This window comes from Nesoenas mayeri (assembly GCF_963082525.1).
Source record: "Nesoenas mayeri genome assembly, chromosome: 1".
Classification (NCBI taxonomy): Eukaryota; Metazoa; Chordata; class Aves; order Columbiformes; family Columbidae; genus Nesoenas; species Nesoenas mayeri.
Window position 1 is genome coordinate 43,232,981 of NC_137541.1, and position 69,890 is coordinate 43,302,870.

Below are 69,890 nucleotides of genomic sequence, written 5' to 3' on the forward strand. Positions count from 1 at the left end.
TAGATCTACCAGAACCATCAGTATTGCTCAGGCTCTGCCCCAGGTAGACATTTTCATGCAGGCTTTGCTCCTTTGAAAACGAGCAGCAGCAAAAGCAGCAGCCCCAGCTCCCCTTTCCTCTCTCCCGCCTTCCCCGCAGCAGGTCAGGCTAGCAGCACACAGGGACATTCTCTGTTCCATGGTGACACACAGCATGCAAGCTCACTTCTAAATATATGCAAATAGAAGTTTCTAAACCGCAAAATAAATGCGGTTTTTAGTCTAAGTTATGCGGAAAAATGTAGGTTATACCTAATATTTGTGGTAAATGTAGTATTAAACTTTTTTTCCTTGTTCTCAGTGCAGCAGATACATGAGGCCCATTTGAATAAAATTTAGACTTCTACAGAAAATAACGAATTAGCTTACTTTCTGGGTTTTTTACTCCCTGTCATAACAAAATAGTTATCATCTTGCCTGCTCTTCGTAAGAGGACCTTTTGATACACCAGACATTCCCTTGTTACCCGCTGTTGCTGATTTCCCCTTAGGGAGAGGCTTCTTGGCTGCTGGGGCCAAGCTTTCCTTTGCTTGCAAGTTTTTGGTGGAAGGCTGAGCTTTTGTGGAAGGCTGCGCTGGCTTTCTGGTCAATGCCGCTTTGGCTGAAGTTTGAGGAAGCCGTACAACAGATAAAGGAGTGCGTTCAGGAGGTTTGGACGAAGTGGGTCCAGCCTGAGGGAGTTTACTGACATTTGGCTGCTTATTGACAGCTGATGATACATTTTTGCTTGTAGATACCAGTGTAGGTGGTGACTTTGACGCTTTGCTGACTGCAAGGGAAGGTGCAGAAGCTGAGTGTTTTAGGACTGAAGCACTTTTCAGGTTCCTTGCCAGGTCAGAAGCTGTCTGTTGAGCTTTCTGAGGATGCTGAGACCCAGTTCCTGAGGTCTGAATAGCATTTTCAGAAGGAGGTTTTGCAAGGAGCTGCTGAGAACATGCAAACTTAGCAATAGCATGCAGATTTGTAACAGGCGACTGAGCAGCCTTTGGAGCAACTGAATTCGCTTTGGTTTTAGTGATAGATACTGGTTTGCATTTAGCAGGGACACGCTTCTGTTTTGAAGCCAGTGTTTTGGCTGTCCCAGGCAAGGGAGATGGCTGGTTTTTGGGGGACAAGCGGGCAGGATGCAGTGCTGGCACCGGGGAGCCCTCAGGAAGAGCAAACTTCACCTTGGGAGCATCGGGGGACCGAATACGTTTGCGCAGTGTTTCAGAGTGAACAAGAGCAGTTCTCATTCCTGCAGATGAAGAACTTTTGCTTACAGGCTGCAAAGGAGCAGAAGCTGGTGAGTTGTGTGCAGGAGACTCCAGTTTCTTTGAGGTGCCAGCTAATGGTTTGAAACGAGACTGCATTCCTGTCACTGAAGACCCATGTAACTTGGACCTGACTGTTAATGACTTGGCTGCAGAGGATGGGGGCACTCTTGGTGATGCCAGAGCAGGGGACTGAGGACGTTTTGGTAAAGCCTTCTTGGCACTAGCCCCAAGAGCTGAAACAGGAGTAGAGAGTTTTGATGGCTGCTTTTGAAACATATTGACAGCTGACATGGGATTCATAACAGGTGGCTCCTGTATTCTAGCTGACGAGCTGGGGACACTGTCACTGGTGACCCCTTTTTGAAATGCCAGTATTTTTTGTTCCAGAGTTGCAAACTGAAGCACTCGGCATGGATCATACTTAAGCAGAAAACCCTGAAGAGTGTCCCAGCCTCCACCAACACGTACCATCACATGCTTGCCATGTAGCATCTGAGAATGAAGAAGAGGGGTGGGAGCAGAAGATCAAGATAAATTTCTGCCTTGTTTTACGCCACATTATGTCCTCACGTTATACTAACATCTATTGAAACTGACTAAAAATAGGAGCCCCTTTCTTACAGAGAAACATTTTTTTGAAAAAGGAGATTATGTGATAAATAAAGTTTATGCTTCCCAATTCTTTATTAGATAGTTTCTCCTGCAGACGCAGTCATTATATGTTGGGAAATAATGAAAATATATATACAGAAGACATTTTAACCATTCTGTCATTATCTTTATTTTGTATACAGTTTTGGATACAGATTGAGTTTACATTATGGATGTCCTCATAACACAAACTCTTATGCCTGCTGAATAGAGTACTCAACTATTCTGCAAATTATAAACCCCAAGTGCCCAGATTTCAAACAAGCAACATTCTCAGGATGTTCCACAGCATTATTTTTATTTATATTGTAAGTTGTTACTGAAATTTTAGAAACACCACAGGAAAGTATTAACTTACTTAGTTTAGTGTGGTTGTAAAATTAATGGTTTTAAGATGTAAGTAGCTACATCTACTTTGAATAGGTGATTGGATGACCTAGTGTCCCAGACTAAATCATTCTCTAATTCTAAAAGAATACTGTTAAAATGACCTAGTCCGCTTAAAAGCATTTCTCTCCCCATTATGAATATAAATTGGAATTCTGAGAAACTACTTACTCGTATGAAGAGTATTTTATCTCCCAGTCTATAACGTCCCTCCGATAAGTATTCAATTGAAAATCGATGGGAGCAACTGCAGGGAGGATCTTCTGCTATGTGCTTAACCTAGTTATTAACATTGAAAGTATTTGTTAGTATTTTGACAGAAGTATGTGTTTAGCAGTTTACTGAGATATTTAATACAATAAAATATACTGATATCTTTATCCCATACTCTAAGAAAACACTAGAATTCTATTGCCTCGCAAGAAAATCTCAGCTATGTAGAGCTTCAAAACCTAGAATAAAAGATTAAAAGAAAGAACAAACTGTATGTACAAATATTTCAAGTTGTTCCAATCCAGTTTACATGATTCCTTCAATTTTAAGTTATTTCTACTTTTGTTTTTAAGATTTGCCCATAACACTATGCATAGTAGCATCAATTCTAACCATGACCTTGTGAAGCAGAAGTTTTACATTACAACACAGAGGACCTTTAAAATAAATGAATTTTAAAGCCTCAACGTGTGTTTTTAAACAAAATCGGAAAGTTGTTCATCATTCCTTTTGGACCAGGTCACAAGATATACAAACAATTTCCTTTTCTGCATACATATTCATTTCCAATTGGTACAGCCACACAGGTTTTATTTCAAGACTTTCTCAAAAGAGTTTCATCAAAGTCTACTTAAACTTTTGATGAAGTTTTATGAAAACCCCAAATTGAAGAGAAGCGTATGTTACAGTCATAGAATATTGACACACCAGATAAATTGAATGAGAAGATTTCTTTTACTCAAAGAAGCAATGAAAGGGAGGAAGAGGTGTGGAAATCAATGCAAATTATATGCACTGAGGCATTAACTCCAAACCACATAGGACAGCATTTTGCTTACAGTATTAAAAAAAAAAAAAGTTGTTCAAAAACAGGTGCATACCCTGTTTTCTATTTAAGGAGGCTCAAAAATATAAGAACAGACTATACTTACTGAGCCAGATCATACAAGTAGTAAACGTATAGTTTGATTTAAAGCCTATATCACAACAAAAAAGTACTTACTGCCTCATGTAGCTCCCCATGTTGACAACATGACTTTGCTGTGCTAACAGGTGATGGTGGTCCAGAGGTCATCAGCAGCGTTTCTTCTAGCTCAATTTCTTCCTCTAGTTTTACCAGTACAGGAGGTTCAACTCCATACCTAAACACAAACGTAAAGAGTTTAATTGCTAAAGAAAACAAAAAGAAACTGATAACAAACATGCAAAATTCTGAGTAGCTTGACTGACAGGGAACAGCACTACATCAGTCAGAGGAATAACTGCCTTGATAATGCAAAGAGAGGAGCAACCTGAATTTCTAGTAGATGTTCTTCCAAATGTAGTCTTGGAGTCTTGGAGCTACTAGAGAAGGCAGTAAAAATATTGTCAAAGCTACACAATTTCAGTCACACCCAATTTAGATAAACTATCTTAAAGCTTCCAGCTCTGCACCAGAAATAGATTAAAAATCTGAATTTAGAGAATGATAAGGAGATATCTTCCAAAAAGACCTTAAAACTGTATTTAACATTCAGTGAGTTCTTCCAAGATACCTATATGCTTAATGAAGTATTTAAATACACAGCTATAAAAAAACATATCGATTACCACTTCTGCATGAAAAGAGTCGGATAAATATTTGAAGAAAAATTCATATTGTACAGTGGTCCTAGAAAAAGCTACTCATTACTTTCTGCACAGAATTAACATCTACAGCATTGCACATTATGATCACAGATTGTCTTAACTTTGTCTTAGCTTTTACTTAATAGAATATGTTCTTCAGTTTCTTGTTAAGAGTGTGTATGGATCACATACCTGGATACAATGCGTCCAATTTCCAACAAACAAAGATACACTTGTCTTGGATCCTTGTGCAAAACTAAAAGGGAAAAGAATAAAAGGGACTTACAGTTCATTTTTACTGTGGGGAGGCCTTGCCATTAGGTACAGAGTAGGGAAGATAAGGAATAGATTACTATAACTTCCTCATCATTCTACCCAGAGGCAAACTACATTATCATGGCTAAAGCACTATATACTTTCCAACTCTAATTTTCTACTCCATAAAGTGTTTTAAGCCATCCTGGCATGCCTGAAATCAAACTCTTCTCCATTTCCTAAGAGAAATACACTTTATTTGATTTTATGCTGTTCTTTCTTGATGTGAACTGGAAAGAAAGAGATCCGAGAGCTTTCCTTTCCCTATCCCCAAATATATTATAGCAGTCTTAAAGACAAAAAGCATTCAACAACTGCAAATAGGAAAATATACTCCATCATGCTTGTGCATACAGACACAAAGAGGCACACACACTCTATAGGTGAACAACTGTAGGAGAAGACACTGCAAGGGATCCAGCTGATAAGTGGGTGGCTCTGCAGCCAGTCAGCCTAAGTGGTTTAAACCCTTGGCTGTGAAATAATAACCCACAGAATCACAGAAAGGTTGGGGTTGGAAGTGACCTCTGGAGATCATCTAGTCCAACCCATCTGCTAAAGCAGGTTCACCTAGAGTAGATTTCACAGGAATGTGTCCAGGCAGGTTTTGAATGTCTCCAGAGGAGACTTCACAACCTCTCTGGGCAGCCTATTTCAGTGCTCTGGCACCCATAAAGTAAACAAGTTTCTCCTCATATTCAGATGGAACCTTCTATGCTTCAGCCTGTGCCTATTGCCCCTCATCCTATCACTGGGTGATTGTTACCATTTCAGTAAGCAACAGATTATTTTTCTTCCCACTTTAAAAGTTCTGGGTGCTGGGAGGGTCCAACCACCTGGCCTGTTCACCCATTTGCATTAGCAGATACTGCTTTGCCAGCGGCAGCTCCCCTGCCCCACACTATACCCTCGTTTCACCCCTCCCCATCAGCCCCCACCTCCTGCCCCATCCACCCAAAGGTTTTCTTCAGAATTTGGTATATTTGTGAGGCGCTATCTGAGAAAGAGGGTCAAAACCCGACTGTAGAAAGGGGGTGAGAATGACATTGGTTTAAGAGGCAAACACTCAGATGCAAACACCAGACACTGGCTGTGATCACAGAAAAGATGCAACACTATTTTGGATATGTGAGAGGCACCGAGTTTTGCACTGCTCAGTTCAGAGTAGTCCTGACAGCTGCCTTCACTCGGCTGCATAGATACACTAAATCATAATCAGGAGAGCTGAAGAATGAGATGAAAGAGTGGAATGATAGACAAATGGTGTGTAGGTGACCATGGCAGTTCTTCTGGGTTTTCTTAACAACTTCGACATGAAAACATTCAATTACTTTTACTACTGCACTGAAGAATAGAAGAGGCAAAAGAAAAGCAATGCCTGTTTTGGCTTCTTGCAACTTCCATCTTCAGTGCACAAGAAAAATGAAAAACAAACCAGGGCCATGAACAGAGAAGGAAAATAGTTAAAAAACTTCACACACAAGTAACTACTTCCTCCCTTGCCCCCATTTAAGCCTCAAAATCAAGATGCTTTCAACACATTCTAAGAACATAGTTGTATGAATGCTCTAGAAAACAAGCTATCTCTGTGCTTTCTTAGCCAGCTAGATATACTGCCTAATAACTCAGAAACCAAAGGCCAAGTGAAAGGTCACTCAGCTCTCCTCCACCCACACAGCACCATTCATTCCCCCACCACCAACTATAAGAAATGTGAAAAGCCGTAGATACAATTTTCATATGGTGTAACATTTATATGAACAAGTTGGACTTTCTTCACACTGCGCAGTAAAAATATCCAGTGGAAACTGGAATTTACTCTGAAGAGAAGTCTAATGAGCCAGCTCTATATTTACAGATGAAATTTAACATCTTTCTGATGTTCAATTTGATATTTAAAATCACTTTGCTTTACATAAGATTGAAGTGTTTCCTAAAGTATGAACCGAGTATGAAGTCAGATGTCATTGTTTACATCATCTGCTCCAGTTTGTAAGACTACTTTTTTAAAAGTCTGATTATGACGGGTAAATCTAGAAAATAAAGTTGGCACAGCCATAATCTAGAAGGTACTAGAGGTCATTTCATTGTGGTTTTTTGTTTGGTTGTTGTTGTTGTTGTTTTTCCATAAGTGTTTTTGTCAGCCATAATAGGAGTGGCATAATTTGACTGAATCCAGAAGAGAAAAATCCCCAGCAGAGATCAAGACATTTGGCTTGATGTCAGAGGGCATCCCATGGCGGCTACTCTCACCTTATGCTGTCTCAGGACCACTCAATTTATTTCCTTCACAGCCATCCACACTTTGCAGGAAGTGTCGCTATATGTATCTGATGAGAAAAGGACAATTGCCGAATTGTCTTTCCCCGATTTCATTTATAAAGAAAGTTTGATGGAGAACATCAGTGGAAAGAATGTTCCATCGAGGAGGCTGCAAGTCTCCTCATTTCAACTGCCAAAAAGGCTCACAAAAGATATTTATGCCGCAAAGCAGGCTCGTGTCAAGAGTTATAATCAGACTTCAAAACGCTTCTTGGCTATGAGTGAAAGCCACAGCATTGGGAAATCCTGTCTGCTTATCTCAGGGAGGCTAAACAGGTTCTAGTTACCCATCCACTTACAGGTACTAAGATGTTTAAGCAATGCGATTCATACAAGTTGTACTGAAAAAAATACTAAAGCTGATTTTCTTACAGCTCATTTCTCCTACTCATCTGTATTTCATGGCACTGAAAAAGATGCATTCCTTAGTTAAATCAGAACAAGACAGATGCAAATGAAGATATTTTCTCAGCTATTCAAAATGACTTATCCAGTAGAGAAGGCATGGGCAGCCCAGCTAGCAGGGAGGAGAGCTTAAAAGAAAAGCAGTTAATGAAAATAGTGCCTTGCATTTAAATGGCATTAAATGGCACAAAGACTTCAAGAAAATCTAGTAAATATTGTAACAAATTCATTTGATTATTGGAAAAAAAGCTACTTTTCAATTTTTTGCTATTCAGCTTGACAGGCAGATATTTTGCCTTTTTGGAAAACAAACCAACAAGTAAACAAACAGTATTTGGCTTGCCACAGAAAGGTTTGTATTAATTAATTTTAAGTGACATAATAGCTGGTAGAAAGGCATTTCATTATTTACCATGCGATGAAAGCACAGTTCCTCTTAATTAACAGTAAAAAAAAATTGTATTCCATCTGGAAGTATCAGTCTAGAAGCTGTTTGTCATAAGGGACAGGCTGTGTACTGGGGCAGGCATACACACAGTTGGCAATACTTATTTTCATAACTATCTTATTAAATAGGAAAATACAAATGGTTTAGAGACATGTCAAGCAGGTCCTGAAGTAAATGTTAATTACCAACAGACTGTTGTCACTTCAGGCACAACGCCCTCATGGAGTTACCAAATTAAGCAGTCAGGAATGCATTATTCTGAGGGCTTTCTGCAACAAGAATGAGCTTTAATACCAAATAAATGATCTTATTGTGAGTTGACTGCATGGCCCTGTCATCTTCCCACACAGCGAAAGCAAAATCAGACTTTTCTCCTCAGTTTCTCAGTGGGCATTTTTACTGAAGGAAAACACGCAAGCTTGCTGCACAGCTGTTACTGCCCCCTTCATCCCAAAAGGTAACTTTTAGTAGTTTGGAAAAGCATAGTGCAAGTTAGAGCAGTCACAGAACAGATTTTTTTAAGGCTTTTACTTGAACACTGCCTTAAAATAAATAAAAGCATTAATAGCTTGCACAAGACAGGCACAGTCATGTGAAAGGCTTCAGAAGACTATATACAAGACATCTCCCTGACCAGGCAGTTATCCACATACAGATCAAAGCAAATCTTACAAAAAAGTAGATTTACCTAAACCTTCAGATTCAAAGAGATAAGTCTCATCAACTCCAATGGCCCTACACCAGTTAAGAAAGTTGGCTGTATTATCTCTGGCAAAAAAAGATCCTGATGGAGCATCCTTCTTACAGGGAACTTTTCTCATAGGAAAATTCTGGCAAAGGAAGAAAACAAAAAGTACATTGTGCACATCAACATTGCCAACAGATTTCAAAGCATATTTGCAAAGTAAAATAAACCCTAAATTCAGAGTAACTATTTTGTGTTCAACCCATCACATATTCTATTAAAAAAGCTACACTAATGTAGAAGGCACTCCTCTTTATCGTTGTGAACAGTCACTGAATGAAAGATGCTTTGCTCTGCAGCCTCTCCCAAAGCTGCCCATGCAGTTGCTTTCCCATTTCCCCACATGCTGGGGTAGAATCATACTGGTGGTTTCACAGGTATGAATAATTATTCCCCTTTCCCAAGCTCTGTTCACAGCAGCAAAATGAGCACAGCTAGAGAACATACTTAGGTACCAGATCTCAACATTTTAGAGCCTGTTCTAGAAAGTGAAGGGAACCAGAAGGAAGCAAGGGGCTTTTTGCTTCAAAGCAATTCAGTACTTGTTTTTAAATTGGTATCGTCAAAACTAAAAAAGCAGTTCAAAGATACACAAGTTGTGCATCTTGTCCTCCCTAAAAAACCCCTCAGGATTTGCAGCATTCACGTGGGTCTTGTATAAATACTGTTAGGCATCCTAAGACGGCTTTCTTGTCCCCCTCTATTAATAGCAATTCTAATATTAGTAATTATATTACTTACTAGTAAATATCCATTATTTAAAACTATAGTTTTACTACATAAAACAGTAAAAGTTGAACACACAAAAAATGGTCTGGATATGGTGAAAGAGTTCTTCCTACCCCCACGGCAAACACTGCCCATCAGAGCACATTAGCTGGTGTCCTACTATTCGACAAATCCAAGCACTGCTGTGGCTATACGGGGTACCTGTACACTGAACATATGCTACCTTCACCAGTGTTACATGGTTTTATATTCCAAAGTGACAGATCAGTATTTTTCACTGTATGAACACAGACTGGAAGTTACTTGAGATTCATCTTTCAACTCAGTTTTGGTTCCTAACAAAAACACTGAATCCCATCTCCAGGTACATCTCAGTTTGGGTATTTTTGTGGCTAACCAATATACTAGAGTTTAGCAACCAGTTTCTGGCATAAAGCATGCCCCCAAGTGCCAATGAATATCTTGTTACCAGCCCACACTGATGTCAGTGGAAAAAAACTTCAGACTTGGACTAGATCTTCCTCTGGCAAGACCTCTACTGAAATCAAACTAAAAAACTAGTAAGAACCTTAGGATTTGATTAACAAAGCAAATAAGTAATTTGCTGCACAAGGCCAGTTTATTCATCTCTAAAGCCACACTGTTGTTAATCAGTCTTTGGCTATGGAGCACCCAGAACACTACTTACAGAAGCCTCACTCACCTGCTTTCCTTTTACCACTACTTACAATTAAAGAGTTTTTATATGTTTTAAGAATCATAATATGACTCACCCTTAAATTACTCGAGCTACAACATTTTTTAATTGTGTTTTGAAGAACACCAACCAATTGGCAGAGTAGTACCCCATTATCAAGTTCTTCTAGCAGTTGTTCTGCTTTGACTTCCATTCCTACAAGAAAACAAGGTCAATATTAGAGTTACTCCACGAAAGGTAAAGAAGTTTCATATGAACTTGGAGGCAATTCAAATAGCATTCCAGTGAAAAAGACTGAAAAGCAGTAGAAATATGTAAGTAAACTAAAATCAAATATCCACTTAATTAGATTTTAATTAGACTTACAAGATCCAGAAATATAAATTAGAACAATTAATCATCCTACCCTTAAAAGGTAGGATGATTTTAACACAATTCTTCTAGCCATTCAGGCTCAAATACACTAGATCTTATTAGTACTATAGATATTAAGTGTCAGCATTGACTGGAATACTGGAAAGCGCTTCGAAATTTATTAGGCAGTGATTTATTTATAGCCTCACCCAGCAAGCCAGACAGCCAGATCGACAGGTCTTCTTGCATAGGCACCAAAGTTGCTTCATGCCGCACAGATATCCATTGGTCATACAGGCACACATCTGCCAAACCTGGCCCATGTCTGGGGGTCAGAGGACTTCGGGGACTCAAGGGAAGGTCATCTCCAAACCACACCTGCAGTAGATTTTAGTAAGCTGAAGAGGGTGGGATCTCATATTTGCAATCAGATGATGAAAAATTACAGGTCTGAATTATGCTAAAGATCTATTATTGAAAGAATAATCGTTCATTCCCCTTCAGACAGATGCACCAAACCAATATGACAGTAATCACGAATGGTGCAGCTCTCATTAGTAACTCCTGTATCAAAAGTACTACTACATTCATTATCTTGAATTTAAAATTACATACTTTCCTGAATACTAAATAAAGAAAACGTGCATTAAATTGGTGGCATTTTTTTTCCTCAGCATATTTTAATTATTAAAATCTGCAGTTTATCATGTAATTTACTATAGATTTCCAATTTCTCTGATCAAACATTTCAGAGACATTATGTGTTTAAATTATTCAAATGCTGATGTTAAAAGAAGAAACATATTCCCAGGCAAGAACATCATACACTTATTCAACATGAATCCTTAGGATTTCTCTAAAGGATTGCATATTCTCAAGCTGAGAGGTACCTTTACATTTCAAGAAAAGTGCCACACTGAAATTTCATGTACAGAATTCCCAAAGACAAAGAGTTCTTTTGGTATTCTTAACTTCATTTCAGTGTGTGTATAAAATATATTTATTTATATTTAAGTGATTAACTAGAATATAGGGGTTTTAAAAACACTTATTAATCATTAAGCAAGTTTTTAAACAATCTCAGCCTTTGGCTTCAAAACCTTCTTACATAACAGCATTTAGGAAGAGAAAGGATCACCCAATCTGATAGAACACTGGGTTATCTATCTTGTCATATTGCGCCATTTGTAAAATGAGAAATTTACTACTTATTTTAAAGAAAATAGAGAAAACTCTGGCAATTCTAGCATTTCATGTGCTTCAGAGTAGAACTTTGAATTAGAGAAGGTATTATACAGAATTCAAACATTACAAAAGGCATTTACCTGAACTGCATTCTGCATGGTCGTCTGCATTTACATTAATTTCTCCCCCTGGGGAAAGAGAAGAGAATTGTTAATACATTCCCTCCTGGTTTCATGAAAATCCCAAGAAAAATCCATCAGTCAGTGCTGTTTGGGCAAAACACAAGCAAGTCTAATCAGGAATGGAGTGGGGGGGAGAGGAAGAGGGAAGTGTCTCGGCAGCTAAAGTTTTGATCCAGTATTCAACTTCAGTTCTCTGCCTGTGAGTGAAGCACCAACTTCAAAATGTACCTGTTTGTGTCTTGGTACCAGTTAAAAGCAACTTTCTTGCCCTATTAATAGCTGCAATAAAACTTCATCTTACTGGTTAGGCTGGAAACCAGATTGCAGACAGTCAGACAATATTAACTCATCTGTTTTCCTTTAAAAATGAGTAACTCCCCTCTCCTGTCCCAGATGTTTAAGCTTTATAAATAGACAGTATTGTTCTCTCCTCCTCCATCTGGTGCACAACCTCACCTTCCTGTGGCAAAAGGCTGAATACCCCATCATAGAAGACACAATTCTCTTAAGAATTCTCCCCCTTCCTCTTACCCAGAAAGCAGAACAGTGCTGTTTCCTCCTCATTTTTCCCTCCCACTGCCTTGAACCTCACACGCTACATAGGACCACATGTCAGGCATTTCAAACAACTTACCTCTACAAACAGTGAACAAGCAACCCGTTTGTTTTCAGACTGAAGCCACTTCCTTGCATCAGGACCGCCAGCACTTCTCAAACTTTATCAGAGATACTTCAGCTGATATCTTTCCCCCTCCTTTTATCTGTAGGGAAGAGGGAAAAAAAAGAAAGAGAGACATCCTCTCCTTGATGTCATTTTTCCTTCTATGAATGAACAAGGGAAGGGCAGTGTATATACCAAGCATTACTAATGAGCATGTTATGCTTCCCACAGCTTTGTCCAGGGGAATACATTTTTCTTTAGCATAAGAAAGCTATTGTCCCAAGAGAGTCGCAGTGAGAGGCTTCATTGATTGAAAAAAATAAATAAAACAACAGCGGAACAGCCAGTAGAGAAGTTGGTCTCATTAAAGTAAGGAGCTCCATATAGGCTAACAAGAGCTCCAGCATGCTAACTGCCAAGGGAAAACAAAAGGCAGCCTAATTCACAAGGAGCACTCAAAACATGAACAAAGCAAAATATTCACACAACAGCTATCAAAAGAATGCTCAGCATCTGCAGTTTTGTGGCATGCCTAACAAAAACTAGTCTAAAAAAAAAAAGGGAGATTGAGGAAAACTGTTGCACCTGAACTTCGAGGGCCTGCTCTTCTAAAACAAGCTATTTTGTAAGCCCATATGTCAAAGGGTGCTCTATAAAGTCAGAAGGCTTCACTTATTATCCAGGCATCTGAATAACACTTAAAAAAAAAAAATATCCCTCTGATGATACAGGCTACCCTGCATGAATTTTGAGTTGAAAAATTAATATAGTAACAATTACCCATTTTCAGATCCCAATCAGTCTAGCTCTGAGATTGCAGAGAATACAGATTAACGTAGTCTTACCACTTACAGGGAGAGGCATGTGATGAGAAGACCCAGAAGTCCGCCACCTTCAAGTAGTCAGCCTGCAAAGGTGCAGAAGGTGCTGTGGTGAGGCAAATATTGCAGTACCAGGTAGAGTCATAACCAAATCTGGCTTCTAAAACCAGTTGGGTTCCCTGGATCAAAAAGCTGTACATAATGAATGAAGCAAGTATTTGATATTGAATGCAGGTAGCTCCAGCTAGAACTGTATCAGTTTCTAGGCATGCCAGTTTTATCAACTTAACCTTCATTCAACAGGCATTTGGTGTTCAGGGATCACATTCGTGAAAGAAAAGACCCCAGAATGAAAATGTACTATATCATGTCCAAAGCACAGATAGCTTCAGGCCATGCCATTCCCATCTCTAGACCAGCTGATATCCCCAAGGTCCCTGGAAGGACCCTCTACCTGCTTCACTCCTTAAAACAATGGAAGTGCCAGAAACTTGAAAGAGCTTTCCAGCCAGCAGGGCAACCAGCCCAGCTCCAAGCTCAGCAAATGCAGGAGTCCCTCACCACCAGCACCAGTCTCAGAAACATCTCATTCTTGATGGCGCTTCTGCTGCCAACAGGCTCTGTGGGATGGGAGGAGAGGACAAACTCCACCCAGTAGCACATTACAGCTGGATCAATACAGTGACACTGATTTATTGTGAGATGGGTGGTCAGCCCCAAATTATGCATTTGGGAAGGCAGGAGCTGCCTTTTGCTGTCTGACTGCCAAACCTCCAATAAAGGATCAACATTAGGTAAGAGAGATGAGAAAAATGTACCTGTCTACTGACATGTGGCATAGGGACAGGCATTTGTCAGGAAAGTGGTTGCAGACACACCCCAGACATGACTCGCACAGGACAGCCTCGCAAGACCATAGCCTACTTTTCAAGGAGATGCCTGCCACTTTGCCCCTAGGCAATCTGACAAACAGCAAAGTCAGCAAATACTTCAGCACTTTACGCAAATACTTCAGGGTGCTAAATACATGCTCTTAGATGCTATACATGATAGCCTACTTAGTATCAGTTGTATCAGGTTTTATAGATCATTCACTGGGGCCCAACTAGCAAGACATACTACACTAATTACAAGCCATTCTGTAGCACAAGATGGATTGAGTCCAAGTCCCCTTTTTACTTGACTGCATAGCTTACAAAGAAACAACAAGAAAAATAAATCTGCAACTCCACAGATACCTAAAACACAGATGAAGCAGCCACTGACCTAGCTTAAGTGGAACCTAAAGGGATTCACAGACTCATTAAAAAGCCTTATGTTCACAGACTCATTAAAAAACCTTTGGGTAAAAACACTTTTACATCCTCACTCTATATTTAAGATATATAACATGTCATCTTCCATTCCATCAACAGCCAAAGGCAGTCACAACAGCCTAACCCAGAGCAGCTGGAAACTGTAGATTAGTCTTGACAGTACCTACTGAAACCCACAGTTTAAAACACTCTGAAATGAAAGAAGCTGTCAAGTCGGTATCTGTTGAAACCTAACCAACATTTTTTTTGGTACACATATCCTAACATGCAGAAGAAAAGAGGTAGGTACAACAATAGACATCCATGGAGTGCTACTCTTTCCATCACTACAGCAATTACAGTTCCCTTTTGTTGCGTTACTGAGTCAGCAGGAGCTTTGCTTCCCTGGGGAAGCCTCAGAGGCACCAAAGAGAAAGAACCAGACAAGTCAGTCCAAGGTGAAGGGCTTTAAGGTGGCAAACAACTCCTTACATTAAGGCATGCTGACTGCCCTTCTCAGGGACCGCCTTTCTGCATCTTTCGGTGACAGCACATACAGCACATGGCAGCGAGGCTGCTCTTCCCTTCCAAAGGGCAGTGAAGCCCCTGGATTCACCTATCAGGGCAGAGAAACCCACTTGAAATCAGGGAGGACCACTTCATCTCAACAGCTGGCATCTCCCCAGAAGACGTGCAGACAGCTTCTTTACCTCAAGAGCATCCAGCCTGGGGAAAGGCTGGGTGCCCCTGCCACTCGCTCAACTTCACAAACTCTTCTCCCTCCCGTTTCCACCCCATACTTCTTCCAGCAAAGCAACACTGAGGGGAGCATCATTTGATGTCCACGCAGCAGGCTGCAGGCTGGCCATAGTCAGGAGGCATTTATTATGACTTAAATATAAAATCCTGTCTCACTATGAAAGATTCACCCAGTACATTTAGAATTTCAAACACATAGGCCAGCTGCGCCTTATAGGTCCTAAAGGCATACATGTACTTTTGCCCATGTCTTGATCTGATAGCTATGCCAAAGGTGACACACAGCACCCATGGAATACAGCCAGCTTTTGGGCAAAGAAAGGAGCCAGACGTTTTTCAGCTTACTAAGCAATATGAATGAGTATTTTAGCCAAGAGCACCAGGGCAAATTTCCTACAAAAACAGCTCTGCATCCTGAAACGCTACGTGAAGCACAGGAGAGACTGGTTTGAAGGGTGTTACGCAAAACCCCTCCCCTCTCCCCTTCCCAGGGTCAGTTTCGCGGCACTTCAACTATGTCAGAGAAGCGAACTCGGCCGGACGGGAGCTGCTGCTCCTGGTAGGGTGACCGAGCCCATCCCTGTGACAGCTTTAGCCCAGTACCGGGGTCTGTCCCCGCCGCACTGGTCTCTCCGGGACCTGTGATGCTCAGCACGTTTTCAGCGCTGCCCCTACAGACAGGCGTAACCGACCGAATGTTACCGCTCCGGAGCTGCGCGCCGCAAGCACCGCCGCAAGCGGGACCCGGCAGCAGCACCCCGGTACCCACGCGGCACTGAGACCGAACCCGCCACCGATAAGACCCTCCATACCTTATCCGCGGGCCGGGTCCGGGGTATCGCCACCCCCGGCCACGCCCCGGTGCGGAGAGAGCTGCGCACCGCCGCGCTGCTGTTGCCGCCGTCGTCCTCCGCACCCGTCCCGTTGCCACCGCCCCGCAAGACCCGCCGCGCCACTCACCGGCAGCTGCGGTCGCCCCGCCGCGCCGCGCTCCCCCCGCGCCGAGCACCAGCGCACCCTCGCCCGCCCCGCGCCGGCCGCTCCGTTCGAAAGGGCCAATCAGCGCCCGTGGGGCGGGGCCGTGTCCACAGCACCTGGTCCGAGCCCGCGGCACCGCCCAGCGCTCAGCCCCGGGGCGGCTCCAGGCACCCGCCGTGGCTCCGGGGCCGTGCTCGGCTCTCGGCTGTGCTCGGTTTACCAGGGGCAGCCTGGGCGGTTCCGGCTGTCCCCGGGGACGCGGCCTTTGAAGCGATGCAGGGCGCTGGGAGCCGGGCCCCCGCCAGGCCTCCCCGCAGGCCGGGTCAGGGCTCAACGTGGGAGCCGCTGCTCGCTCGGGCGCGGCGGCAGATGGTGCTCCCGCCCCCAGGCCGCTTGGGCTGTCATGAGAGCGGCGGCCTCAGCGCCCCCACCCCCGCAGTTCTGCTTCCCGGGACAGCGGTGAAGGGTTTGGCCCTCGGCGGTGGGGGCCGGGTCCCGGCTGCACGGCGGCGGGGAAGTGCCTTTTTCCCAGCATCACAGAAAGGCTGGCGTTGGAAAGGGACCTCTGGAGATCATCGAGCCCGGGGGTGTCAAACTCATTTTCACTGGGGGCCACGTCAGCCTCGCAGTTGCCTCCAAAAGGCCGAATGTAATTTTAGGACGGTATAAATGTAACTACTTCTATATGTAGTCCTTAAATAGTTCTGATCTAGTCCAACCCACCTGCTAAAGCAGATTCACCTAGACCAGAGAGGACAGGAGTGTGTCCAGGTGAGTTTTTAACGTCTCCAGAGGAGACTCCACAGCCTCTCTGGGCAGCCTGTTCTAGAGTTCTGTCACCCCCAAAGTGAAGAAGTTTCTCATATTCAGATGGAACCTCCTATGCTACAGTCTGTGCCTGTTGCTCCTCATCCTGCTGTTGGGCACCAATGAGAAGAGCCTGGTCCCATCCTCTTGACATACGGGCAGCCAGGCAAAGAGCCCTTTCTACACCCAGTTTCTTCCTCGCTGCCAGTGGTGCTGGGCCGCGGTTTGCAGGACAGCACGGTCAGCACATCGGTGTCCCACGTGTCTCGCTTCACATTGCTCAGAGCAGACCCAGGCACAAGGAAACCACTCACCCTGCCTGCAGCCCCTGGTAGCATCAGGGAGCCCGCACCGCCTCGCCACAGCGTTTGAACACACTTACCTGATGCAGAGATGTTGCTGATGGTATGTTTTCAGAGCTGCTAAGCCCCAGCAATCAAAAGTTTTAAAGTAAAACAACCTGTGATGCACTTCCACAAAGCATAGATACTGTATAATTTTTACTTTGAAATAATAATGCAAATGAAGTTACATGTTTATATCATGAGAAGTTGTGTGTGTGTGTGGCATCTCTCCATTACATAATTTTTCATCTTCTGAAGAGATAAGAGCTTGTACATCTTACATGAACACATTTCACAGCTGAACAGTAAATGACTATAGCACTGATAATTTCAGCTGCTTTATTACCATAAATATCTGGAATATATTCTTTAACGAAGGCCAAGCACAAAAACACTGCAATGAAAAAAATGTGAATGGAAACCTGCATTTCCCCATTTGTCAAGAGAAACTGTAACTGCAATCAGCTTAATTGCAGCAGGAATTAACAGGGTTCCTCTGAGGAGCTGGTGGACTCTTTCTGATCAGCAAATATAAATACAGAGACAATTATACTCACTTGTGAAAAATCTGATAGCTATACAATATTGTGTGTATAGTGAATAAAATTACTTTCATGAACCCATGGCATGTTTCTATAAAAATGCAGTAAAGAACATTTAATATACTGTGGGGTATTTTTCTATGAAAATAAATGCTATGCGGTCCTTTAAAAAAATATTTTTCCTAAAATAAAAAGTATCCATCACTGCACATCCCAGATCTCACAGAGAAGAGGTGTGAATTTGTGATCATTCACTCTCCATGACATCAGCATCTCCGCGTGATGATGGTTAAATGTCCGTAATTCTGTAAGACGGCCCAGAAGACACGCAAAGTGTTGAGGGTTATCTGGGTGGTGAAGTTTGCAGAATTTTTGTAGAATATCCAGCAGTGGTTCTTGAAGCCTCTCCACAGACTCTCTGTCCTTTATATATTGTCGATCTGGTTATGGTTTTAAAAGAAAAGAGGTAATTAGCAAGTATATGCTCTGATACAATGTAAATATGCACACTCATAAAGGAACATAAAAGTATTCAAATCTTTACACTGGGCAATGATGTTCACACATAGCAAGAATATTTCTTTTCAAATTGAGGGGGAATAAAAGTGCTCTAATATTGTATTTTTGATTTGGGGTTTTCATGTAAGCTTCCCGCTTCTAGCTAGGGAAAACTTTCAACTTTTTCAAAAATGGAAGAGTTTTAACTCAGAAATGTTTCTCCGGGGTTGAAGCATTGTCTCCCAATGCAGTTCTGCTCCTGAGTACATCCTGCGATGCATTGTGCCAGCTGAGCCACACAGCATAAGGTCTTGCAGAGGTAGCACAACCAGGGAATTTGACCAGCAGAGGAGAGTGTGCATACAGGTCACCAGAGGGAAATCGAACATCTTCATCCTCAGATGAAATTTCTTTGTTAGAAAATACTTGTATTTTATTTTGTTCATATGGAGAAAGTATGTGTTTGGAGAGGGAGGAAAAAATGGAGGATGGGGGTTTTTGTCACTGAAATTTTTGGTGCAAAAGAATTTTCTGAGCCACACTGACTCAAGGAGCTATGGAGCTGCTTCATCTTCCTGATTTGGAAACCTCAGTGTCTGTCTTCTGTTCTGAAGCATCAGGCTTCTCTTCTGCCATTCCTATGATGGCACTTTGCAATTTCTCCATATGTTGTAGGTAGAGCTGGTTAGTTTTGTGTTGTCAAAGAATTAGTTTTTACAGCAAAGCCTGTAATCAGGGCCGAGACACTATTATCCTGATACTTCCGAAAGGTCAGTTTCCAACACCTGCCCTCATAGTTGAGAGAGAAACTTACTATCCTTCTGCTCTTGCCATCTGGTGTTTGTTCATAAAGGCTGAAGACTCTCATTGCCATTCTCTGTTCTAAGTTATAGGGTTTCCCAATTTCCCTCTAAAAAAAGTGACATTCCACAATGGTCTGTGGTGATATGCATGTAAGCACATCTGGGATTTTCTGAAAGGAAGAAGCCTGTTACGTTAAGCAGTTTAGAGATACCAGTAATTTTTTAAAAAACAGGGTATTTAAGCACTTTTTTCTTTGTATGCAAAACCAGATGGTTGTAGCAGGACATTTGGAGTCTGGATTTGTGTGCTTGTTTTCTTGTTTAACAGCTGAATATCCTGAATAAGTATGCATACTCATTTACTCTATGTAGAATATAAGTTTTTACAAGTCTTAGGTCACGCTCCTCATGCTTTCTTTCCAATACCACTAATATTTAATTCTGAATTAGCAGTTACCTGGAGACAGGATAACTATGGCTGTGAGCAGTGCATATTCCTCCTGTGTCATCTTCAGCTCTCCAATGCTTTTATAAAAATTAAACATGGGAGTTATGAATTCATCTGAGATACCTGTGAGAGAAAAAAAGTTATAATATTTTTTTAATTATTGAAATAATCTGGTTTATTGCCACACAGCAATTATTTAGAATTTGAAGCCTTGACTGCCTTGGTGGGAGAAATTTACTACACAGATCAGGCCTGATGCAAGACAGTTACAAAAGTGCAAGCACATCCCCCTTTTGTTTTCCAGATCATGGTAGAAACAGGCAAGTGCTGGTAATTTCTTTTCACATGGTTTCAGAGTTTTTCTTTCAAGCAACTCCTTCTCCTCTACACGTTTGTCCAGCTAGCTCCTCAAGACAGGTTTCATACATGGTTTTCTCACTATCTGCTGATATGCTAACTGTCTTCTGATTCCAGTATGCACAGTTTGCGTAACAGTCTCCATGTTCCCTATCTTTACATTAGTTATATAGAAACATCTGAGGATGTACGGTGTATGGTTTATTTCTAGCCCAACTCTACAGCTAACTGCCTTGGGCAGTTGCTTCAGTTGTCTCCATAAAGAGTCTTAATTGCTCCTTTTATGTAGCCTGAAACTTCAGCTAGATCTAGGATTACCTGTAGTCCCGGGGTAAACTTGCTTGCAACTTCTACTACCTTAAAGCACAGACTAGTGTACTATAAAGTACAGAGCCATAAATAATTTAAATCCAACTCAGTTTAAGAATGGGATCATGCAATTATCTCGTCTTTGGGGTTACCAAACTGGGGCATGCTGACTGGGCTTCCTCTTACTGACTTTGTCATCAGGTCACAATGTTCTTACTTAGCCTTAAATTACTGATGTACTTCATTCTGCTTTTTGGTGTAAAAGAGAAGTAGGTCCTGTGACATCAAATTCATTTTTTTTAAACTGGTGAGTCACTCAGAGTAGCCACTTGACTGTTGACAATGGCTGCTTGCAACTCCAAAGCTGTGGCACCAACGAGGTACAAAGATCTAAGCCAGTGGTTTTGCAGCAAGAAGCCTTTTGGTCTTCCTTGGCTGAAAGGATGGAAACTTCCTCTGTTCCCACAGAGGAGGATCATAAGATTTCGTGTCATTTTATACGTAACTTTGAGCTGTTCTGGGAGAATACTTAACAACTTGGTGTGGAAACCGCAGGAAAGAAGTCTGAAGTCCAGGACTGTTAAGGTTTGGAGCGCCTCCAACAGGGGAAATTAAAAATGAAACTCAGCAGGTGGAACTCAAAGAAAGGTGACATGAAGTCATTTGACTTAACTATGAACAAGTCACATTTTGCTATGACTGTGAGAACTTATTCATTGTAATAGTTATGCATCCCAACACAGTGAAAGCATGGTCTTGTAGGATGTGGTTTGTTTCATGGCTGGATGGTGTGTTTAAACATGTGACATGAACAACCTGTGTTCACTTCAGATTACAAGCCACAAATCTTGGTTTTGTAACAAGTCCAACACTGTTGAGAAGAGTCTAAGTCAGTTCAGTTGATACATGTGATGTGGGTCAGCTCATCCTGTGGAAGTTAGTAACACAGCTGGAGCTTTATACCAAGCAAAGAATTGTCATCACATCTAATGTTCTGTGAGGTTTATGTCATTAGTCATCGGGGTTAACTATTTAAAATTTGGAACACTTCTTATTGCTAACTTTTGGGGAACTGCCTGGTTCTCTCTTGGGTAATTTTAAATGCCAAAGTTCCTTGCAATATGGCATATGTAAGGAACACACATATGTGACACACTCAAGTCTTAAAGTTCATGTGAATCTAGAAACAGGAAAAATAAGTCTAGCTGAGCCATAGAGCAGAGCAAATGAATGCCTTTCGTGAAAGTGAATAGCTCAGCAATGACATGAAAAAAAGTCCAAGACAAACTGGATATTTTTAGAAATCTCTGTGCAAGGTATTGCGCCTCTGGGCACGATCATCTTGGCAGCAAACAGGAAATGGGAGGAAGTGGGCTGTGACTAAGTCTCCCATCATTTGTTTCTCATACGCACAATTTGATATTTTTCTCTTTATTTTTATTGGTCAGGTTAGTTTTCAGCTGGATGAATTAATTGTTTTGGTGACCACAAAGCTCCTCAAGTCCTGGTATCAATATAGCAAAACTGAGATGAAAATGATGCTGATGAACAGGGTGTGGAGTAACTAATTCAGGTTCTCACTGGTCAAGGTACTGATAAGTGTGCAGTAAAACAAACCTTGCCCCAGAAGGCTTATAATCTCACATTAAGAAACTAAAGCATGGATGGGTGAATTTAAAAAATAGTATAGATGTACTCCAAACAGAAAATAGAAGTGGTGGCAGTAAAAAGGGATGTTTCAGCAACACAACTCTTATCCTGCTTTTACTAAAGAGAATGGAACTTTAGAATCTTTAAACAGATATGTGTCACAAGGCAGTTATGAATGCAAAACGAGCAATTTGGAGACTAGGATCATTTTTGCTTGGTTACTACTTTTGCTCTCATCCCATCCGTGCTGGAATTTCCCTGTTATTTCATCACCCTGCATACACTTTACAGAACCACTGTTCCGTCACAAGAGGGGGCTGTTTTCTAATGTGATTGAAAATCCTTCAGTTTGGATTTAATAAGCTCCACGAGAAAGCAGAAAAGCAGGAAACAGATGTTTATAGTTCTTGCTTTTTTTTTTTTCTTCTTATCTACTGTACAAGAAGTTGTCGCTTCAATTCAGGTTATCAGAAAAAGAATTAAATGTGATTTGGTGCTCGTAACTGGAAAGGCTAGAGGATAAAGGAATTATCTGACTTTTCTGATGACATTTTTAGAAATCACACTCCAGAAGTGAAAAAACCCCAAATCAATAAAGTTATATTTCTGTCTTCATTGAGAATAGAAAAGTTAGCTCCTCTTTATTTAGATCATACAAGAACTCTGCCCAGTACATGTCAGGTAGGAAGAGCTTCCTGGCCCATGTTAATGGTCCTTCTTAACATTTTTTTTTTTCAGAAAGGTTTCCCAAACTTAGTTTCACGGCAATAAGAAGATGCCCCTCCTTCGTCTTGCACTGTGAGTCATTCTGAATAACATGGATTTCTGCCTAACTGCCAGCCCAATTCTATCATCTGTGGGAGATACTGCAATTAATTTGACTGATTTTGCTGTGTTAATGGATGACTGGCTGTGAATCCCAGGGCAGGCAATGGGAAGTACTAGCTTTACTGAATACAGACTTGCGGCATTAGACTGGAGCAGATTTAAACCCGTGAGCATTATTCATTCAGTACTCCTTACTTCTTGCACAACTTATTTCTATCCATAGTTTGAGACAAAGCATGGTTTTAGACCTGGCCTTTTTTATAGTTTTGATTCTATGATTTCTCTCTGAAAGTAAAATGACTGATACTTTCATAAGGTTTGCAGTGTCAGCCCATAAATAATTATCTGGTTAACATAATCCTGGAATATATGTTTTTACTGTGGTATCAAGTCAGAATTGCCAGGTTTTTGAGACCAGTATTCTCTCATCTATTTTGGCTGTTGATTAAAACTGCATAGATTAGTCTATTGCAAGAACAAAGCCTGAGAGTAAGTACTAATTAACGCTAAATAGCACTGTGTGATTAATGCGGATTAAAGAGATTTTTTTCTTGATAAACATGGAGGTGCCAGTGAATATTAAACCAAGGGTATATTAGAGGCTGTTTTATGAAAATCAAATATATCAATTACTTGCAAAATTACGTATTCTCTTTCACTGTCTTTCATCTACCGGAACTGTTTTATATGCTGCATATGAGCTCTGCCTTCTAGCCTTGTTCAAATGCATCAGCGACCTTTTAAACACTGACCAAATTCACCGTGTTGATGCTGAGAGCTGAGAAGGGGAAAATCTAGCCAGTAGAGAAGATACACCAGAGCATGTTCATGTGGCCTCTGCTCTGTCATCACCTTGTAGAGGCTAAATGGCCAGCTTAGATGAGAGGTTAGCATGTGCCAAGGAGAACTCACCACCAAGACAGAAAAAAATAAGCAACAACATCTTCTCAAATGTGATCAATGGGGCCACTGTGAAGCCATCATTTTCAGCAAGGAAACCTTAGTTAAAAACAAACTAACAAACAAACCAAACCTGCAAGGAGGATGCAAACGACATTGCCACATACCATCCTTTGGCAGTGGCCTGAGTACCGGCAGTCAGGAGGGAAGCGCGGTCTGGCACACATCAGCAGCATCTGCGCTGCCTTGGGCTCGGCCGCATAGGCTGAGCATATTTAAATAACTTTTTGGCCTGGGGAAGCACGCTTATGCAGAAGAAAAGAGGTTGGGTCCTCTGACATCTGGTCTTGTTTTCATGGGTATAAATTAACTCTGTAAATAAGTTTTAAATGCTTTTATCAGTTTTATTTGTAATTCAGGAACATGGCACTGGCTAATTTAGTGTGGTAGATTGTGCAGTACCATGTATGAACAGGAAAGCACTTTCCTACACTGTAATTTAAAGTGGTCCTAATTTTCAAATATTTTGGGCAGTGTGCCAGTTTTGGGTCGAGTCACAGGATAGCAGGTGACTCCTTCTGTATGGATGCATGTGACCATTTGGAGCATTAGACCCTTATGATTAGCAGGTAAGTTTAGAAAGAAGGGGCAAGATACTGGGCAGGTTGCTTTCTCTTAGATTATTTGGACTCAGCAGTGAAGATCATTTCATTATTTTTTTGCTTTGCATAAACCCCAACACAATGAGGTTTTGAAGGAATACAGTTACTCAGTACTAATAATCAAACAATAGAAGCCAAAGGCAGCACGATTAAGTATCCATTGTTCCAGTGCCAAATTTTGGCCTTGCTTGCAGAAGTCTCTTGTCCAAATCAATGGGGACTTGATATCCACATTCAAGGGCAAAAGGTGGCATCTTGCCAATACTTTGAAATTGTGGCTGTTTCTTTTTTTTCCCTTGTATCTTGTTGAACTTCAGCACCTGTAACCCATCCAGGCAGACAGCAATATATTTCACAATGTCAGGTGTCCTGTTGCAAACTGAAAATTTGGGTCCAGATTCTTCCATTTCTGTTCATATCAGACAGCATCTTATGCCCTGATACTGAAATTAGTAGGACTGCTCTGTAGAATAAAATGATGGAATAAAAATCTGAGGCTTTTCATGACCACCTAAAGCAGCCGTCCTTAGGAAAACAAGCTAAAAATGCTCATTGAAAAAACGTTCAGTATTTCAGCTCTGTTTTTAAAAATACTGTACTGCTAGATAATGGGGAAAGTTTGCTTTCAAAAAAACAGAAAGAAAATAAACTTTAAATTACTAGGATGTCAGCCTTTCACAGAATGAATCAATCACAACTGTAGTATGCATTGCGAAGCATCAAATAAGATTAGTAAGTTGCACGAGCTCTTATTACCATTAAATAAAATGTCTACATTTCTCATTAAGTCTCAATATTAGACTGAGTAGGAGAGGATTTCGGTCTCAGGAGCAGTTAATGAAAGAATTTCCATAACACCTTATAGAGAAAGACCATAAGGACACAAACAAAGGCAGTCACTGAGATGCACCAGGACTCAAGCAATATGTTCAAGCTAAGAAATAAAAATACACCTCATCAGCATGAGAATAAAAGTAAAGGCTGCTAATGCTCAAAGGTCATCACCACCAGATCTCTGGCTTTTTTATCAGAAAAAAAAAAATTCATTCTGTACAATCAGACTAGGGAAGGCATAAATATTAATAGGTGAGAGCAGCTTCCAAGCAGACATGGTGGCAGGTGACAGAAGTCTGGACAGCTTGTGACTTTTAGGCTGGATCCCCACCCCTGATTTTAGGAATACAGACATTAAGGCTTCACAATAGGATTAATGTGACATTCAGACAATTGTCTGCACCTAAAAATATGTGGACAGAAGCTCTGACTAACAGCAATAATTTATGGCTGATGGCCTGACAGTGTTTAGGACTTTTCTGGGAGACGTGAATAATCCTGATGCTTCTTCTCCATTTGTTACCCATAAATTTAATTTCTAAACTCTCAACTCAGCAGAGTATTTTTTCTGTGTTTAGTCTTGTTTTTCAGTGAGCTGTATGCAAACAAACAAACAAACAAACAAAAAAGTCCCTATCTCCAAATTCATGTGTAATTCTCTTGGCTTTTCTCCTTTATTTGCCTTGGGTTTAATCTCTTCCATCCATTTTATCTCTTGGACTCGTCTATGACATGATAATGGCCAGCTGCAGTTTCTAGTAGTAGTTTCTAGGGGTGCGAACTGCATATTTAATATTTTTGAAATCTGTATGTGTAAGCAATGGTAACAGAAGAATTTGGATGCCTTTATTTCATTTTGTTTCATTTTGTTTATTTCGTTTTGTTTAAACTCGGGACACCTGAAAATTACTATGATTTAAACCACAAAAATAAAGATGTTTCAGTAGCAGCTATTTTCCAATGATTATTCAATTTGCCTAAATGTGTAATTCTGGAATTTATCATGAACTAAAAGAAAACATGCAGCCAAATTTCACCAATGTGAGCTTTTAAAGTCAAACAAAAATAAAAACCTCTGGTAACTTCTGTGATGACAAGCAAGGATTCCTATGAAAATTCAGTGGACACTAAGAAATACACTGGGCAAGCATGCAAGAGTCAAACCTACCTATTAAAAATCCTTCCTCTTATATACCAATTCGCTTGCATTTTTGATGCAAAGGAAGTGATACAACTAACTGAGAGGCAGTTACCAGTACTGAAAACATAGGCAGAGAGGCATTTGAAAAACAAAGTTAAGCCTTTTCATGCAGGGGACGTTGCCAGGTTGACAGATACACTCTAGCATGCAGCAATGTCAGTCCAAAATGAAAGACTCTGCACTTTCTGAGTGACTTCTATGTCTGTACCATAGCACTAACAGTTAAATAGCACCAGTAGCAGCGCTTAAGTTAACACTGCTACAGATGCAAAGATTTACAAGCTGCTTTTGTTGTTTACTGTCACAGCCCCATTACGTGCACCCAAGGAAAATGTGTTTAAATAGACTTGAATTTGTAGAGAATGGAGAAATAAAAGCGATGGAAAAGGATATTTTGTCCTGTATTCTGGCTGTTAATGGAAGGAAATAATGCAGCCAGCAGCAAGTAACCTGGATAATACATTATTCTCCTGCAATACAGGGAGGGAGCAATTCTTCCAGCAGTATTTCCTCTCACATTGACGACTTGAGGAAAAATCTTTTTGAGAGCCTTTTCCAAACACAGTAAGATATAGATGTGTGTGTATATATACACATACACGAGTCAAAAGTTATCATGATTCATTTCTTGCAAACTATTTAGCCCAGGTTTTGTTCTGATCCAGAACTCCTTTGTCATTTACCTTGGTCTTCCCCCCCACCCCCTAGTAAAAAACAATTGCAGGAAAACCTTATGTGGAATAAATAATACCACGTTTGAAATCATTACTATCTATAGGTCTAGTAATAGTTTGCAAAAAATGATGTTGCATCTCATCTGGACTCCACAGTTGCAGAGCATGAAACTATTTTTGAAAGTATGAGTAAGGAAAAAATAATTGGTATGACATAATAGCTTTTGTAGTATTCTGGATCAAAGTATTTCCTGCTTCTGCTTTTTATTAACAGTTGACACTGTACAAATTAGAGGAGCAGAAGCTTCCTGTAACCATGTATTCATGGGGATTCATTTCTCTAAGACCTATTTTAATTAAAAAATTAGGTTATCTTCTAGTAGAAAAATCTCTTAATGAAGGTATTTGGATACATGACAACTCATTACAGTTGCCAGGAAATATTTCTGGCCTTCTTGGCATACTTCTCTGCCCATAGAATCTGGACCAGAGGCCATCCTTATCACTCTCAAAGTCGCCATTTCCAGTCTGTCAAACAGCAGCCTCTTATAATAAGTCAAAATGAAAAACAAACAAACAAACAAACAAACCCTACAAAATCTAAACCTAGAATTGAGTGCACTAGGCCAAACTAAATACACACCTTCAGAGAGTTATTCTCATGTTTCCTATCTTCTTTTCAGGGTTTCAAATATATAAGTATGTGTCTAATTATGCTTATGTCAATAGTACCTTCATATTACTGATTTAAAGTTTCAGAACTGAGTTCAAGCCAATTTCTATTACTATTATTGAGGTAAAATATTATCATATCTCTTCTCCTTCTGACCATTAAAAAGGAAGGCCAGAACTCAGAGTCAAAGCGGTCTCTCTGATTTTAGACAGACACTTTGATTCGGAATTTTTGTTACATTTGAATTTTCAATGATAGGTAGCTGAGGAGTAGATAAAGTTTGCCAGTCAGTACAGAAAAGGGTAAAACATTCAGTATTGCATCACTGGGGCACAAAGGATATGTAACAAGCAAAACACAACTTTTCATGCTTTAAGGAACAAACAATATCCAGCCCTTGATAATTTTCTTAATTATTAAGATTAATGTCTAGAACCAGTAGAATTTGTCATAGCCACTGAGCCTTTGATGGACCTTAAGAAGTAGAAAACATACTGAGAACATGCCATGTTTATAATTCTATGCACCTCGTGCAGTGTGATTCAGTTTTACCAAACTGACGCTAACGTTATGCGTTTCCCTACAGTCATCTCCAGCAACATCCTAAAATCTTTTATTGTTTGTTTCTTTCTCATAGTAATTGCATTTGAAAGCATAAATGTTGATATTTTATATGAATAATTTGAAATGGTGGTACTTCATTGTTCTTGAACGCTTATAATTTGAGACTTGCGCTGGGTTTATTTGGTACTGCGTCATCAAAATACTCGCAATGTATTTATAAAGAAACCTTTACCTTATGACCTTTAGACTTAAAGCTGAGTTACATTTGCTCTAGTTAATATAAGAACGTTCAGATAAACCCGTTTCAATGCTAATAAACAATTTTACTAGCTTTTCAAGGGCAAAATACTGACACAGAAGTGCAATTGTGTGGTTTGGTTTTTTCCTCTTTAAACAAGACACTTACCACTATTACGAATTCTTTCTTCTAAAAGAACAGTATGTCCCGTAGGAAGTTTCCTGCTGAAGATCTCAGCTGAACGGAGGAACATAGCTTCTACTGCTGAGCCCTTCAGCAAAGCAATCTGGTCTTCATGATCAAGGGTTTGGAAGCCTGGGGGGACATTAGAGATAAGTAAGGCACCAACAGAAAAGTCCCCTCTACTTCCTCTCCTAAAGTTTTGGCATGTGAGGTGCTACATATCTGATTAACCTTGATGCTGGTGTTAGCAGCGGTGACAAGTGCCGTGGAAATTGAAACCCAGATTCCAGAAAATAACTGAAGTTTATGAGAATTAGACTTGTGTTTCAGCATTCATGGTACTTTAAGAGGAACAGGATAAGCAAAATTCAGTGGTGTAGCACAACCAAAAGTGGAGATTTTGTCTGCCTGATGGCATTGCCTAACACCTTCTGCTATGTTTCAACCAGGGCTCTCTATCCAACTCTCCCTCTGCCATTCTGCTTTCAGCCCTTTTTGTGTGATGGCAGAAATCGGTATTTGAAGCATCTAATTTAGTGTATTTCATGTTGCCTTTGGACTAAGGTACTAGTTTACATGCAGGCTTCCTCCTGTGTTTTAAATATGTGTTTCTCTTTTTGGAGGGGAAGGACTCTAAAACTCACTGAAGAAATCAGAAGGCGTTTAGTAACTTGTGTGAATACAGAGCTGCTCCTCTGAAGAAGGACAAGGACCTAAAGATCATGGGAAACTCTTCTTGTACTTGCCAATACAGGTACCCACCTTATACCCACCCTCTGATTCTGTGAGGAAGCACAGAATAAGATAAAGAATGAAACAAAACAGTAATAAATCCTGCCATATGTGCTCTAAGTCAACAATGAAGACAGGACATTATTCAATTACAAAGCTCCTTCCTTCTTCACTCCCTGTGAGCCAGTATCCCAGTTAGCATAGAAAAATACATTTATGACTGCAGTGCTAGGCTTTGGAGCAAGCCTGAAACACACAGAGAAAGGGTCAATGTGATGGGAATGTCAGGAAAATAATGTTTTCATACAGCTAAACATTACAGTTCACCTTCCTTAATAACAAGGAACCTGTACCATGCCCAGTATTTGCTCTTGAGGTAACATCAACTAATGATAAACTCAGGTTTTCAGTGCTTGTCCATAACACACCCTGCAAGGACCACAAATATTGGTGCCAAAAACTAGTGAAATTTCTCTGTTAGAACTCACAATTCAGTGGGTGCCATGACCTAGAGGTTTTGCTAAGAAAGGCAGCAAAACCAGTGAAGCAGAGTCTGGCAAAAGTTAGTGGTAATTTAGAAGCAGACTATTTGGCCTTGCAGTGATATATGAAAATAAAATCTCTCTAAAGACACAATCCCTTCTCTGACTGTTTTGTTTGTTAATAGGTAAAGAGTGCCACATGTCAGAATGGCAGAGTTTGAATTGTGGAACGTATTATTCCTCAGCACAAGCTCCTTTGCTTTAGACATTGTCTGAAGAATGCATATATGTCAGAGGAGGAGGCATTTTTATATAGTCTTCAAAATATACACAACAATCTCCAAATGGGAACTGAAAGGCACGTAAGCTATGCAAAAACGAAATTTTCCCCAACACACTGGATATACCTGGTAGTTTTTTAGTGAATTCCACAAGAACTTGCACGTGACTGGTGGCCATTTCTGTCAAAATTAGAAAATTTCCTTCAGCACTGAATTCCTCGTGTAACTGTTAAAAATTTAAAAAAAAAAAAATCTATTAATATTCATTGTCACTTCACATTTAAGAACACGAAATACAAGAATTATTAGACTGGATAAGGCGAGAAGTACATCTAACCCTGTAATTTGTCTCCAGTGGTTGTCAAAAACAGGTATTTGGAGAGGCAACGTCAGAAGTAAAAGAAGTAGACAGTGTCTTTTCCTGTCCCACTTTCACTGCCATGTCTTGCAAGTGATGATTTAGGCATTTCCTGAACTAGCAGTTCGATGCACACAGTAGTATTTAAAAAAAACCCTTGCTATCTGTCCATTTCTTTTTTTTAATATATTTTGGGGTTTGACCTCCTCAACCTTCCATGGAAATACATTCCACAAGTTAGTTACGGATTAGTCGACGCTGCCTCTGCAACTGTCTTCCTTTCAGTTTTCAAAGTTGCCAATTTAGGAAATAGTTTTCTACACTGTTTTGTTTGGGTTGGTTTGTTTGTTTGTTTTTAAGATTGAACTTGACAGTTTTGTGAAAACAAAACAAAACAAAACAAAACAAAACAAAACAAAACAAAACTGTCTTTTAAACACTTTTTTCCTTTCCTCCCTGTTTCCCAACCTTTTTCCATCCTACCATGAAAACTTAAAAGAGAAAACTTAAAGAGAAAAAGGAATTTCTAAAAGGTAGAGAAGAAAAGGGAAGAAGAGGGGATGAAACAAAAACCCAAACCTGGAAAATTTGGGGAATTTGGGTTCAAAAAATGAAATATTTTCAAGCTTCCAGGCTGGTATTTTTATAGAAACAAAGGCTGGCTGCAGGTCAAACTCAAATCACTGCCTATACTGACAATGCAAAAAACAAACTCCAATCGTAAAAGTTAGATATGAGCATGGAAGTACGTTTCCAGAGTTGAAAGCTTTTTCTTAGCATTTAAGTTTGATAAATAAAGATGTGATCTAACTGCTGACTGAATGGGAGAGATTCTGCCCCCTTGCAGCATGTTTTAACTGTAAGCTTTTACCCATATTTTTCTCTATTTACTACATCTACTTTTGCTAAATACAAACATTTTCTGCTATGTAATCCCCAGCTTCATTATCAGCATCTCAAAAACGAATTCTTCAATGTACTTACTAGTTTTTTTGACACCTCCTGTGGTATTTGCTGTTTACTGTATGAATCCATGATGTAATCAAGAAGGTTCTGCTGTTCTGGGGTGAATTCTACTTTCTCCTATACTGGCAAAAAAAAAGAGCCCATCATGAAATATAGTCATAGAACTGACCTAGCATCCCTCACTTTAGGCAAAAGCTACACATCTATTTCTCACACTTGGAGACCAAGCAGACAGGAGGTTTGCTTGTCACTGAGATTTCTATAAAAGGATACAGAAGAGACGTGTATAATGCTTCTAAACTGCATGAGTTTGTGTGGTTAATTATTTGAAATAAGGAAATGTTTAACAAGTAAATGGGTATGCTCAAACTTTAATAGCACACAACACCATATGTGATATGTACCTGACATATATGACAGAAAAAGTACTTTATGGATTTTATGGATGCTTCACTGAGTTTTGACTAAAAATATCAGAACTACTTCTATACTCAAGGTATTTCCTTGACTTGATGTGAGATGGAGCTCTATTTAATACAGGCAGCTCCAGGGAGTTCACAAGTGCTCTGTATTCACTGTACAAGCCACGTTTAATTCAACCACCAGTACCCTATGAACTATTACAAGAATTTTCTTACCCTGTATATTTTAGTTGTAGATGTCACTTGTTTCATGTCATGGCCTTCATTATCTTCATTGACTGTCTGATCTGGGGGCTGTTTCACATTTTTCCGTAGCCTTTTTGACTTGCATTGTATTTCTGTTAACAGACCTAGAACACATAATACAACAGATAGCAATTGGATTTATATATCCCTCAGGCACTGAATGGGTACATAAACATGCCCATGAATGCCCTTTACACTAATGAACCTGCTTACCTGAGCAGATCATTTCCTGGACATAACATTATCTTTGGATGTGAATCTGATGAGACATACTAAGTGTACAGTAATGAGTAGTCTAACACAGCAGAAGCCCATCTGCAGAGCAAAATGGTTCAGCATCCACATGTGTGCATGTCAGGGGTCGTGCTTTGGACCAGTTCTAATCTGGTCTTAAAGACAGAAAACTCATTAGGGATGGGAGTGCGCTGGAGTGTGTCTTTGGTTCAGCTTCATCCAAAAGAAAATCCCTTCATGTGCTCCAATACCCAAACCCAAGCACAGAAAATGGGGTCAATCGGAAGACTGTCTTGAAAAGTGTGTTCCTCATCTGATCCAAAGTAGTAATCGAGCTGCAGCTGCACTTATGCAAAGAGCACTGGATGTTTTCGGTAATCTTTAAGCAATATTGTGGCTGTAGTGCAGAACCTTCCTGCTGAAAGCCCTTTCAGAAGAGAGGACTCCAGGGCTTTAACCATCACTGTACAGACAGACCAACAGATGAAAATGTAGCCTCAAAAGTAACTCAGGCTGGCAAATGTACCTGTAAAATGTATTTATTTAAAATGCAGCCAGTTGGTCTTGCTATTTTGCATTTCATTGTATTAGACGGTTGAATAAAGCCCTGGTTTTAATATAGAGTTTCACTTGCTCTAGTGAAAGGATTTTTGCATTTGTGGGTTTTTTTGGTTCTAGACTACATTTCAGCACCTTGAACCAGGGAGTGTCCTTGTGTGGCTGTTTTAAAAACTAGCAATTTGCTTGTGCTAACAAAAGAAAGGGAAAATAGATACCCTACACAAGCTGTGGAAGACAGCCAGAAAGCACAAATGAAAAAGTAAATAGCTAAGTATTAATCTAAAAATAAACCTATCAGCACAGGACCTTTTTTCCCCCCCTTTTTTTCTTTTTTTTGAGCTTCTTTCAAGTATCCTTCCCATTCTTCACTTTTGAAAATGCAGAGCAGGAAAAGAGGTTCATTCAGTCATTATATGATGGTGGAGGAAGATACCATGAAAACAGTGAATTTCGTTGTGAATGTTTTTAATTTCCTGTTTGAGCACTATATAAAATAACCTACCTGAACCACTGAGAGAAGAGGAAATTTACATGATTAAAATAAGACCTGCAAATAATACCTTGAAAAGGGGGAATGGGAATGATGGAGATAATTGGTATCGAGACATGTAATTCTTGCTGCTGCACAACATCACAGATTTCTTTTTCTAAATTATTCACTGCATTCTTTGGCAGTGTTAATGGGCTCACACTGTTTTCTACCAGCTTAGGATCTGATCTACTACCTTTCTAGGGAAAATTTGGTTTACATTTCCCTCAAACAGCAAGACAGATTTTTCTCATGCTTCCTGCTACCGAGTAGCACCTTGACATCTTATTCTGGCTACATTTAAGTTAGCTGGAAAACTCATGTGAGAGACAAGACTTGACTTTTTACCTCAAAGACAGATAGGTTTCAATGGGTATTAGATGAGTATTAAATAAGTATTAAATGGATATTACCTTCCTAGGAAGAATGGAAGAACCTGAGTCTTTTCTAGGTAGACATTTCACCCAAGAAACTTGCAGTTTCAAAATGGCAGCAAATGACTGAAATTGATGCTTAGTAATTTCGATCTATCTGTGGTTTGTGTCTAAAGGGCAGGACTAGGATTGTCGGGTAGCTGTGCCATAAATGTTTATAAGACATTACCTCCTTGTTCAGAGGGAAAAAAGAATCCACAGATCTTGCAATTACAGTCCTACAAAATGAGTAAGTGAAACAAAGTTCAAGGCAACCTTTTATTTCTTAGTCATTTTTTTCAAATAAATGCTCTATACTACTAGAACCTTCATGTTTTACTGTCCTGGATTGCCTTGAACTAAAAGCAATTACACAGCACACTCCTCCTTAAAAGCCATTACATCGTACCTTGCCAAACATCCTCATTGCAGCGCATTAGAGTATGCTTATGGTTAAGTCATGAGCATCACGAGATATCCAGTGTTTCCATTGCAGGGAGTCAGATGGCAGTGGCACTTGCTGGCTTTTGTTTCCCGTGTGCCAGTTTGTGAAAATGATAGGCCAGTTTAAAACTTTCATGTGGGCCCCGTCAGTATTATTTACACTGACCTGTTTTTTGTCAGCGATGGGTTGTTTATTGTCATACTGAGCAACTCAGACTATTCTGAAGCCTCAAAATTTTGGAACAATGGATCTGGGGTCAGTACCACAGGGGAATTATTTTCCCCTGACACTTAGGGACACATCGAGTCCTGTATTCACAACGGTTGTGTCTGCTCATATATTTACGTATTGCCTGAGAATATGTCATATCTCAGGATCATTGTAGCCTGTTCAATTTGCAGAATGAAAGATTAATTACATTATGCTGGCAATGCATTCCAAATGTTGATGGAGCTTATTGTTTCTCACAAAACGAACAGTTAATATAGCATCTTCTGATCAGATTGAGGGATAGAAGTATATTAAAAATTCCAAGTAGATTAATTTCCTGTATGAACCTAAATTGTTTTCACACATACGTGTATGCTAAAATGATTGGAGCTATCAAGGAAAATAAATTGCAGCCTTGTTCATGGAAGGCAGAAGAGCAGGTGTTTATAGACTGTTTTCAGTAGGAAGCTTGCAAAAATAATTGATTGGCCAACATTTTACTCAAAATGGAGTTTTAAAGAAGTTTAAAGTTGCACTCCAATATCCTTGTTGTGCTAAATTATTCAGAGTGAAGCTCAAGTTCATAAGCTGCCAGTCTGAATAGAATATTCACTTTAATATGAAACATTATTAAAGCCTATCACCTTCCTTTCTGGAGACGGTTCTACCTATGTGCCTATATGCAAGGCAGGGAAGTCTATAGTGCCACGAGAAAAGCTAATGAGACTATACAAAAGGGCTAGCCCTTAGCAAGCTTTGCCTGATTGCTGGGTGAGGTCTGGGAACATACGCTTGACAAGTCCACAGAAACTTCCTGCTAGTGGCAATCCTCCTCTTTTCTCCAGAATGGCATTGTATGAATGCCAGAATCTGGATTTGGCTAGCAAGAACTTGACAGGGAGAGTCCCAGGCGGATTAGCAAAGGGAAGCACCAGGACTTGTCTGCTCTGGCTTCCACAGCACCTTGAACTCCTCACTCCTGTGGAGTCTCCTGTAGACTTGCTTCCCCTGGCTGCTTTCCCTTCCCACTCAATGGCTGTCATCTAGTGTAGGATAGCCTTTCCTTCACCGTTTGCTCAGCTCTTATACCCTGTGTCCCGGACAACCAACTAAATGCTGTTGCATATAAACACAATTGTTTCTTTCAACAGGATTTGATGAACAGGTGCAGCTTTTCACCTGCCAGACAGCATCTTTTATAGCTTTATTATTAAAACAAGCCCAATTAAACAAATACAGTATTTGATGTGTTCTCCACACACCCCGATTGTATTATGCAAATACCTGTATACATACATTCAGCCAACATGCCCATTTGCTTGCATTTCCTTAGACGGCACTCCTGGCATTTTCTCCTCATGTACATGTCCATCTCACAGTTGCCTCCATTTTTGCACTTGTATACTGCATTTTTTGTGATGCTTCGTCTGAAGAACCCTGTACAACACAGCAGTGACACAGGTAAAAGAAAACATTCAAAGAAGCAAAGGAGTCAAGCTGAAAAGCAACTCCAATTCCAATCGGTTTCTGAATGACACCTGTCCTGCTTCACCGCAAGTTTCTTTCAGTGCCTGGATGACTGTATTTTTGCTGTTTGTATTGAGAATAGTATCAGAGTCTTATAATTTAATAACATGATAAATCACATGCCCAAATATTAGATATTAGTCCAAAGTAAGGCTCTGGAACTGTGAACATTGGGAAAAGTCAGAGCTGAATCTGAAACCTACCAGGGACAAGTTGAGCCCCAGCACTGGAGCTGCAGTTTGTTACCATATAAAATGCCAGAGAAAAACAATATACATCTGTTAAGTCTCTTGAGGTACAGGATGGGCAGAAAGAGAGTTGAGTAACTCATCCCTGCAGAAGGTCCCTCTACTGTTCTGCTTACACACCCCCCAAGTTTAATGAGGAAGCTGCACTGTATCTGCCTTTAGTACACGTGTCCTCCTCCCCTGTTTACAAGATACTGCAGTCTCATTCACTAAATATTGTCCAGCTGATGAGTTAAGCAGTCACTTAATTGCACCTGTGCAGGCAGTTCTACTGGTATCGTCACTGAATTTGCTCCAAAATTGTGCAGTGGTAACTGCAAACAGCAACCGACCCAAGAAATCAAGAGGACCTTTCCTCAGTTTGTACAAATCTCTGATTTGACCACTGCCTAGCACATCTCTGAGGGTGGAAACAAGGGAAAAATGAGGAGTGCTCAAGATATTAAATGTAATTGACTAAAAGAGTAATCACAAAATGAGAGTCGTTGCTGCCAATCATGACTTGAACATTTCCTGAATTTATAGTTTAGCTCAATCTTTGTACATCTTCCTTTGTATGGCAGAGATTATTGACTATCAGCTACAGAGGGAATTAACTCTCTCTGGTGTAGAACAGAAGCTTAGTTTTCCTCCCCATCTGAGGGCAGGTTTCTGAAATAGACTACCCAGAGCTATTCACAAAGCTTTTGCTTTCTTGTTGCGACTGGCTGACACAATAAAAACACCGTCATTTTCCAACCTGGCACTTCAATGCACTAAGAGAGGCAGCAGATAAGACCCAGGCTCCCATATTCAAATTATAGTGAAAATTCACATGTGAATCTGAATTATTTTCCGTTGCAGATTTTGTCTGTGATTTTCAGAATGCACTGAGCTAAGATACTGTCCTGCTAAATCTAGGGAAGATAACAGATGATGCAGTGATTTTGCCATTGTCAGATGACAATTTCCCAACTTTTGCACATGTTTTTATAATTGCATAGTCTCTTCCAAGCACCACTGTGTAGCTACCAGTAAAACAATTCCACTATCTGGTCACAAACAAAACAGGTATTTCTCTGAATCTGCTGTATTGCCTGTTGGAAATCTATTCCATGCACTCTGTTTTATTGGCTTCTTTTCAGATAAATACACTTGACTGGCATCAGTCTCTTTTGAAATGCAGATTGCTTAGAACCTCCAGCAGCCCCAGGCATTATTTTTATCCATCATTCACATGGTGGTTAATACCTTACCATTTACCCGCCAGGAAAGGGAGAGAAAGCCCTGGGTTTAAGCTGTAGGTTCTCAGTGCCAGTTAAAGGCAACTGCATCTGCTTTACATAATTTATGAGTTTTATTTGTTAAATTTAAATCCTGTAATTCATGACACATTAATTAGTAGTAAATGTGGAAAAGCTCTGCACAAATATTTATGACATTCTAAGTCTGACTGATGACTTTATCACTCACCCTGTCCACAAGGTGTTGCTCACTTTTTCATGGAGGAGCAAAGAAAAAGAGCTTCAGTAATTTTTTATTAATATTATTATTTTTTTAAAGTATGTACGAATGTGAAAGAAGAATGTGAAACTACAGATTCAAATAGCTAGGAACCAATATGATTCAAGCAGTCAAATATTTTCTCTTGAAAACAAAGTTTTTCAAAAAGTGAAATGAAAAGTGAAAAAATTTTTTGGCAAAAAGCATTCTAATCATACTCTTGCTTTAGTTTTATCATGAAATGACTCTGAAATTATATTCTTGAAAAGAAACCATAATTAATTTTGAAATTAGCTTTTTCGTACGAGTCAAATTTCCAGATACGCTCTTTACTAATAATTCAAAATTAACTTAAACTGCCTGCAATATTTAATGTGTAACTTTCTATATTAAGAGGGCTTTTACAAAAATGCAGATACAATCAGAAATGGTATCTGTTAGAATAATGAAGGGGCAGCCTCAAAAGCTGAAGGTTTTTCTGGCACAGTCTAAATTTTATCTGATCTTACCAAATGACAAAAAGCTCATGTTGGCTGGAAATGTTGAATTTGCTTTGTTCTCTTAGCTAGTCATGAATATGATTAATTATGGCTAGAGCTGCTCCAATGTTACTGATGCTAATTTTTCTGATGGAAATTATGAAAGCTGAAGGAGGACAGCTGTTAAAAATGTACATGAAAGTTTTGTAAGTATCTCAGTTTGCCATCGTGATGGCCAACTGCTTTGGGTTTTTTCAATTTAAAAGTTTTTGTGGTTCACAATTGCTAACAAAGCACCTGCTCCGCTCTGTCAAGACGTGCCACAGCGTTCCTTCCACTCATGCCCACGTGGCGGGTGTTAGCGTGAGGAGATTAAAGCAAGACCCTTCACTGCAGGAAGTATTCCCAGTCTGGTGTGGAACATACCAAACATTATGAGGGGCAGTTTGAAAATTACAAAAACTCTTACCAACAGCCTGTGCAGAGGGAATTCACGACTGGCTTTTCTCTCAGCAGAACTTACTCAGTGGCTTTAGTGAACAAGCACAATTCTATGTTGCACTTGTTCTGCAACATCTGAAAATGGTCCATAAAACCCAGTATCACAATGAAGACTAAAGCTATAACAAAAAGTCTCTGGCTTTCTGCAAAGTTTGTCTCAGAAATTATGTTGACAGCAGCAGGCTCTAAAGCACTGCATATTCATCACTACGTTGTAGCAATGCCTGTGAACTGCCTCATCCTTTACGTACCACAACTGTGATGCTATTATTGTTAACCAAGGCAGCATTTTCTGAAGTGATATATTTGAAGTAGGAAAAAACTCAAGGAGGCCTTTTTTTTTTTTTTTGGTAAACCACAGACAGATCTTGTATGAGAGCAAATGTTCTGTTTAATCTGCCTTTACATAATATGTAAAATGTTAATTAAATAGTTAATACTTATTTTTTAATGGATGGTTAAGTATTAAAATATATGTATATACGTGTATACTCCTGCCCATATCTTTAGATAAATGTTCATATGCAGGATGATAAATAAGATCTTAATATTGTTCCTTCTGCCCAAGAACGAAAACCAAAAAGCATGGAGGATGTTGCTGAATGCATTACCCGAGAAAGAAATGAAAAAAGAATAAAAATAACACGTTCATCACAGAGGACTGAATCCCATAAAAATATGCACAATGCCTCCCACTTTGAATAAGAATGTCTGCGGCATCAATGGAGCAGGGGTGCTTCAAGGTGAGCACCAATCCTGCAGAAAGGGATCTGCATATTATATTCGACACACATTGATCATGAATTAACAGACTCGTTACCAAAAAAAAGGGCTAATTGCATACTTGGATGCAAGATGTGAGGTAGTTCTTCTACTGCACTGATAAGAGCACAACTGAAGTACTGACCCCAGTTTTGGTCACCATGCTTTGAGGGTAACGTATAGCCATGTGAAAAATTCCACAGATACACAAGAATGATCAGAGATCTAGAAAACATAGTAACCTCTTCACCTTGTCGAGCAAAATTACTATCCTCAGCACATCTTTCTACTGAATCAGCTGGTACTTGAGTAACCTCAAAAGTTTATTGCAGAAAAAGAACACTTTATCTTTAAATAATTCAACTTTTACTATGTTTGAACAAGGGTACTATTCTTTGTAAATGATGTTGCAGTCATGAAACAGAGTGAAAACATAAAATAAATTATGCCAATAAAGCAGTAAAATTATGGTTACATAGAATGATTCAAACTGAATCAGTAGAGAGATGAAAGCCTATTTCCTCTCACAATGGGTTCTAGTCTGAGTATGTACCTGGTGGATTTAACGTTTATCCTAGAAGCATTCTTTACAAATTCCATAGTTTGTAGTTGTGAGTTGTTGAAAAATGACTAAGTTATTTAATAATGAAATTAATAAACAGTAGGAATAGTGAACTAACACAGTAAATGTATCAATACTTGGAATCCTCACATTAAAATTAAGGTTAATCTGGCTTATAATGACAGCATTCATATAAATCAATTAATACTTTTTGACTTTGAGATTATTCACATGGACACCACAAAGAAACTAATTTCTTATTTATTGGAATTATTGAGATTAACTATATGACCCTTGACTGTGTTCATTTTTAGAGTGGTTGACCAGTGTGGTCTGTTGTACCCTCAGAAATTAATTTGTAGTAGATAAAGCAAAACCACCAAATCAGTTCAAAGTTCACTCTCAGTGACAGTGAACTCCACATTAAGATATTTTAGTGCTTCAATAATGTACATGCTTTAGCCTTTACCTGTAGCACATAAATAGTAATGAGATATTTATTCACAGAACAGAATGAAAAACTAGGGCATTATTTTTCTTTCTATAACGTAACTCAGCCCTATCACCTAACTGTCTTTAGGTGTAATAGTTATTCCATTAGCATAACCTTTTTGTCCCTCTCTGCTGAAATACCTGGCAATCATGTTTCTAATAATCCTAACGATTTTCTATGTGCCATTTATCCTGACACCAACTTGTGAATATTGTGAATATTCTAAGAAGCAAGATATTTATCAGATGCCACCTCCGTCCTGAAGAAGATCTCTCCCTAGGAATAGGCACTATCCCTTCAAGCAAGCCTAGAATTAGAAAACCTTTTGTTTCACAAATCTGAAGACACTCACTATATCCTTTGGGAGCTGAGGCAAAGAAATTCTCTGGGAACAGTCTATAGGTGGGAGGTGACAGCTTTCATTTCTTTTCAACACACACCACAGGAGGCATTTGGGATGGGTTTGCAGCTGATTTCTAAGGCAACCTCGCACTGAACTCGTAGGAACCTCCATGGGTTTGGTTCCTTCCAAGGTAGAGACCATAGAACAGTTTGGGTTGGAAGGGATCTTCAAAGGTCATCTAGTGCAACCCCCTGCAATGAGCATGGGTATGTTCAACTTGATCAGGTCGCTCAGAGCCCCATCCAGTCTGGCCTTGAATATTTCCAGGGATGGGGCATCTACCACCTCTCTGGGCAACCTGTTCCAGTATTTTACTGCCCTCACTGTAAAAAATTTCTTCCTGATGTCTAGCCTGAATTTCCCCTCCTTTAATTTAAAACCATGACCCCTAGTCCTACCACAACAGGCCCTGTTAAAAAGTCTGTCCCCATCTATCTTATGGGCCCCTTTTAAGGACTGAAAGATTAGCATCAATAGCTGCCAAGGCAGCAGAGCCAGCCTGCCAGGCCCCTACATGGAAGCTGTTCCTCAGTTTACCAGGACGGCTTAAGAGCAGTAGGTTGGCCAGCTGTGCTCTATATTCACCAGACAATGGTCGAAGACACTGCTAACCTGTCTTGCAGAAAATACAGAATAGTATCCACCAGATCCAAAATGATGGATCACTCAGATGTAATTAACAAGAAAAACAACACAAGAAAAACAGAACAAAACAAAAAAATCAGAAAATGCTGTGCTTATTAGCTGAATTGTGTTCTGTAATTGATTTCATCTTACCTTTGCAGCCTTCACAAGTAAGAGCATTGTAGTGGTACCCAGAGGCTTTGTCACCACAGACCACACAGAGCTCTTCTCCTTTCACTCTTCCTGTGGAGTGACCCAGTCTAGGCTTTTTGGCTGCAGGGATATCCATTATTTCTGTCTCCCTTGTGAAAAAGGTCTCTGAGGGTATTCTCCTGAGCTCATACATCCCAGGGGAATACCATTCCTCATGCTGTGGAGGATAGAAGCCTAGGTTGGAGTAATAAGGTGGTGATGAAATCTGAGGCTGAACTTGGGGAAACGGCACACTGTTGTACTGTGTGTAAGGTGACACATCTGCCTCTTGCACTGGAGAACTCATTGGCTCTGAAAGGACACCTGGAAAATAATAGTGCAAAAATGTTTTCTATTATTACTCTGAAACTGCAGTTGTTGGAGAAGTTTCTGCTTCCAGACATCCAATTCAAAGACAAGGCATCATCATGAAGATTGCATTATCTGAGCTCAGATTTGCTCCAATACATTGCAAGATATTTTAAAAGTAACTTAGCTATTCTTAGCCACTCCTTTACTATTGGTGGAAATGTCCAGCACTGGCCCTTACATAAAGTAATCTTTAAAAATACCATGCAGCTGACTGTGTAAATGTACAGTTTACAAGAAAGGACAATCCACACCAAAGAGAAGCTAGCAACCCACATTAGGTGTCACAGCAGAAGACAAGAAATCCAAACAAAAGCCAAAAATCCTATGGCATTGGTGAAAGTTAGGTCAAGACTCAAACTTCATGTTAATTTCTGTTTAATGCTGAACGAATACATCATGGTAGAGAAAAATGGCACTGGGGAAAGAGAACAAGAGTGAGGCTTAATTAGAAGACTAAGAACTTGAAAGAAACCTTTCGAGGTTTCCATGAAGGAGCAGGGAAAATATTCCAAATATAAGTGGTGAAATCCAACCTTCTCACCATCCATCCTCCAGTGACCACCAAGGCAGCCTCTGCACCTGATCCACAGCCCCTACAAGCCAGTACCAGTCAGCGCAGTTGTACAGTTCTCAGATCAAGCACCTCTGAGCCAGCAACAAACCTGGCAGTTGCAAGCTTTCCAGTCAGGATCCACACAGCGTCTGGGGGCTACCTTAACTTTACACATTAAATAGCAGGTTTGAAAATGAAAACAACATCTAGCAGTCCTTGGTGTAATGAAAATCAAGCCCATGCCAAGCAGCTGAAAAAAGTAGTTTAAAAGTTGGTTGCACACTACTTCATATTTTCTGTTGGAGAAGCCCACATCTTGCTGTTTCATGAAAACACTGACACAATTCCTTCATTAGTTCCAATGAGAGAATCTGAGAAAAATAGTACGTATTTCCAGGAAGATGCATGAGCCGGGTTAGCTGAAATAGAGGTAAATTTCCAAGCAGTTAGAATGTTTTCTTCTTAGTAGCTAGCACAGTATTTTGTTTTTGATTTAGTTTGAGAATAATGAGATAGCACCCTGGGATAAAGTTAATATTTTCTTCCAGTAGCTTTCCAGTGTTTGCAATTTGGAACAAAAAGAACGTAAGAACTCACTGATACCTTGGCTGTTGACAAACGGATGAAGGACTTTTCAACTGCCCAGCTGCAGATGCAGGATAGCAGCTGGGATGGAGCATAATGGGACAGCAGTGTCTTCTAGATGGATCAGTGAAATATTCCATACCATGAATGTCATGCTGCATGTATAAGTGGGAAGTTGCTGGGGACTGGCCTTGTTATTTGACTGGAACCATCTGTGAGGGTTCCTGCTCCTGTTGCCTGATCTGTGACTTTCCTACTCCTGCCGTGATCTCTGCATTGTACTGGGCTCTCTGTGCTCACAGTGTCCGCCCTCTGGCATTCATTGCTGGGAGCGCGTGTCCTAGCAGCAGGTATTGCTCTGTATATTTGCATAGCTTTGTATATCCTACAATATTGACATTATTATTCACTCTTATTTTATTATTATTCTAGTAAATTTGTTTCCATTTCAACCCATGAGCCTTTCCTCCTTTTTCTTCGCTCAGGGAAGGAAAGGAAAGGCGAGAGTGGCTGTCTGCCATTTAACTGCTGCCCAGGGTTATACGGTAACAATGCTGAGTCCCACTTTTATTGGAGTCAACAGCAGTATTTACAAGGAAATCATAGATTAATGTTCATTGGTGACCATTATTAAATAGTGCTTCAGAAGCACTCCAAAAATGTTATTTGCTGACATAAAGTCAATTCCCTGGCAAGCTTCCTTCACTTCTGAGGAATCAGAAGCAATGAAAAAATGTCAACAATTGAGGGAGCATCTGTAATGATAACAAAGAATAAAAATCTGTAGTAAGGGATTCTTTCCTCTCCTTTGTCTCACTTCAGTTAGTACCAGAAACTAAACTTTTCATTTCAACTACTTTTTTCACTTTCAAGGTCTCAGGCTCTTGCTCTGCAGCCTTCTGCCCTTCCCACTTTACCGTGCTGCAGAAGCCGTACAAGTGGTTTGGATTTATGTGATTTCTGTACTGTCTACAGCACATCTTTGCCAATAGCAAGTGCTGAGGTTCCAGTTCAAAGATAAGCAGCAAGATGTATGTCAGGAAAATTGTGACACACAACCAAATGAGAACAATGGTGACATTTATTATTAGCAATTAGTTTAATTATGGTTGCATTTAGTTGCTCCATAAGAGGCCAGAGCCCCCAGTACTGTAGTAGTAGAAGCAGAATAGCAGGAGGCACTCCCCAAACCCAAATTTATGCCCTTTATAATAAATAAAAAGCATAGACCTATAGAGACCTGAGACAAAAGACAGGGGTGGCTCTATGGAAGAGCCTGGCGGTGAAGTTACAGCTTCATACATCAAATGCAAACTGGCACTGATAACTACCAGCTGCAGCGGTGACAAAACAAGTACAAGGTGAGGACAGCAATGGGTTTAATGATTGGAGGTCTGTCTTTAATTATATTGACCATTTGTTGAAACTTCTGCTCATTAAGACTGGTCAAGGTACTTCAGGTACAAAAACTGGTGCTGTGACATACACAATCATTATACAAATAATTCAGTTTCTCTTTGGAAAGGAATCTATTCACCATGGAAACCTAAATTGTCACTTGATGGTAGTTACTTAGTTGATTGAGTTTGGTAAAGGAAAGTGGGAAGATCCCAAAATAAAAAGAAACTATTGATTTTTAACTTTATGCCATTCACAGGACATTCCACAAAAGCTCTGTGCCAGCCTCCTGAACTGCTTAAGCTTCTGAAAGAGCAAGAAAAGGCGTCAACACTATTTCCACAGGAAAAAGAATTTTTTATATATATATATATATATATATATAAAAATATATAAATATCTATATTTCTCAGGACTTGTTAAAAAAAAAATCAAGACTGCTAAAGAACTGCAGTACATGCTGAAACAATATTGCATGTTTATTTAAAGAACTATAGATCCATTTGGGTTACAGATGTGTTTATATCTGTATATAATCTATATTATACATATATGTTATATATATATTATAATATATATAATCTATATCTGTATATAATTTATATAATCATTAATAATCATTAATTCTACTCTGCTTCTGTAGGAAACAAAAAATCTGAGTCTTAATGCATGAAGTTAAATACAGGGGAGGAAAAAAACAAACCCAAAACACAACAAAACACAGTCATCCTGCATCTCCTTTTTTTCCTTATGTGTCAAGTACAGGGTTAAACAATTCATCTGAATTGAGTCCGTGCTCAGTGCATTGAAAGGGAAAGGGAGGATAGGCAGCTTCATGCATGGTATTGTTTTATATAAAACAGGTTTATAGCAAAAATTCTGGGAAGTGCTCGGATACCACAGTTATGGAGACCAGATTGATTTTTAAAGATAATTAGCTTTGTGGGTTTTTTGGGGGTTTTTGGTGTGGCAGTTTTTTGTTGTTGTTTGATTGTTTATTTCAAGTAGACTTGTTTGAAGGGCTTGGTGAGTATCTGTATTTCATCCTTAGAAAGCAGCTGACTTGGGCTGACTCAATAAGGCACCATTCTCCACCCAGAACAGATCAAAAACAGTTGTGAATTTATTTTTTTCCCCACAAAATTGTCAGTGAGTCTAGAATTAAACATTAAAAGAAACGATGTGCTCCAAAACATTAGTGATCTAAAATAATTAATAAAAATAATTGTTTAAAACTGTGGAGGTGTTCCATACACATGATTTCAAAATGAAATTGTTTCATTTTTTTTTAGTTTAAATGTTCTTTTAATTTGAGATATTGTCTTAAAAAGTTGAAACAAATGATGAGGTTGAAATAGAAACTAGGAGTCTTGAAATTATTGGAACAATGTATTTCTATGACCTGATCCAAAAAGTGTGATCTGGGCTGTGTTCTCCAACCTTCTGTGTGCATGAGGCTTTCAACAAAAGCTGGAGGAGTTCTGCTTGCAGAGGCACATGCTGCACTGCTCTGTCCTGCGTGACATTTGAAAACCACACTGATTTTCAGAATTATGCTTTGCAAAGTACATGTGAGTCTAGAACAAGTAGCTTCTTATCGCAAGAGAAAACTAATCTTATCTTGCCAGACGGAATGTACATATGCTTTTATCCAAATACATATTAGTAGAAGTCTGAGATGGGCTGGTCTCCTGCCACTGTAAAGCATGAGCCAGCCCACTGAAATGGCTGGAGTTGCAGTAGCGTGAGCAATGAAAGTGAAATCAGAAACTAGCTCACTGGAATACAGCGATATTTTACATTTGTGTGGTCTTCACTATTTTGAAACGTTTATCTGTTTTTCCTTTTGGAAGCAAACCTTATACACACCTTAAAGAAAGACTACCTAAGCACACACAAATGTCGTGTTAGTTATAACTACACATCTTTTAGATTATGTTTAGCAAATAAAAAAACATTACACAGAAATCTAGAAAACCTACTAATATCAAAGAGAAAGCTTCACATAGCTGTGGTCAACATTTTACAAAGATTTTTCCACATTACCCTCCTTAAGGTACCCAGTCCTCCTTGGCACCTCTTTTGCTTTTTTTTTTTTTCCTTTTTCTTTTTCCCCCTAAAGACTGCATATAAATAAAACTTTATTAACTGAAACTCATCACAGATTTTTGCTTTTGTTCCTTTAAATTTTAAATATTTTACAAAAGACTTGAAGAAATATTTGACATAGGCTTAACCTCTCATAGAAATGAAATGGAATTTTCCTTGTAGGAACTAAAGAAAGTGTTTTCAGTTTGCAGAATTACACTGAAATTACATGCAGATTGAAGGTGTTTATATCCAGCATATTACAGAAATTACAAGAGTACATTTTAATGTAAAAATTATTGTTCGACTAGTATAAAGCTAATTGAAGAGAAAAAAAAATCTAAGCAAGTTTGAAATATGAACTTCTGGCTCTCAGATCATTCATGAAGGAAAGTAAATAAGAACAAGATTTAGGATTAAGTAATTTGGAAACCATAGCATAACTGTTAATGAAATCCTGATTTAATTCCAAACAACTTATTTCCAGATCTTTAGAGATCACTTGGTTTAAACAACCACTCAGCATCCTATAGTTTCAAAAAAATAAAACAATATCAGATGGCAAACATGTCCAAGCAAGAACACCACAATATCCTACCTTAGGCTGTCTTCAGTCTGACCATTTCTTGAAGAAAAAGACTCTCCTTAAGTTACCCAATCCTCTTTGTCCTCTCTTTTTCTTTTTTTTCCCCCACTAAAGACTATATATAAATAAAACTTCTTAATTCTGCTTTGTCTGTATCCTGTTGACTTCTTTACTGTGAGAATTTTTTAAGAGTAGCAAAGGAGTGACACAGGCCAGAGGTTATGTAGTTTACTGATTAACTTCATTACAGAGGAACTTGATTGTAAATGTCTGAAACAATAGCAATGCCCATTTCCAGGGTGGATTTACCTGCATAAAATTTGGTTACCATTTAAGGGGATGCCTCCAAGTAGCCTAGCCATTGTAATTTTGTACCTATTGTGGTTTATTTACAACAAATCTTGTATCAATTAATATTTAGTAATGTCAGGTGATTCTGTGCAATAGATTAACCACTTCAATATCACAAGAAGCATGTTTTAGCTGACTGGAGTAGCAAATGTTTTTTTAAACACAGAAATGTTGTATTTTCAAATAGAGGCCAAAGTGCTCAGGCCATGCTGGACACATCTGTGTGATAAGATAGAAGAGGGCCAGAGAGATGTTCTCACCTCAAGACCAAAAGTCAAGAATTTATTTTCATCTGTGTAGCTTAAATTAATTCTAACTCTGTCTAGAGTGGGCAGGATGCATCTGTACTACATAAACTTTGTTGCTGACCTTACTCTTCTGGGCTCATGTAGCCTCCTTGTGGCTCTCAAATATTATTGTTCAATATCACAGAATGATTGGGGTTGGAAGGGACCTCTGGAGATTATCTAGTCCAAGCCACCTGCTAAAGCAGGTTCACTTAGGGCAGATCGCAAAGGAAGGTGTCCAGGCAGGCCATTTCAGTTGAGAGCACCTGTGACATTGTGAGGGATGTGTTGGATACCACCACAGCACTACTGGGACAACATAAAGTCAGAAGATGGAGTTACTTGTCTCAGTTTTACGACAACTAAGGTATGAAGGCACAAACCTGCTGAGACTGTTAGAGGGCAGTGTAGGGCACAAGAAGACAAACTTACCGCAATCTTGACCATGCTGCCTTTTTGGAAACAGTACCTGGAGAAAGCCCATGTCTTAAAGGCACCTGCTAAAGCAATTTAGAGCCACAGAGCAAGCTAAAAGTTGAGTGGGGTCAAAATGGACAGTCAAGGGTGGTAAGCCTCTTTCATTCTTTAGGCTCTTTCATTCAGCACTGTGGATGAGCCCACTATACCCCAACCTCAGGTTTGTGATGAGAAGTATATCTGAGAACCATATGGAAGTAAATAAGCAGAGAATCAGGTCCCAGACTGCAAGATTCCTCTTATTTCACAAAATAATCTCTTTTCCAGGCTAAGATTCACAAATGACTCACACATGCACAAAAGGAAGCATCAAACAAATGCATTTTGGTTTTGCTTTGCTCTATGGTGCAACTCTCAGAGCCCCATTCATCTGCATTTCTTCTTTTTTTAGTTTTTTTTGTTTGTTTGTTTGTTTTTTGTTGTTGTTTTTTTGGTTTTTTTTTAACCCTCAGATTGCCATTCTGTTTAGTTTGGCTCTCTTCATAATTATTATATATACATGATTTTCTGTTTTAATTTGTGTTGGTTTGTTTCCTTTTGATTTGGGGGTCTGTTATGTGCCTAATTATCTTCTTTGCAGGGATGAAGCCAGATGTTGCATCATCTGCCAGGTGGTGCTAAAACCAAGTAGTTATTTAACATATCTAACGATTTTGAAGCTGTTTAATCAGTTTGGACACTTGATCTACTATTTTTTTTAAAGCATAACCAGAACAAGTATGTGTTATTTTAAAGGGAATCAGACTTTTAAGCTCATCTTAGGGTACTGTTCTATGCCTACAACAATTTTCAATGTCACCTTATTGTTCTTACATTGTCAAATATGTAAGACAAGTTTAGATGTATTGCTTTCTTTTCTCCTTTGCTAGGTTTCATTTTTTGTGTATTCTTCCTCGTCCATTTGAGTTCAGCTTTTTAGATTGCTCATTCACCGCAAAAAACTTCTTTTTCAGATAGGAACATGAACAATGAGGGTAGCATTTCATGTCTTCTTGTATTTTTCTGTTACATTACAAGAAAACATTGTCAGGCCATCAAAAATATTTAAAAGAGGTCTTTAGTCAAATTAAACATGTAATAGTACTGATCTATCTTTCCAGGTTCTCAGGAAAAAAAAATCTCTGATAGCTAAATTTTCACACTTCATGTCATGAATATTAATAACTCCTATATAAGGTGCTTTTACAGAAAATTGAATAGAGATATTATTTTAAAGGCCTGGTACTTACTTACTATGCAACTGACAGTTTCAGTGAAATGTTTTATGTATTTCAGATGCCATACAAATGCAGAAGCTTACATTCCACGTTTAAAATATGGAGACATTTTTGGTTTCTGAAAATTAGTTCAGTCCCTTGTAAAAAAGGGCAAGTGACAACCATTGGAAGAAATTTGAACAATGGAGATACGGGTATTTAACAGATGTATTGTCCATAATATGAAAAGCTTTCAAAGACAATTGGAAGATATTATCAAATATCTTTTTCCAACAGTCTTGCTGTCCCAGCTGAATTGCCTTATTGCCTTAGAGCAGGGCTTGTCAGCTTCAGCACAAGGCTCTGCTAATGCACCTCAGTGTCTTCTAGCTTGTGTCCAGCCAATTTAGCACAAAGTGGAGGAGCTCAGATCAGTCTATGTATATTATGGTGGAAGTTTCCACAGGACAAATTCGTGGCTCTAAAGTGAGCTGCAAAGCTCCCAGTAAAGTAGATCAGGATTTCAATCCTAGATTACAGGGGTCAAAAATGCAGATTGATAGGTGTGACACTTTATTTTAGTTCAGGATATAAAATTCAACCAGCCTTCGGCTAGATGGCCCTGTTCAATTCAATGGGTCTTGTGAAATAAAAACAGGCTCTGACTGAAGAAGGGAAATAACAAAACAGAACAGGTCCCATGGAGACCCCTTACACCTCTGGGATTTCTTGTCATGGTGAGTCCCTTTCCCTTACTGGGAAAACCAGAGCTGCAAGAAAGAAAAAGTTGATCTTGCAGACAGGTGCTATAGAGGATGCATTTTACCTATCTGGTTTTGACCACTTCTTCAAAAACCTGTTTTCTGTGAGATGATCTAGGATGTTTCTAAATCAACTGAGTAGTAAAGTAGAAAAACAAAAGCAGTTTTCCAGGAAGAGCGGGTGGAAGGGAAGGACCCTGACTTCTGCTGGGTTAAAGATCCTTCCTCATTTGCATTTTGAGGCTCTTCTTCTAAGGACTATAACTACTGAAGTGAAAAACTGCAGTTAAAACACATTAACTCCAAAAACAAAAAGAGATACTTATCTTAGAAAAATACTGTTAAAATAGCAACATACATTTCCAACTACTGAAAGGAAGAAAATCTCTCTTTTCTTTAAGCTCTTCTGAAACCTGTTGCAACTAGAAATCCTGAGGGTGAGTACTTAAAGTGCCCTGGAATCACCATGGTGATGAGGCTTGCAACACAATCAACTCGTGATTGACATTTCTTTTGAGAGACTTGAACATGGTGTTAATGTTTGGAGATGCACTTAGATTTGGTTTTGAAGGTCTAAGAACACTCTCCTCATAAACTGAGTGAAGCATAATAAAAGGATAATATATTTCCAAGGTTTTTACAGAGTTTTAGTTTGCATCTTTGTAAAAAGAGACTGTTTTTTATAAAGGCTGATGTTTGTAAGCCAGCAATTTCTTTCTTACATTATATTAGAGCTGCAATGTGTGATAAAGCCTGGGACAAATGTATATTCTAAGGGACGCTTGAAGAAAAGCTTTCGCCCTGCTTCCTTGGGCTCACAAGCCTCTACCTGCCAAAAATGAACATCAAAAAATGCAAGTAGCTTAAAAATATAAAATTGAGAGGCAAAATAATTTCCTAAGAGCATCTTGAAGAGACAGAGTAATATTTTCAAAATGAGTAACTCTTTCTACGGACTCAGTTGCATACTATTTCTGATTTTTTTTTCCAGCTATGAAAGCAGAAGACACCAAATTTTTAAAGAATTCATTTCTGAGATTTGAGTGACATCCTGCAAAACAGGACCAAGTGGCCATAAAGAACAGAAGTCAGCTTAAATGAAACACAGCATGAGCCCTAAGACTCCTTCCTAATGGGACCCCTGATTCTTTCTGTTACAGAAATGTCAGTTTGAATTAAATCTCCATTATGCTAGGCTCTGAATACCTATAATGGGAGACACAATCCCTCTTCTGAAGACCTCACAGCTTCTGAGTAACATTTCAGTGTGGAGGGAAAATATTTCACATTGACATCCTTCCTTGTATTTTGAAGCTACCTGATCATTACTCTTTAAAAATATGAAATAATTAGTGAAAAAGTAGACATCGGGGGAAAAATGTTCTGGGAAAAAATCCACCCTAAATTTGAACATCCTTCTCTTTATATATCATGGCCTGACATTGGAGTTAACAGGTAGCAAGGAAGTGTTTTGGCTGTTTACGTATACTTTTTCAACAACTGCAAAAACTATTTCTTCCACCAAAAGCCAACACATTTACAGGAAAAAAAAAAACAAAAAACAAACACAATAATACACAGTAATGCGATGGGTTTTGCTTGTCTTTAGTGACAGTACTTTAGTTTCACTGTATGGAGCCAGGACACCGGAACTGGTTGGATTTGGAGAGATGCTCCTGACTTCTAATAGCTCTGTATTAGAAGAGGGCTGGTTAGTAGGTCAAGAGAGATTTTCATTCCCCTCTACTCTGCCCTGGTGAGACCACATCTGGAATATGGTGTCCAGTTCTGGGCCCCTCAGTTCAAGAAGGACAGGGAACTGCTGGAGAGAGTCCAGCGTAGGGCAACAAAGATGATGAAGGGAGTGGAGCATCTCCCTTATGAGGCAAGGCTGAGGGAGCTGGGGCTCTTTAATTTGGAGAAGAAGAGACTGAGGAGTGACCTTATTAATGTTTACAAATATATAAAGGGTGAGTGGGGCCAGGCTCTTCTCGGTGACAACCAATGGTAAGACAAGGGGTAATGGCTTCAAACTGGAACACAGGACATTCCACTTTAATTTGAGAAGAAGCTTCTTCTCAGTGAGGGTGCCAGAGCACTGGAACAGGCTGCCCTGGGGGGTTGTGGAGTCTCTTACTCTGGAGACATTCAAAACCCGTCTGGACACCTTCCTGTGTAACCTCATCCAGGTGTTCCTGCTCCGGCAGGGGGATTGGACTAGATGATCTTTGAGGTCCCTTCCAATCCCTAACATTCTGTGATTCTGTGCAGCAGGAATGGCTCTGCATGTCAGGGTCCCTCCATGCCTGAGCCACTATTCTTGTTTCAGATAGATGAAAATGAAATGTTTTCAATTTTTCCAGCACTCAAAAAGACAGACTTCTTGCCTTATTTGGACAGGAAACTTCTGAAGTATTAGAGCTTTCTGTGGGGATCTGTATCATGTGTGAGGCCCTGAATGTATCACATTACTCAAGTAAATTTCCCTCTGCTGCCAAAAGAAAGGCTAAAAAAATGTATTATTCTTTTTTTTTTTCTGAGCAATACATGTAACAGAAGACAGCTTCCACATGCTTATAAAATATTGATCAAGAATTCTTCATTCATTAACAAATCCATGTTCAGCCTTGAAAAATTCAGTGGAACTGGAGCAAGGAGAATTTTCCAGCCTGCATTATAAATTTTCCTGTGCATTGAAATTAACAATATAAGTTTTTAGTGGTATAAGTAAGACAATAGTTTTAATTTAGGTGAAATTACTTTCAAAAATCTGCATAATATGGCAATGCGAGTACATTGCAGCATAATTTATTACAAATTAACTGAAAATGTATCTGCCTAGCTTGATTTAAATGGCTCACATGAAGATAACATCCAGGCTACATTCAAAGGTCTGTCTTAGCTGAGTGTTTTCAGGTATTAGAATAGTGTTACAAAAACAACCTACAAGCTCTGCTATGAGCAGTGATGAGAGCAATAATGAACAGGATTAACACCACAGACCCATTATTTGTTATTCCTTCCATAGGTACTGAAGACTCAAGAAGCTGGGCACATTTATACCACACATCCTTGACTTGAGATTTCGGTGAATTTTCTTCTAGGTTTCTGAGCAAAGGAAAAGGATAGTTTGCTATTTTAAGCTAATTTGGTGACTTACCAAACAAATGAGGACCTTCAGCAAGAGAAAATCCATCAGTAGTGGCTAGCTGATGATGTCCTATTAAATTCATTTCAGATCCCATTTATTCTTCAGTTCAGGATTAATATGCTAATTAAGGAACAGGTTGAAGGGAGATCCTGTAAGATATATTAATTTTTTAAAAAGTATATTTAAAACAAGATAACTCATTTCTGTATTCCTACTGTAAGGCAGGATTCAGGAGGTTGTTTCAATATTTACTGTAACAAACATTGACTTGAAGCTACAATACCTAATTCAGCCTTTACATACGATTCTGCATCTAGTTTGTTTGTTTTTTCCTTGCTGTGGTATATTCTATTTGCTAACCTTCTGCTGTTCATTTAAAACTAAAGGCCGTTTATGCTCAAACATATTAAAATATTAACAGAGTGAAGCACTGACCTGACCTGCTGAGGGTATGCTTCCAGAGAATACCAGGTATTTACATTATTTTTTCCATCACCCTTTCAATTTTTTATTTTTTTTTTCTTACTGAAAAAGTGCAGTTTATAGTTAGGTCAGAAGAATCAAGCCAGGAAACTTGTGTTTAATTTCCAGTGACTGCCCTTTATCTTGCCTTCAGTAATTACTGTCTGAAGAAGATAAATGGTGGCAAAATCAGAAAGCAAAGCCTTGGTCTAATAACCAAGCTAGCCCACCCATTCCCTTTGGCATCTGAAGCAGCTGTACAAGTCTCTTGCTTGGGGAGGTTGGGAGATGCTTGTCGCTGCTCACCAGCATATTTCCCAGCCAGTCCGATGGAGCAGCTTTCATCACCTGAGGCTGACAGCAGCACTGTTACCTAGGTCTTCTCCTTGCTCCAACTGCTAGGCTATTAAATAAGAGGCAAGAGACTGGCCATTGCCTCCTACTTGAGCAGAGGCTACAGCTAGAGCAGCACTGCATCCAGGAGAAAAGCCAGCAAAAGGCTCCTTTGTCCAGGTCTGGCACATGTGGGTGGGATGGAGCAACTCAAGACTGCATCTAGGTTAGGACCATCGGCTACAGAAGAACATACAGCTCCAACAAGATGTCTCAAGGCTTTATGCAGACACCAGGATTCTGCAACAAGTTAACAGAAATCTGTTTTGCTTTGATTTATATTCTTAATTCTTTATTGGGTTTTATTCCCATGGGACTGTCCCTGGGACTGTGTTTCCACTCACTGAAGGTTTTTCAGAGTTATAGCCCAGTCTGCTTCCCAGTGAGGGCTCAGCATGTTTCTCAAGCAGAAGTGAAGTCATTTGACAAAAACGTGAAGGCAGCAGGAGGCCCCAGTGCTAAGCAGACTGAGAAGTAGCTTCTGAGAGCAGCAAGCACACTGTGTAATTATATTCAGATTTGTCCATAAGGATTCATTAAGTTCTTTCTTAACATAAACAAAGGCCCTCTAATTAGACAGTTGCATTTTAAATGTCTGCCGACAGATAATTTAAACAGTTTACTCAGAAATGTCAAAAGCTACTTGTATCACAGACCAGATAGGGTTCTTGTGAAAAATAACATGTAAACACACAGTCTCAAATCTAGCACAGAAACGCAGTTTTGCAACTGCAAAAAAATCCACATATCTTGGGATGGGCTTTGGGGAGCAGCCCAGCCACCCCTATAGACCTAAGTTTGCTCCCAAACATTTTACTGCCTTGCCACCACATTTGCTGGGGAAGGTATCTGCTGCGCTCAAGAGGTGGACATGCCCATATGGCTTCAAAGGTCTTACAATTCCTGACAGCCAGTTTTCTCATGAACTGCCCATGACAGACCCTTGGAAATGGGTTTATCTTACAGCCCATGGAATCTGCCATGAGAGAAGACAGCAGCACAGTCTGGACCCTTATAATGGTCATTAAGAGAAATGTCAAAATTTTGCACCTTCAGAGGACTTCTGAATGTTTATCTGGATTTTCTCAATGAATACCAGAGAACAGAGCCCATCTCCACCCTCTCCTCAAGTGCAAGCTCTTCAATAGCTTTCTTGCAGCCCATGGGCATGCAACCCTTGTAGTTCTATGCAGGATTAGCTCTCCCTGCAGCCAGACTTGAAGACTACATTCCATCACTACTAGTACTTCTCATGTCTCCTCCACAGACTCTATACGAGGACCTAACACTGCAACAGCTAAAATGTTGGCATTGGAATTGTGGATTCTATATGTTCATACAGAGCCCTGAGTTTATCTTCTTAGGGAATTCTGGATGTCGTATCAGAATATTTTAAAGACATTCCCAAGAAGACATCCATTCTTAAGTATTTTGATATACAGTCAGACTTTTTATGTATAGCTTCTTAGCTTGTAAGGTATACATCCTACACCTGTGTAGTCTGTATTTCAAATAGAGAGAAAGAAAGCAACCTGTATTTTTAAACACCAAGATAGTGTTTGCAGTGTTACAGTCTCATTGTATAGTATATAAATTTGTTTCTTGTTCCTTTGAGGCTATTCTATTTAACATGTCATTAGATAATGTCACTCTTTAACCTCAAGATAGATTTCTTAGAATCTGTTATACTTTACACACAGACAAAACCCCCATGGTGTTATAAAAACTGCCTTGTTTATGTCAAGAAACTTGAGAATATATTTGTCACAACCTGTGAGTATGCTAGGACATTACAAGTTTTGTAACTCTCTCTCTCTCCTGTCACATCAATTTTGATCTGCGTAGATTCAGTCTGAGTCAAATGTTCATTATGATTTTACAGTTACCACCTTTTTTTAATACTTCATTTTCTTTAATGTATTCAGCTGATGTAGACCATTTACTGGATTTCATGGAAGGAATTAATTCTGTCTTCTGGGGATACCTGCAAGGCACAAGACATGATCACCATTAAAAAGGAAGGAAATATATATTCCACTACATGTAGCTTTTCTGCTGTAAATTTTCCTGAACACTAAACTCTTCATTTAATGCTCATTGACATTTTGTGTTGATTCTTCCTCTTTCCAGCCTACTGTGAGTGGTCTATCATATATTACATTTATCTAGTTAATTTTACCAGTATTTAAGAGCAGCAGCTACTGATTTCCAGATTTCAGAGCCACAGCAGGTACACAATATGGAGCATTTAAGCACCACTTATTCGACACTGTGCTCAAGTCTGGGAAATCGTATAGACCACCATAAGACAGTGTCGCAAGGCATCACAGACCCAGAGGTAGACTCTACTTTCAGAGATCTGTTTCCACAATGCACACCCCATCATTAGCCTCTTCTCAGCATAATCCTCCTAGGCTGTTGCTGTGGTCAAACAACTGTGGTGGCAGCTGCCTGCAGCTCCCATGGAGCAACTCCAGAAGCATTGCTCTGACCAGTGGGATAGCCACAGTAGACATACAGAGGGACCCAACCTGCCAGCAACACAGCCAGGTGACAAAGGGGATCATCTGCACCACCTACCCACAGGACCTCTCAGCAGAGGTTTCTTTCCAAAGACAGAGAGTTCGGATTTGGGTTTTTTTCACTGGTGACATAAAGCTAAGTCATCTCAGCTTCCAGCATAAGTTCATCTATGTGAACTGAGATCAGTACTCACTCTCTTAATTCTGATTTCATTATCCACCAAAATCACATAATAGTGGAGTGCTTCTTGATATTCACAGGCATCTTTGGTATGACTAAACATTCATAGGTATTTCTACCTCATGCTTGCTTCCTCACATGAAGTATATCTTTCAACTACTTCTATCAAGACAAATCTAGACTATCTTAGCCAACTTGAGTGATACTCCATCCTGAGATGTAATGAAGAAATGCATCAGATAGGTAAAAGCTGAAATAAAGGCAGTAGGTGCATAGGAAATCATTATTGCCCTCCAAAATAACACCAAAGAAAAAGACCAGTATGTATGGAGTAAAGTATATGCCAAATTGCTTGAGATTATTTTCATCAATTGCATTTTAGGAACTCTGAATTCCATAAAATTTTATTACCTGTATCTTTTAGCATACCTCAGAAGTCAATAAATGCATGCTTATGTATTCTATGTTTAAATGAGAAAAACAAAATTTATATTATTATATATGTGGCTTGTTCTTTCACTGTATGTATATGTATGCATGTTTATTCAGCTTTCTTATGGATATTTGTTCATAGGTGTATACAAATCTATATGTATACAAATATGCATGTCTGTGTAAGTTTCAGATTTATCATGGGTTCTTATCAGTGGACTACCTCTGACACTTCTATGGTCAATAGTAAAGCTTCCCCTGACTTCTGTGTAAGCAAAGCCAAGCCTCTTACTGAAAAAATTATAGTTAAAATGAACTGGATTCAGTGAAAGACAAAAGCATTTTAGCCCCATACTTTCAGTTAAGGTAAAAATAGGTCTGATCATCAGGAAAGCTCCATGATAGTCTAATTGTGTTTTACCTTCAGAAGAATGACTGAATCTCTTTCAATTACTCAGTAAAGGAAAATATATTGAAGCACTGGCAAAATTGTTCATAAATATTAGTGAGGTACATTTCCCTCCTTCTGTCCTGTCTGCCAATTGCTCAAAGAGAAATTTCAGTAACATCACTAATATATGGTTCGATCCAAACACCGTTAACATCACTGGGAAGATTCCCATCTAGTTCACGGGCTTTTGATCTGGCCTCATAGCCTTTTTTTGTAAAATATTTAATGTAGTGCCTCACTTATTTGAGCGGTGCTTTTTTTATTTGCTTGCTTGTCTGTTTTAAACTGTATCAAAGAGACATGAAAGCATTAAGAACATTTGTACTCCGTGTTTCTAGCCTTTTGCTGCCAGATCATTTTGACATGCATGGCACCACAGGCAGCTACACTGCAACTGATGCAAAAATACAAGCAACAATATGGGCAAGTTTGAGAATCAGAGGCAGCACCAGCATTACTGTGTTTGTTTGAAATTTACTGGTTAGTTTTTTAAAAATGCAATATTAAAAATCAGAGGAGCAAAGAGACCGAGGAGACAAAAAATATAGGGTATTCTTATGGCTTATTGTGAAGGGAAAACTTGTATCTTTAAGTCAGTCACAGGTAGAACCGAAAACTCAACCAAAAGTCTCAGTGACATTTCTGTAGGTAGGCAAGTAAATGCAAAGAGTGAGACCAGCTTCTGGCTGTCTCTGGGATGACCTGCGGAACACCATTTCTGTTTTCCTTTCTCCAGCATCTTTTTCCTGTCTCACCTGATAAAATTGCAAACCCTCCTTTTTTTTAAAACCTGTTTTTGGACTCCCATCTAGCCTAGTGGGATCTCAGTCTAGTTTGGGATCTCTAAGTTGTCCGTAACACAAGCCATAAAATTAACAAATAATAAACATAAACAAAGCAATAAAAATATCAAAACCAAATGTGTCCCACTGTGATTATAGTTCTCTGAAGATTAAATGGCTAGCAGGAACACTCAGAATAAAGGGAAATTTTCTTAAAAAATGTCAATGGATTCTAATATTAATCACTTGAAATATTAAACCCTTTTATGCTTGTTCTAGTTACATGAAATAAGTGAAGTCCTGGACTTCAAAAGATGCACCTGGAATCTGCACACAAAACTACCAAACAAAGAAATTACATAAAACAAATATAACTGTTCTATTCTAGATTGTCCTCTGATCTCCCAATAATCACATTTGAAATATTTTCTGTTCCTAATAGGATAAAAAAATTAACAAGCTGATGCACAAAATTAACTAGATAGTCTTATTACAGAAAAGACTCGGTATCAAAATTACGCTTTCTTTTCCAGAGACACAGAAGTCAGCTTTCTAAAGACAAATTCCAACACATTTTTTATGACCTTAACATTTTTCCCAAAGGGAATTCCTGCTGTTGTGTCAGTTTTATAGAGGAAATTACTACTTTGTATATTATTCTTCAATAAAATACTAGCTTAATAAAAAAAAATCTTTTTTTCTTTTTTATGATCAAAAATCCATTAACATCCACTACATAACTTCAGTGAAAAAATTGCTTTTATACCATACAACAGCAAAACCTATCAATTTAAAGAATCATTACTTACTGTCCTTTTCTGGAAGATTGCGGATGGCAGGATGTAAGACAGTTCTGCGTTCAGTTCAGTATCCTAACGATTCTCACCCAGGAACATTTTTGTTTTGTTATATTTTTTTTTAGGTTTAGCAGAAGCCTGTAGTGATAACACAATGAATCAAAGCTTGGGCTCATTGGCTCAGTGCCCTAGTGGACAAGGATTACTCATTAACAATTCTGTCTTTGCGAAACTCTCCAAACACAGGCTGCATTAAAATGTTGCAAATCCCAGCTTGTCCCTCAGCACAGAGATTTGAGGTGCTCATTAATACTCTCTCTGGGTACAAGGCGGAAGTTGGCTTAAAAAGTGCATTGAGAGTACCTTGTTGCTGATTATAACACTTTTGGTATACATTTTTATGACAATGTCTGTCCCACCCAAGGAGCCCAGATATCATTCCAAGACATATACTTGACTTCTAAGTATTGCTGTTGTTCTTTAGAATTTTGAGGGGAACTGAGCATCACAATGAGTACTGAAGAAGCAAAAAGAGCTATAAATTATTATACAGTATCATAGGGATTTGGGGACATTAAAGCTCAATTCCTGGATCTGCCACACACTCCAGCGAACTGCATCATTTTGAATTGGGCTCATTCCATAAAGATTTAGGCATGAAACTATGAGGCCCTTTACTTTAAACCTAGTGTACTCATGCACTTTTTGTGCACAAGGGGAAGAAATGGGTACCTGTAGATGGTGAATTACACCTTTGGTGGGCTGTACGGCATCTGAAAATGCTGATCTCTCGCCACTGACAGAAAGGAAGGCTTGAAGCACTACATTCCTTCTTACCCAGTACAGGAATTTGAAGTAAAGTGAAATGAATCCAGGGTGTTCTGTTTCAACATCCCACCTACAAGCAGAGGCAATCATTTCCTCGTTTGCATTGCTAAACACATCCAGTGGGGATGAGGTGATCTGGCAGTAGTATTGAGGCAAATTCCAGCCACAGGGGACAGCTGGCAGCATCACTCATGGTAAATGAGTTCACATCTCCCACATAGTATATGCTCTCCGCCCTTCTCTACATATTTACACTGTCTGATTAAGAATGAATACACAGAGGCATGAGCTGTACCTCCTACTCCAGAAAAGAGAGCATTGGACAGCAAATACTGTCCTCTCTAGGAGAAAGGTGACAGCTACTGGCCTTGAAGTTATCAAGAGTTAAATTCCCTCTTTTCACAAGTTTAAGAGAAAAAAAAGTAAAACATTAAAGGCTATACTCGTCCTCAAGCTTATATGAAGGAAACTGAAACTGTCTTTCTCTTTAAACTGTAATTAATAAAAGGTCTTTCTCAAGTGTTCTTTCCCTTGCAAATTCACCTGGCAGCCAGCCAAACACACCTGGTATGACAGGTTTCTAAAGAGATCAATGATGCCGTAAAGCTGACACTGGACATTAGCACTCCCAAGGGGATACTGTTTTCAGAGATTTTTGCCTACAGTTCATTCCAACAGGCACTGGCCATACAATAAGTACATTTAGATCCAAGGTCCTCATTTCTGACTATCTGAAAGCCGTCACTTCTGTAAATGATGAGATTTCTGTTTTACAAATTCATATTTAGCAAAACTGTCGAAGTACTTTTAAGCAAGAGAATTCTTCCAAAACAAGCCTACCCAGAAGAAACAGGTGATTTCCACAACTCAAAACAAGCCAACATCCCATCTGACACTTTCCAGTAAACATCCACTCCAATGGTGCCTAGGAAACCCATCCTAAAAAAAAGTCCTCTCTCTCCACAGAATGTTCACAGAATCACAGAATGTTAGGGATTGGAAGGGACCTCAAACATCTAGGAACACCTAGATGAGTCTACACAGGAAGGCATCCAGACGGGTTTTTAATATCTCCAGAGTAGAAGACTCCACAACCCCCCTGGGCAGCCTGTTCCAGTGCTCTGTTACCCTCACTGAGAAGAGGTTTCTTCTCAAATTAAAGTGGAACCTCTTGTGTTCCAGTTTGAACCCATTACCCCTTATCTTACCATTGGTTGTTACAGAGAAGAGCCTGGCTCCATCCTCATGACACTCACCCTTTATATATTTGTAAATATTAATAAGGTCACCCCTCAGTCTCCTCTTCTCCAAATTAAAGAGCCCCAGCTCCTTCAGCCTTTACTTATAAGGGAGATGCTCCACTCTCTTAATCATCTTTGTTGCCCTGCTCCGGATTCTCTCCAACAGTTCCCTGTCCTTCTTGAACTGAGGGGCCCAGAACTGGACACAATATTCCAGATGTGGTCTCACCAGGGCAGAGTAGAGGGGAATGAGAACCTCTCTCGACCTACTAACCACCCCCCTTCTAATACACCCCAGGATGCCATTGGTCTTCCTGGCCACAAAGGCACAGTGCTGGCTCATGGTCATCCTGCTGTTCAACAGGTCTCCCAGGTCCCTTTCCCTTACACTGCTCTCTAACAGGTCATTCCCCAACTTATACCAGAACCTGAGGCTGTTTTCACCCAGATGCAAGACTCTACACTTGCCCTTGTTATATTTCATTAAATTTTTCCCCACCCAACTCTCAGCCTGTCCAGGTCTCGCTGGATGGCCGCACGGCCTTCTGGCGTGTCAGTCACTCCTCCCAGCTTGGTGTCATCAGCAAACTTGCTGACAGTGCACTCTATTCCCTTATCCAAGTCATTGGTGAATATATTGAATAATACTAGCCCCAGTACTGACCCTTGAGACACTCCACTAGATAAAGGCCAGCCATCCTGAAGCCAGTGATGGGATTTGTCCCTTACCAGCTGAAGAAGTAGAGGCCAAGTAGAGCAAATAAGTCCAACAAATGTCATATTATGTCTCATGGAGCTTTCTATCTCTTGACTGCTTCTGAAGATCTTAAATCCCTTTTTCAGCATTCAGCCTCCTGCAGCATTGGTCCTAGGCAGTTGGTGGCACAGCGCAGTTGTGTTTTAGAAGTGTCCAGACACCAGTCTGCAATAAAGGTTCTTCCTTCCTCCAAAAGTATTTTCCTCTGTGTGGATGCTGTGTGTCAGACAGTGAAGAGCTCATTACAAAAGAAGCAGAATTTAATACCCTTATTCACTAACAAATTTGTTACAATAAAATACTTTTTCTTTTTCTACAATATTAAAGAGCCAAATGGCAAAGTTGTGCTTTGTCTTCTAATCAATACTTTCAAGACATTGGTAAAAGCAAAGAAAGAATCCACATGATCGAAAGAGGGGATGTTGCCTGTAGCAACGACATGTGGCATTATGAGTTCAAGCCGGGTGTTCATATTTTATTGTGTCTGATGTGCAAATGAAAATTGAACAGAAAGGAATTAGAGCAAATCAAATATATCTTCTGTAGTATTACAAGAGACTACCTACACAGCATCAAGGGAGAGAAGAGGAAGAGAAAAGATGCAAATCCAGTTACTTATAAATAGAATGTCTTTTCTAAAATAGCATTACAAGCTGTAATTTTTAAGATTTCAGAAACTTAATTGACAGCCTAAGACTTCTCAGGACAATACTAATGTTACTTCTGTAACTGACAAATAGCATGTTCTAAAATACATCCACGCCATTATCAGTGCAAATACATGTTCAGTTACAAAAATAGGGACATAGACAACATTCAGGGCTAGAAATCTGTCTGCCTAGAAAATACTGCTTCATACAGTCCATGAAAGAATCGGAAGGTTTGTCATAGCTCCCATTTACTCTTTCTCCTGCTCCTCTGCCTTTTTTCCACACTTGCACTGACAAGTTAGCTCCTTGGCCTCAGCCATGGAAAGGCAAGACATATCCTGGCAACAGAAAAGTTTGTCATCAGAAGTGTGGATGGGAAAATCTAGCACAAAGGGAGACAGGAGGAAAGGAAGAAAAGGTAGGTTGGTCATTTGTCTTCAACATTTCCTTCTCTTCACACCTCCATGAATGCACCTTCTTTTTGCATAGAAAATCTTGTCAACATCTGTGCAACTTTCACCTGCAGCTTTTCTTTCATCCCTGTATCACCCCTTATTCATCATTGCTACACAGAGGACACCCATCATCTACACCACTTTGGGTGATGGTCTGTCTCTGCAGACCAACCATTTCTTACTGTTAGTCACTCTCAGAAAAATCACTATTTACCTCTAATGAGTAAAGGAAGCTTTGCATTTCTTGAAGGATGACCAAAATTATCACCAGCTTACAATAAATTTTATCATATGAAGATAATTAAGTAATCTTAATAGATAAGGCTACTTCTGTACCAGCTAAAAAAAAATAAGAAAGGAATATACTGCAAAGTTTCAGTGAGTGAGCTCCAGTAGCTGTTCATATTATTTTTCTTCTGCATTTCAAAAGTAGAGGAATACCTCCACTTTTAAGATTAGTTTATCTTATTCAATAAGTCTTTCATTAATCAGAGCTGCTTTGCTATAGGTTGCTGTCTAATCATTCAGTTTCTGAACAGGGTAAAATTTGTTCAACAATCCTATGCTGTGCCCTGATGAAATCCAACTGTCTGTCTTTATCACTTGCATATATAAAATGGAATGTCATTAAGTGTAAAATCACCATGAAACAATCTGTCCTAAGAGGGGTAATTCCGCCCTGATGTCAGGCAGTTAATAGTTAGCCAACATGCTCTAGGAAGAGCACATATGTTATTAACAAGATACCATCTCACAGCTGCCTGGGTGCGAGAGCTGAGCATATGTGGAATCAGCCATAGTATTAGATACTAAACTTCACTATGGGGAAGTTGGTCTACCTCCCTCTAGCTGACTTCAACTGAAATTCAGAATGTGTTTTTCTATAAATAAATTCTGCTTAGTCCACATTAGAATTCTCTCATTATTTTACATTTTAATTAAGGCACTGATATTACATGCTCTCTTTTTTTTTTTTTTTTTTAATTCCTGCTAGGGGTTAAAAGTTCCTAGAGGAATCACAGGTTTAAGTTAAATACATTAGTACAGTATTAGCTGATAAGAAGTTATCCTAGAGGCCTCAGAGTAAACATATACTTTATTCTTCCCATTTTTTTTTTCTCTTGACATTTTGATGTTATACAGTATAATAGTGATTGAGTTCAATAAGGGTTCGGCTTCATTTGTATAAATATTTGGAGAGATAAAAATATCATGAAATGTTGATCTATTCCAGTAAATGGATGCACTGTCCTTTCATTAATAAGTAGTTCTTTTAAACTAAATGTCAAAGGTGACAAGGGAAACATTATTAAAAAATAAATATTGGGATAATTTTAGATGGGCTTTTGAATTGCTAAAATATTCACACTAAGTAAATTCATTCTGCAAACTTTTAAGCTTCTGCTTGATTCTCATACTGCATCTAGTGTCAAGAAAAAAAGGTACATTTAAACGGACCAGTTCAGTAGGTAACAAAACCATTTATTTCAGTAGGGGAAAGGAAAAGTAGCCTAGATATCATAAGAATGGACAGTATAAGCCATTGGAGGTGCAGGAGGAGCCTCTGTAATGCTGTTTGGCAAGCCAGAGTCACTGTCAGCCTTTTAAATCCTCCCATTTTGACTTTATTGTTCTAGAGGAGGCTCTACCATGCTCTGAAGCATTGCAGGCAGATGACTGCTCTCATTCCTTATCAAGTGGGAGGGCTGCAAATCAGACATCAAACCCCAGACAAGTACTCAGAGGAAAGTCCAGGGGAACTACCCCATCCTGCCCCAAGAGGTCCATGACCACGCAGGGAACTGGGGGACATTACACACTCAGCAGCTCATGGAAAGCTCATTGCACCTACCTATCCATCCAGGAGGAGGAACATCAGATTTGGCCACAAGGAATCATGCAGGACTCAGTGTAGAAGAGTTCTCTTCTACAAGGAAGACAGTTGTGCATCAGGAAGGAGCTGAAGCAGGGTTGCTCCATGAGGAAGCTAGGACAACCCCACTGTCATTGTATAGCCCCACAGTGTCTAAGGGGGGCCAGAGTGCTGATAGCAACATGCCCAGAGGAGGCAAGGAGGCCATCCAGGGTTCAGCCGAGAGCAGCAGGAAGGGGTAGGGCCAGAGGCAGGACTGGAAGCAGACTACCTACCAAATCAGCCTGAGATCCACCCAAGAGGCAGAGCAGAGCAGAGATGGGACTGGAGATAACACAAGCTACAGCTTATACCTGCAGTCCACCTGTAAGAAATCTACCAATAAGCCAGGGCATAAGGAGGCAGCACCAAAGATACCTCTCTCTTTTTGCTGCTAAGGGCTAGAGGTCCAGGCTTGAGCTTAAATAGTATCCTGAGCCCATGGGCAGTGTGTGTGGGTGGCCACAGGTGAGGCTGATCAGGACTGTTAAAGCTTATTAGTGTCCTTGGGATCCTAATGTAGAGCAGCTCTCTAGGATTTTGTTGACTCTTTCTTCTTCCCTATCCAGAATTTGGACAAATGGTGAACACACTTATGGTTGCTTGTGGAAGGCAAGTGGAACAGCAGCAGGACTAGAACCTTAACGTCCAACTTAAATTGGAAAGGCTGAGATATCAAAAAGGCAATGTCACAAGTTCAGCTGAAGAGTACTCATGACTCCACACAGCCAAGGAAAACTGAAAGGGGATGGAAATTAGATAATGTTGGGTCCTGGACATAGATATTACTAAATTCAAAAAAGTGAGAAAATATATCATATTATCTTTCAGTTACCCCCACCCTAATTCCAACAAAGTCAGCTCTGACCGCGTTGGTGGAGCTCTTCCCACATCATTGTGGAAGATATCAGTAGGATAACTGGTACACAACTCCTAGGCATGTTACATCAAAGAGCTCTGAAAATGACCCCAGTTCTCCTGGGACAATTGTCTCCTTAGCTATAGAGGTGCAAAAAAAGCACGAGGTACTTACTGCCGTAATTAACAGTAACAAGTGAGCAGGCAGTGCCCCTGTAGGGGGCTAAGAAACACAGGGGTGAAATGGAAGAGAGTGGGGAAGACCACAGACAACTGGGCAGAGGATCCTTATTTCAGGTACTAGGGCCCAGGTCAGTCAGATCATCATCTTGGTTTCCACCTAGGAAACAGCTGGTGCTGAAGATAGAAAGAGATCTGAAGACCAAAGAGAGGTGGGGTGGTTGAAGGGGAAGCTAAGGGGATGTTATACAATAGCTCTCAAGAGAATTAAAGGATTTTGCTTCTTTTCCTTTCTTTCCTGATGTCCAGGTTACATCATTGCATTCTGAAAACAAATTCCTCCCCTTTTTGGAGGAAATAATGAAATGTAATATAAAGTTCATGAAATTCAAATAATACAAATCAAGAAATGCAGAGGTTACTCATCTCATTGAATTATTAACTTGGGCTCACTCTTAAGAGGAGCTTCATTTATCAAAACCTAATCTGATTACCCTCTTTCTCCAAAACTGGGTCATATCCCAAAATATGAATCATTTGCATTGGCAGATCCCTCATTCATCTCAAATCTCACTTGGCAGATACATTTGTGTTCCCATCTCATCCCACAACAGAAAAGGTATAACAAAAACAGGTTATCTAGAGAATAGTGATAAAGTAGATTACATGCATGGGAAATTCGTCTAGTTCTGCTTCTTCTCTTTAGTGACACCTTCTACTAAACCTTCACAAGGTAGAGGGTCTTACAAATTCATGGATTTTATGCTTTAACTCCTTCTTTAAATAGGTGTGTAGGATGAAACAATTGATGTGAAAAGGGACAAAAATCAATTCAACGCATGACAGTTCACCTACTCAGCAGTGTAAGCTGTTGTTCCTCTCTCTGCACTGGCTCCTCACAAGTATGGAGCCAAATTAGAGGCTTCTTTTCTTTCCTTCAAGCTTTCCTCAAAGTTGCATCAAGCTAGTGGGAGACTGTGGCTATAACTCTCTGCATTTACAAAGCTTCCCCCAAAACTGATATTTCCCCTGAGCAATGGAGTTTCCCACCCAGAGGTAGAGTCATGTTCATACAGGAGACAGCCCTTTCTCAGCTGCTAACTAGTGGTGGAATGAGTTGTCAAGAGCCTGTGGAACTGTTCCCTGTGTTTCACCAGCCCATTTTAGCCATATTTGCATTTTGTAGACATAGAAGCTGATTACCAGCATCGCAAATGGGGAAAGGAAGATGTTACTGCTGCAGAAACACCAATTAGGAAGTTCTTCAGAGCAAGGGCTGGACTGGACAGCCAGCCCTGGCATAAACTCTTCTGTCTGGTAGGAGCTACGAGAGAAATGTGCTCCAGCAGGAATCAGGAGCCCTCAAAACAATCACTTTGATGTACAGCAAAAACATTTCCAGCCCACACCAAGCAGCCCCTGTGTAGTATGGAGAATGAAGCTCCAGTTTCTGATGTCTTAAATGTGTGAAAAATTAACACAAAACAGCAACCATGATTGGTAACTAAGGTGCTGCTGTTCTGGTTATTGTGTGGACAACAGCTGAGTCTTAGCTGCAGCAAAATTATACATGACTTTTTTTTTGGCTGAAACGTGTATGTTTCTGTGCATAAATGTTGCTATTTGTACTCAAAGGAAGCAGAATCTGTGCATATGGTTAATGAAGAAGTCAATGTCACTGACAAGTGAGGGGCAAAAATCATGCCCTATTCTTTTTACCGTAGTCTTTCCCCTGTAAGGTCTGATGATGATAAACACAGCAGTAGAAGCTGATGGGAGCATCAAAGGTACCAAATACAGGAGTAATATCGTGATTATTAGATATAACTGATGCTGTTCTAACATTATTAAATTGATGACTTCCCACATGTAATCCATGTTACCAGAAAATCATCTTCATGGAAACACAAGGGGATTCCTTCCTGTATGCATGGAAATTACTCAGATACTAACAGATGATTCTGTATTTCAGATTGTGTCTCATTAATGTTCAGCCAGTAAACACACATCCTGCCAAATAAAAGATTGATAGAGGAAAAAAAAAGATGCATGTAGCAACATCAGTTTTGAAAAACAGAAAATATTTTTTTCCTGGGCATGTGATGTCAACCTGGAAATTTACCTAAACCTTGAAACCACATTATTTTTTTCTGCACATCCAATGCATTCCAGAGAGGGTCAAGGAAGGGTATATCTAGCTCTTACCACTTTCGATTTAGTCCAAGAAAGATAAGTCAAAATTAGAAAATGTGAGGGAACCGCTATTTAAGTAGGTGATCAACTGTAACCTTGAACTATGTAAGACATCAATGTCACTGCTATAGCATGATAACCTCTATATTTAAAAATGTGTGCTTGAAGAAACATCAATTCTTAAATCTTTCAGGAAAATTTGACAAAGCATAACCCAGTCATGTTCTGAAGTTTATCTAAAAAGTAGATTTACCAAACATATATCTCTCTCCTGTGACATTAAAATTTATTTTAAAAATGCCTGAGAAAGATGATAATCAATAAATATCAGACTGCAAATAAGCAGTAGAACAGACAAATATAACCAAAACTGCAGATCTTCATACTTCAAATTACATACAAATCAGAGAACTAGATTTTATACTTCATACTTTCTAAATCTCTTTTAAAACTAGCATAGCTGATACTCATTTTATCAGTTTAATCATTGACTTGTTGCTTAACCTGTCTTGTTACTTAGGTCTTTCAAAGTCAACAGATAACAATATGAAATAAATAAAACCTTTGTCACTCATTCCTACATCAAGTTTTACGTAACTCTCCTAAATATGAGTTGCAACAGAAACCTTTGAACAGCATTCCAGTAAAATGGACTGTATTGCAAAGAAGCTGATAAAGTCTTCTTTGGAATATTGTCAATTTATTCCAAGAATTTAACTGTAAATAACCAGATAGTTTAGGTTTCTTGAATGTAATAAATCTCTCTTCTGTAAATATACTGCTCTTCATTTTTTCAAGTGGAAAAGCTTGATCTATAATGGCCTGGATACGGTTCTTCTCTTTTTTGAGATTGCCAGTAAATATGTGCAGAGACACGAAGTTTTCTGTAATAGGAGTGTCAACCAACAGGTGCTAAAATGAAATGAGACCTTGACTGCCTTTACACCTGACCTTGGATTTTTTTCAAGGCAATAACTGAGGTGTGAAAAAGTACTGTTTCCCTGTACCCACCCTTGGTCTCTCCGCTTAATATCACAATTTAACAGTATTTTATCACTATCTAAGTCCTAGTACAGAGTTTTAGAAATTAATTAAAAATTTAGGGTGCCTCCATTTTTTGCCTTTAGATGGTGGATACTGACTCACTTCCTGCTGAAAAATTACCTGCTCTCTAACACAGCATAGGGCAGAAAATACAAGAAATTAGACATCTGTGTGCAATTGCAGGACTCTAATCTCATTGGGATCATGGAGACACAGTGGGATAGTTTATA

The 69,890-nt window shown here is 39.5% G+C and overlaps 2 protein-coding genes across 3 annotated transcripts; both read right to left on the minus strand.

The window, feature by feature from the left end:
* Positions 1-404: 404 nt before the first annotated feature.
* On the minus strand, positions 405-11,524 carry GAS2L3 (growth arrest specific 2 like 3; the record flags this gene model as incomplete). The annotated part of the gene is made up of 8 exons (XM_080363914.1): positions 405-1,787; positions 2,505-2,612; positions 3,550-3,688; positions 4,347-4,410; positions 8,333-8,474; positions 9,892-10,010; positions 10,379-10,547; positions 11,495-11,524. 8 exons carry the CDS (start codon positions 11,522-11,524, stop codon positions 405-407), a joined length of 2,154 nt encoding a protein of 717 aa, XP_080220040.1.
* Positions 11,525-17,944: 6,420 nt separating this feature from the next.
* Positions 17,945-53,616, minus strand: NR1H4 (nuclear receptor subfamily 1 group H member 4; the record flags this gene model as incomplete). Of its 2 annotated transcripts, none has more annotated exons than XM_080349182.1 (9): positions 17,945-18,183; positions 19,502-19,615; positions 28,551-28,697; positions 30,187-30,286; positions 31,403-31,501; positions 32,023-32,156; positions 35,741-35,881; positions 41,679-42,041; positions 53,532-53,616. In XM_080349182.1, 9 exons carry the CDS (start codon positions 53,614-53,616, stop codon positions 17,945-17,947), a joined length of 1,422 nt encoding a protein of 473 aa, XP_080205308.1. The 2 variants fall into 2 exon arrangements, with proteins under 2 accessions (XP_080205308.1, XP_080205307.1); XM_080349181.1 differs by having other exon boundaries at positions 35,729-35,881.
* Between the last annotated feature and the right edge of the window lie 16,274 nt (positions 53,617-69,890).